Raw genomic sequence first — 72,089 nt, 5'->3', positions numbered from 1 at the left:
CAAGAAAACTTTGCTAAATATTATCAAATAGGACCTTGGTTTGAGGGGTTTACTTCTATAAGCTCAAGCATGGCAAAACCCTAGTTCTTGATCAACTTGTCTTTCTAAGTTCATACCATTCAAACTTGTTATTCATCTTGCAATATAGGGAATCTTGATCCCTTGTTGATCACCAATCTTTGAGTTTATACTCTAACCCAAAGCTTTCACCAAAACCTTAATTCTTCATGAACTTCTCTTGTGGTGATGGAGTTGGAAATCAAGCTCATGTGAAGCTTCTACTTGTTTCTAAACCTTGGAGGTACCATAATATAAGCTTGATCTTTGAGAGGAAGAAGTTTTGGAAGATTGATGAAGTAGAAGGAAGGAGAATGGGTTGAGAGAAACAAGAAGGAAGAAAGAGTTACTTTCCCAAAACTAGAGAAAGAAAAGGATAAGAATAATGAAAATATCCTGACCAAAAACACTTAAATATCCTTTCTCGAGAAATTACCACTATGCCCTTGCCTCAGGCGTGTTTAATACGACTCTGATATTTAACTCGTATTAAGCTGACATTCCATAAAAATATTTTCCATTACACTTACTTTCCATGTACTTTAATCCTCTGGCACAATCGACTGGTAATATTCCGATACTGACAGGCGGGATATTACATTCTACCCCCTTAAAGAAATTTCGTCCTCGAAATTTAGAGATCAACTACCAATCACTGCGACTAAAACCTGCCTTCTTTAGCTTCAGTTACACAAAGTCTGATTAAAACCACTCCAAAGAGTTCGAAGTATATTTTCCTTATCAAAACGCGTAACTCATCCTCTTTCTTAATCCGCATAAACCGAATCTAGCCTCTCCAATCTTAATGCTCACTCAAAATCACAGACTATCTTGGAACATTGTGATCAAAACTTACCTTGCTACACGGGAATTGCTTGTCTTGGATCTATAACTTATCCACTTAGTATTAACCATTCATATACGTAACCTTGCATTAACTATAACACTCAGGATTTACCTTTAAACTGGGGTCCTACCGGAATCCAGGTTTACCCTGCAGTTCTTTCTTGCATCTAAAATATCTTATCATGCATACATAATCTTTCTATCGCACCTTGCGATTTATGCCTCTTACCTTGTTACTCATCTAGATGATTCTGAAAATCCCTTATCTCTTTTCAGAGTCTTAAGAAACTTTTCTACCTCCTCACAATCTCCTTGCACCCAGATTCTTGAGGTAACTCACATAACTTGACTTGGAGAGACGAAATCAATACACCAATTTATCTGACAATCTATTAACCAGTCTTGCGGTTCACATACTCTTAAAACTTTCTACTAAGTTCATTTGCATACTTCCTAGCACCTCTATTTGTTAGTTAATAACGATACTCATACTAGCATTTTGCTTCAAGAAATTTCTAAACTTTGGTACATAGTTTCTTGGAATGTATAGATACATGGCTAAACAAAAATCATTTTAAAACCGAGTTTGTAATGATACTACAGAACCACATGACGAGTCTTTATATTTGAAAAAGGTTTTACAACTCGCCCCAAGCTTGCTTATAACAAGTTGGTCCTGAAGTCTATACATCTTAAGTGAGCTTGCTCACTTACAACGCACCTTATTAGTTTCAACAATGTAAAATTTCATGTTTTTAAAACAACATTGTTCCCAAGTTACTTAATACCACTCTTAACTTTAAAAAAAATTATAAATTCATAGCTTAACATTATTCTCGCAAGTATCGTTATCACTTAGCAAGTTTGGTGTAAGAGGGTATGTACTTCTTCGTGCATATCTCATGAACAGTATTCCCTTATCACTGCACATACTCTTCCTGACTATCCAACAGCTCTTCTACGCATTTGACATCACCAAATAGACAACCTGATTACTTCACTTGTGGTAACTCTAGTCTTTCTCGTCTTACTTAAATAAAGACACATCCTTTGTACTTTCACCTTACACATCACTGACTGTAAATGCATCTATACTTACTTAACATATCGAGAACTCCTCGCTCGTCTCGTAATACTTTTCACTAAACTGTATTACTATCTCGACATTCTTCTCGAAGATCCTTACTACTGAATTCCATGTTCCACGGTTACCGTCAATAACTTTATTGATTAACTTCTGTTACGCTACTCTGATTCCCACCGGTTGACTTAACGCAATACTCTAATCCGTTGAGACGTGTGAACTTCGCTCTTCTTCTATCATTACCTTACTATCTTCCTGAACTCTTCTCAATGTTTTCTTATGTTGCAAACAACTCTATAACTCTGTGCTACCCTTTGCTTGTAAGGTTAAATCTTAAGGTAAACTTACCTCTTGACATATCATTGCCATAACTACACTTGTTCTCGAGCAATCTTGACTCATAGCGCACATCCTTGCTACTACATACCTATTATTCCATGAATCGTTCTTACAACTTCCCATGGTATCTCATCTTGTTCTCGGGCATACCTTCCTTGAACATCTGACATTGCATCTTAGCATTCTCGCATACTAGGTTTTGCTTAATAACTTCTATGCTTGCTCGTTAGTTTTTCTTTTAAAAGGAACTCCATGAATTAGCACACGGGTCATTGCCGTTGATGATTTTTCCCAATTTCGATATTTATAAATACCGGAACCTCTAAACTCTTAGTATAAGCTCCTTCTCGACTCTTGACACATTAACTTCCAAAATTACCTTAAACCGAATCGATTTCGTTGATAGTTGCTCATGCTTTTTCCCTTGGAAACCTTAGGATGTGATATGCATTCGTCACTTGATGTCATAAAAAGTTTTCATTGTATAAAAGATTGTGAAGACATCCCCCCAATAGTCAATGCAAACCTTATAGACGAACTGACAGTTTTCGGAAAAACAGAAAAATTTCACCCTAGGTTCGCTATTGGCGAGTTTCTTTAGCTCAATTTTCCTAAAAACATTCTTTACATAAAAATTCTTATTTCTCTAGTAATCCAATGCATATCATTCATTCCCATCATCGTAAAATATTTTATAATATATGTATGGCAACCATCATCCTATTTCGATACAATTCTCGGCACGTCAGAAAGTAATGCCTTAGTCCCGATAACATAAAGTTTTCACTTTAATCCTTAACTTCTTCCACTACGAGTGGCTTACCTCATACGTTGCCGCTTAATACAACCTCCCGAACACTAGAACCTTGCCCACTCTGAACATACAAGTCTTTAGCTTCAATCACATAACACTATTCCTTTCTATACATTAAACCCGTTCTAACTACGACTCTTACCGAAGCTTTAATTCATACATAGATATTTCCAAATTCTTTACTTACGGGTATTCAAAGTATTACTAACATCTTACCCAACGCTGACGGAACGTCCCTTCTTAACATTACCTTACATTCCCGGAGGATTCATACTTCTACTTGCTTAGTTTACCGTCCACCTACTGGCACAATCATCTTCTTACTATTACTCATTCAGGGTTCTTACTTCTGATTTCACACTTTCCAGTGCATCTTCATCACATACTTCGTTCCTCCAGGGTCCTATTCAGCTCTCAGGCATCCGTTCTAATCGTTGAATGTTAAATTGAGTCGATCAGGCTCAACTAAAAACAACAACTAGAACATTTACCCGGAACCCAACGGTCCCTTAACCTTTGTTGTAACTTAATGACCCAAGGCACGATCTGAATCGACCTGCTCTGATACCAAATGTAACACCTATACTAGACGTATCTAGAAAGTCTAGCATGTGCGTTAGTTTAGTACTGGATACATTAAAAATTTACAACATAAAATACATACGAATGAATATTTACTCAACCATTTGCGTTCGTACAATGAAAATACAAAACATCTCGTCCAAACATAGAAAATGCAACCTTGATACCCATAACATCATGCGGAGGTACGAACATAAACTTGCTGAATCATCCATCCGGCTCCAAGCTTGCATAACATCTTGTTTATCTGAAACAAATAAGGATTGGGATGAGACATAATGTCTCAGTGAGTTCCCCTAAATCCTAGGCTATAGGTAACCTCAGGGGAAACATACGGTCAACACGTGTCTACTTTACAACCTGACGGTTGATTATACGTGTGTGGGGAGTTGCTTTCTTAGACGGCTGTGCTTGCTAGGGCCGTCATAATATTCTAAACTTGTTATAGGCTTCACTTCATATACGTGCCATGGCGGTCAAGGGGAATCTAAAACCGCAATGCCAAGATACGCTCTATGCATCAAGGCTCTCATATACTTCTATCATGACACGATTCTAAACCGGACGATTAGGGGAAACCTAAGATCGTCACCGGCATATGTTTCTTTACTTGCTTCTACTTGCTTAATATGTTGTATCTACAACATATCATCTCTTATCACAAAAGTGATTCTTGCTATCTTACTACTTCTTGACGATCTACGCCAAGTCTCTACTTGTTCTTGAGGATCTACGTCAAGGCTCTATAAAATACATATACATGTATAATAAATATGCATAGTCAGCTTCATTGATTATGTTAGCGTGTAACAAACAACATTATCTGAGTTCATTTTACGGATTAGTCCCAGGTGGAGTAACCCCGGAAGATAATCCCTTACTACCGATGAAATGCTTAGCAAGAGCGCACCGGACTCCCTTACTAACGTGCGGGTCCCTTACGTCTTACCCCGTTCCCCTTGGAGAACCTTTTATATCCAACCTTGGAAGGAATACAAAAGACACATCACATTAACTTAGTGACATGCAGCTCCCTTTCGGCTGAACCATTCCCCTTGGGGAACCCCTTGAATCCAACCTTGGAAGGATTACAAGAGACATGACACTCTTATTAAAATCTTAGTCTTATGCATGTATGAAGGTTAAACCTATTCATACTATCTCTTTTACCTCGGATCCTTAAACGATCCCACTAGAGGTAAACTTATATGCTTGCTTAACATACTTTGTGAATAGTTATCAATCGATTCACGTCTCGCCATACTCGTATGGTACTATGCTTCTATGCAAAGATAATACTCTAATCACTTCGCATCTTATCAAGCATATCACTAATGCATAGCATTCTATTTCTTGACAAACTATGTCAAGGCTCTACTTTCATTCCCTTGCTTAATGATTATCTTGCTACCCGATTCTTGTCGTACTATTCTCTCATTTGCCATGCTATATTAACTTGTCAAATACTTGCTTCTTTCTCAAGAAAACTTTGCTAAATATTATCAAATAGGACCTTGGTTTGAGGGGTTTACTTCTATAAAAAGATTGCTCAAAGAAAACCGCTCAGAAAGACGACAAAGCTGCCGGAAGCGAGCGAACCGTGTGTGACCACACAGTCTGCTCGCCATGGCGAGAAACTTTACTGGGGAGGCGAGTACCTACTCGCCATGGCGAGTAGGAGGCGAGCAGATCATGTGTTTTGTTGCTTCTGCTCGCTGTGGCGAGAAATAGCTCGCCGTGGCGAGTTGTGACAGTCCAGAACCCTCAAAAATGGTATTTTTGACCCAAAAACCTCAAACCAAGTGTCTCTAAGTATATTGGAACATATTTGAACATAAAATACTTGCAAAACATTCATATGGCAAGTATTGACAAGTTTGGTAAGCAAGGCTAGAAAAGGGCAACTAACTTACTTATAAAAACCCTAAGTTTTCAAATTATTCTTACAAAGATAACCACATAAGCCCAAAGTGTAAGAGAACTAACTAAGGAACTCACCTAAACAAGTTTCTCATAGCAGCTCCAAGTCCTAAGCTCAAGCATGGTAAAACCCTAGTTCTTGATCAACTTGTCTTTCTAAGTTCATACCATTCAAACTTGTTATTCATCTTACAATCTAGGGCATCTTGATCCCTTGTTGAACACCAATCTTTGAGTTTATACTCTAACCCAAAGCTTTCACCAAAACCTTAATTCTTCATGAACTTCTCTTGTGGTGATGGAGTTGGAAATCAAGCTCATGTGAACCTTCTACTTGTTTCTAAACCTTGGAGGTACCATAATATAAGCTTGATCTTTGTGAGGAAGAAGTTTTGGAAGATTGATGAAGTAGAAGGAAGGAGAATGGCGTGAGAGAAACAAGAAGGAAGAGAGAGTTACTTTCCCAAAACTAGAGAGAGAAAAGGATAAGAATAATGAAAATATCTTGACCAAAAACACTTAAATATCCTTTCTTGAGAAATTACCACTATGCCCTTGCCTCAGGCGTGTTTAATAGGACTCTGATATTTAACTCGTATTAAGCTGACATTCCATAAAAATATTTTCCATTACACTTACTTTCCATGTACTTTAATCCTCTGGCATGATTAACTGGTAATATTCCGATACTAACAGGCGGGATATTACAAGGGAGCTTCGCATAAGATGGAATCTCTTGCTGTTTGTTTCCATCTTGCAATAGATGGCTTTTAGACTTCCTCAGAATGGAATCCACATCTATCAAAGGCTCACTTTTTTCTCTCTTGTTATTTTTTCCCTCTTTTCATTTTCAACTACACATTTATCACTTTCTTTTTCAACTACGCCATGTTCAATATCTTTTTCAACTTCACCACATTCAACTTCCTCCACTACTACTTCATGACCCTTCTTTGTAGCCTTTGGAACTAAAGGTATTAAAACCTTTTTGTTCCTCGTCTCAAAAGCATTACAAGTCTCATTTTTTGGGTTATATTTAGTGTTACTCGTAAATCCCACTTTAGCTTGATCAGCCAGCTGGTTTGCTATCTGCCCAATTTGGGTTTTAAACATTTTCCTTGAAACTTCATTGTTCTTTCTTTCAGCCTCGTGACTTTTCTTAATCTCTTCAAAGTTGGTTTGAGTCATCTTCATGAAATTAGTCATTGTTTCCTCCAAGGATGATGGCTTCCTTTGTTGTTGTTGAGGATTAGGTAAGAGTGGATTCAAGGTGTTTGTGTTAGAGTAGCTCAGATTAGGGTGTTTGGCATAGCCTGGATTTTAGGGATTAGAGTAAGTAGGTCCTCTCTGATAGTTTCCCATGTAGTTTGCTTCCTCACTCAACCCCTCAAGTACACATTCACCATTTGCATGTCCCTCACCACAAAAATTGCACCTAAGGGTTGTAGCTTGTTGAACTGGAGGTGGTGGTTGTTGTTGTATGACATGTTTGGTTAAGGCTTCTATCTGCTTGTGCATGGCTGTTTGATTAGCTAGTATGCCACTACTCTCACTTACCCCAACACTCTCTTCTAACCTTGGTTTTTATCTATACGGTACTCGTTTTGAGCCATGTTTTTTATAAGGGTTTGGACTTCACAGTCAGTTTTTACTCTAATACAACCCCCAGCTGATGCATCTAGAAGCATTCTATGGTTATGAGTCAATCCCTTAGTAAAAACCTGCATTTGGACATTCTCACTAAGGTCATGTGCTAGGCACCTCTTAAGTAAAAGTTTAAATCTCTCCCATGCATCATATAACGACTCAATCTCAGCTTGTTTGAAGCTAGTAATTTCAGTTTTCTTCTCCCAGAATTTGGACATAGGAAAAAATCTCTCGAGGAATTTCAGCTCAAGCTCTTCCCAAGTTTCAATGGTTCCACTAGGAAAGGATAACAACCAATCCTTCGCTCTCCCGATTAAAGTGAATGCAAACAACATTAGTTTCTTTTGATCTTCCGTCACCGTAGCAGGTGGTGTGCAAAACTGACAAGTCTCATAGAAATTGCTCAAGTGCTGGTGTGGACTCATCTTATCGGTCCCGTCATATTGATTATCCTTCAGCGACTTGTGGACAGAAGCCTTGATATCAAATGCTACTGGATTAGCTGGTTGGAAAACATGAGTGTGGTGGCCACGGTTGGCCGCCAAACCATAGTCTCCCATCAGAGGTCTCGGTGGATCTCCCATTATGTTAGATTTAGGAGAAGGTATTGATTCAGGTTCATAAGGTGTTGGACTTGTGTATCATGTTCTTGGACTAGGTGGTACGGACTTAGACAATCGAATAGCTTTCCGATTTGCTCTTGCAGTCCTTTCAATACAAAATAAATAATGAACACTGAAACAATATAAAATATATTTTTGACAGAAAATAAATTGCAAAAATCCTAAATTATAATGCAATTGCCTTGTTGTTGAGGATTAGGTAAGAGTGGATTCAAGGTGTTTGTGTTAGAGTAGCTTAGATTAGGGTGTTTGGCATAGCTTGGATTGTAGGGATTAGAGTAAGCAGGTCCTCTCTAATAGTTTCCCATGTAGTTTACTTCCTCACTCAACCCCTCAGGTACACACTCACCATTTGCATGTCCCTCACCACAAAAATTGCACCTAAGGTTTGTAGCTTGTTGAACTTGAGGTGATGGTTGTTGTTGTTGTATGTCATATTTGGTTAAGGCTTCTATCTGCTTGTGCATGGCTTCTTGATTAGCTAGTATGGCACTACTCTCACTTACCCCAAACACTCCCTTCTTACCTTAGTTTTTGATGACATGCTGTCATTACGTAATTTTTAGGACTTATTTTGACATTTTGATAGAGTTCTAAGCAACATTGAGTGTCCAGGAGCAGTTAAAAGCAACAAATTTGGAAGAACTGGAATCAGCCAATCGTACTGCGATTTTCCAATCGCAATGCTATTTCTTGAAGTCAGAAAGCATGTTTTTGAAGGAGCTGGATCGTAATACGATCCATATAATCATGATACGATTTCAAGAAGGGCTTTTAAGGAAATTAGGGTTCAAAGATGCAATTGTGGTACGATTTCTCTAATCGTGGTACGATTTTAGGCGATCAGAACTTGTCTATTTAAGCTGAAGTCAGTCTCAAACAAAGGGGATTACGATTTTGGAGAGCTACAGTGCAATTTTAACACCCAGAAGGCTGCAGCGGAGAGGATTTCATCATCTCTAACCCAATTTATGTAAGTTTTAATTCTTTCATTGATTATGCTATTTGTAAACTCAATTATGAGTAGCTAAATCACTTAGAGATTAGGTCAGAGATGAATCTATGTAACCCTAATTGATCATATGTTGCTGTGAAACTCTAATGTTTATTAATGAATTTCTAGTCTTTATTCAATTCAATTGTTCTTAATGCTTTTTATATCCTGATCAAATATAAACATGATTTTGTGAGAATGAATGACTACTGACCATAGCTTTCGACTTAGACCTAATTGAATTGTTCTAATAAACATGGTTAGTCTAGGAATGGATAATCGTTTATTAGTGATATTAGGTTAACGTTCATAAAACCTTCAAAGATTATTAGACCACCTAAGGAATTAGGGGCTGTAGTTTAAGAAGAGGGTCCTAACTCAAGGGATTGATTAGGGCTAATTTGTTAACTATCGTGAAACTAGAAAATTATTAGTAACAATAGGTGCAGTAACCAATTAGGGGAAACATAGAGGATTCGACAGACCTGATCCCATCTCTCTCATATTTTCTTAATCAAATCTTTATTTTCTGTTACTTGATTTAATTAAAATCAAATCAAATCTACTGCCTAGAGGCAAAACAAAATAAACTTTTATACATCCTATTTTTATAACGCGATTGAATTATTGAAGTTAAAAACAGTCCTCGTGGGATCGATATTTTTACTACTTCGATAGTATTTGGTGCACTTGCCAAACGTCTATCAAGTTTTTGGCGCCGTTGCCGGGGACTGTTGATTTATTTCAACAAGGCAATTACGTTATAATCTAGGGTTTTTGCAATTTAATTTTCTGTTTTTAATTTTTATTTTTCTGTTTCAGTATTCATTTGATTACTCTTTATCGTGCAGCGCTACTAAGGTATTTTGCTGTTTATGCGAGGTAAACAGAGCTCTGACGACTTAGAGTTCGATCCGAAAATTGAAAGAACTGCTAGGGCACTTCGGAAAGCTGTCCAGTCGCAAAGGTTAGCTCATTCCGTTCCACCGGGTGTTCGAGAACAAATACCGGAGCCACTCTCAACTGAATCCGAAACATCTGCTTCTCCTAAATCTGCAACTATGGAGGGTGAAGGAGTTGTACCACCGAGACTTAAGCTAGGAGACTACGGGTTAGCAACTCATCGCGGTCAACTGACCCATACTTTTCAACCAGCTAACCCCGTTGCTTTCGACATCAAGACAACTGTCCTCAACGGTTTGAGGGACAAGCAATTCGATCGAACTGAAGCTATAAGTCCTCATGAACACTTGAGCCGCTTTGCTGAAACTTGCGAGTTTTGTGTGCAACCTGCCACCGTGACTGAAGCATAAAAGAAACTAAGGCTATTTCCTTTCACCTTGACGGGAAGAGCAAAAGATTGGTTGCTAACAATACCAAACGGGACTGTCCAAACATGGGAAGAGTTAGATCTGAAGTTCTTAGAGAAATATTTCCCTATGTCTAAATATTGGGAAAAGAAGATGGAAATCTCTAACTTCAAGCAAGGAGAAGGTGAATCATTGTATGATGCTTGGGAGCGATTCAACTTGCTTCTTAAGAGATGCCCTAATCATGAGTTCACCGAGAAACAATACCTCCAAATCTTCACTGAGGGGGTAACACCAAACACTAGAATGTTCTTAGATGCTTCAGCGGGAGGTAGTCTCAAGAGCAAAACTGATCATGAAGTCCAGGCTTTGATAGAAAACATGGCTGGAAATGAGTATCGTGCTGAAGCTAAGAAGAAGGAAAGAGGAGTGTTCGGGGTGAGTGAACAAACTGCTATCCTTGCTAACCAAGCAGCTATGAACAAACAAATCGAAGCTCTAACTAAGGAGTTTCAAGGCTTCACTTTGGCTCACAAGCAACAACAAGTGGCTGCAATCAAATGTGATCTATGTGGTGAAGAACACCCCAATGGTGAATGTGTACCAGAAGGTTCTAGTGAAGAAGCTAACTACATGGGAGGATATTAAAGGCAAAATCAATACTACACTCCAGGAATCAACAAGCATCCCAATCAAAGCTACTCAAATAACAACGCTTTGAATTCTCAGATGCTTGCTCCTCCACAACAACAACAAAGAAAGCCATCAGCTCTTGAGGAAACTATGATGAACTTTATGAAGATGACTCAAGGAAACTTTGAAGAGATGAAGAAAAGTCAAGAGGCTAAAAGAAAGAACAATGAAGCTTCTAGGAAGATGCTTGAAACTCAACTGGGGCAATTAGCTAAGCAATTGGCTGAACAAAACAAAGGCGGATTCTCAGGTAACACTAAAGACAACCCTAAGAATGAGTCTTGTAATGCTATAGAATTGAGGAGCAAAAAGGTTTTGACACCTTTAGTTCCAAAAGCTCCAAAGAAGGTTGATGATGTAGTAGTTGAGGCGGAGGAAGATGGTGAAGTTGAAAAAAATGATGAGGGTGTAGTTGAAAAAGAAACTGATCATGGAGTAGTTAAAAATGAAAGGAAGAAAAAAATAGAGGGAGAAAAAAGTGAGAAATTAATTGATGAAGATTCAATCTTGAGGAAGTCGAAGAGTCAAATCTTGAAAGATGGAGATAAACCACAAGTTGTTCCATCATATGTGAAGCTTCCATACCCTCACCTTTCCAAGAAGAAAGAAAAGGATGAAGGTTAATTCAAGAAGTTCATGCAACTTTTCTCACAACTTCAGGTGAATATTCCTTTCGGTGAAGCTCTTGATCAAATGCCATTGTATGCTAAGTTCATGAAAGACTTGTTAACTAAACGAAGGAAGCCTAAGGATGATGAGAACATAACACTTTCAGAGAATTGTAGTGCTATTCTTCAAAAGAAGCTACCACCTAAGCTGAAGGATCCTGGTGCTTTTACTATCCCTTGTTCCATAGGACCGGTAGACATTGGTATAGCTTTATGTGATTTGGGAGCAAGTATCAACCTGATGCCTCTTTCAATGATGAAGAAGCTTAAGTGTGGGGAACCAAAACCAACAAGAATGACCATTACTTTAGCTGATCGGTCAATCTCTTATCCTTTCGGTGTTCTTGAAGATGTGCTAGTCAAGGTTAATGACTTGGTGTTTCCAGCAGATTTTGTGATCTTAGACATGGCTGAAGATGAAGAAATGCCACTCATTCTAGGAAGACCTTTTCTTTCAACTGGTCGTGCTTTGATTGACATTGAGAAAGGAGAGCTAATGTTGAGATTCCATAAGGAGCAAGTCGTGTTTAATATATTTGAGGCCATGAAGCACAAAGATGAAAATCCAAGTGTTACCGGATTGACATTGTTGAAGAAATAGTTGAAGATGACTCTTGTGAACATCAACCAACACAACCTCTTGAACGTGCAATGGTGAATTCAATAGCAAGTTGCGTTGATGATGAAGATCTTGAAGTAAGTGATTGTGTCAACCATCTAGAAGCAAGCAAGCAAGAGTTGGGACCGGTAAAAATAGAAGAATTAATAGGTAAGTACTCTATGGATGCTCCTATTTTGAGTGGAGAATGAGAGAAAAATCCAGAATTAAAAGAACTCCCTTCTCACTTGAAGTATGTTTTTCTCACTAAAGATGCCTCTAAACCAGTAATCATCAGCAATACCTTGACACCTTTGGAAGAAGAAAAATTAATGAGGGTGTTAAGAGACAATCAAGGAGCTTTGGGGTGGAACATTTCTGATTTGAAGGGTATTAGTCCAGCTTACTGCATGCACAAAATACACATGGAGGCTGAATACAAACCGGTGGTTCAACCTCAAAGGAGACTTAACCCAACAATGAAGGAAGTGGTGAAGAATGAGGTGCTGAAGTTACTAGATGCAGGTATGATCTACCCTATCTCATATAGCTCATGGGTAAGTCCAGTTCATGTGGTACCCAAGAAAGGAGGAATGACGGTGGTGGCAAATGAAAAAAATGAATTAATACCCACCCGCACCATCACTGGTTGGAGAATGTGTATAGACTACCGGAGGTTGAACACCGCAACAAGAAAGGACCACTTTCCATTACCATTCATGGATCAAATGATTGAGAGATTGGCTGGCCAAGCCTTTTATTGCTTCTTGGATGGGTATTCGGGGTATAATCAAATTGCAGTGGCTCCGGAAGATCAAGAAAAGACTGCTTTCACTTGTCCATTTGGAGTGTTTGCTTATCGAAGGATGCCCTTTGGGCTGTGTAATGCGCCGGCGACCTTTCAAAGGTGTATGCTCTCCATCTTCTCTGATATGATAGAGAAGAACATTGAGGTATTTATGGACGACTTTTCTATTTTTGGTAAGTCTTTTGATCAATGCTTGTTCCATTTAAATGCTGTACTTAAAAGATGCACCGAAACTAACCTTGTTTTGAATTGGGAAAAATGTCATTTTATGGTAACTGAAGGTATAGTTTTGGGGCATAAAATAAGTGCTAAAGGCATTGAGGTGGACCAAGCTAAGATAGAGGTTATAGAGAAACTTCCTCCACCCGTTAATGTTAAAGGAGTGAGGAGTTTCTTGGGGCATGCCGGTTTCTATCGGCGGTTCATAAAAGACTTTTCTAAAATTTCCAAACCCCTCTGTAACCTCTTGGTCAAAGAAAACGAGTTTAATTTTGATTCTGAATGTCTACATGCTTTTTCTTTGATTAAAAACAAGTTGGTGACTGCACGAATAATCATTGCACCCGATTGGGATTTACCTTTTGAACTTATGTGATTATGCAGTTGGTGCAGTCCTAGGCCAACGCAAGAACAAATTTTTCCATGCAATTTACTATGCAAGCAAGCTTTTAAATGAAAATCAAGTTAACTATTCCACCACTGAAAAGGAATTTCTTGCCGTAATCTTTGCATTGGAAAAATTTCGTTCTTATCTAATAGGCTCCAAAGTCATTGTTTTTACAGATCATGCAGCTCTTAAATATCTCTTAACAAAAGGGGATTCAAAGCCTCGACTGTTGAGGTGGATCCTATTATTGCAAGAATTTGATCTTGAGATTCGTGACAAAAAGGGAGTCGAGAACGTGGTAGCAGACCACCTCTCAAGGCTGGAGAATGATGAGGTGACAAAGAAGGAGAAGGCCATCAAGGCCGAGTTCCCCGATGAACAGCTGTTTGCTATTGGAGAAAGGCCTTGGTTTGCTGACATGGCGAACTTTAAAGCCGGCAACATTGTTCCTGATGATCTGACCTACCCTCAGAGGAAAAAGTTCTTCAAAGATGCAAACCACTACTTGTGGGATGACCCTTATTTGTTTAAGATAGGTACTGACAGTTTGATTAGACGATGTGTTGCAGGTGAGGAAGCACATAGTATCATGTGGCACTGCCATAGCTCAGCTTATGGAGGCCACCATAGTGGAGAAAGAACAGCTGCAAAAGTTTTGCAAAGTGGATTCTGGTGGCCCACCCTTTTCAAAGATTGCCACGACTTTGTCACAAGATGTGACAGATGCCAAAGGACAGGTAACATATCAAAGAGGAATGAAATGCCCCTAAAAGGAATCATTGAAGTTGAACCATTTGACTGTTGGGGTATTGATTTTATGGGACCATTCCCTTCCTCTTACTCTTATCTCCATATTCTAGTATGTGTTGATTATGTCACAAAGTGGGTTGAAGCGATACCATGTGTTGCTAATGACGCCAAAACTGTTGTCAACTTCCTTCAGAAGAATATTTTCACTAGGTTTGGAACCCCTAGAGTATTGATTAGTGATGGGGGGAAGCATTTTTGCAATAATTTTCTTGAAAATGTGCTAAAAAGGTATAACATTAAGCACAAAATTGCAACTCCCTATCACCCACAAACTAGTGGTCAAGTAGAGGTTTCAAACCGACAGTTGAAACAAATTCTAGAGAAAACAGTTACGTCAAATCGGAAAGATTGGTCTAGGAAATTAGATGACGCACTGTGGGCATATAGGACAGCCTTTAAGACTCATCTTGGGTTTTCACCCCATCAGTTAGTCTATGGGAAGGCATGTCATCTTCCAGTCGAGCTAGAACATAAAGCTTATTGGGCCATTCAGGCCTTGAATTTTGATCAAGTAGCCGCTGGTAAGAAAAGAATTTTGAAACTTAATGAACTTGAGGAGATGAGGCTTAGAGCGTATGAAAATGCGCTCATCTATAAAGCCAGGACAAAAAGGTATCATGACAAAAACTTAGTGCCTAAAGATATTAACTGTGGACAGCTAGTTTTGTTGTATAATTCCAGGTTGAAGCTGTTTCCTGGGAAGCTCAAGTCAAAATGGTCTGGACCATTCTTGGTCAAAAGTGTGTCACCATATGGAGCTGTTGAACTAATGACACCTGAAGGAGATCGAAGTTTCAAAGTGAATGGACAAAGAGTTAAACCATACCTAGGTGGCAACCTACCAAAAGAAAGGGTGAGACTCATTCTGAAGGACCTCTAAGGATCCTTAGCAGTCAAGCTAGTGACGATAAAGAAGCGCTAAGTGGGAGGCAACCCACTAGATTTACTTTGTTTTCGATTCATTCTATTTTTATTTTCTTTTTATGTCGAAGTCCATTGAACTTATTTCCCTATTGTAATTGCTCCTGCACTTGTTTAATTAATGAATTTGTTTTGTTTCATGTGACCTATTCCAGTTTAGTAACAGTTGGTTGATGAAACGGTATTCCAAAAGTTCTAAAGGAGAGGTGACTTGATTCAAAGGCGAAGTGTACGGCGTTGCTAGGTAGTCACATACTCCCAGAAATCTCAGCCATAAGGTTCATTGCCAAATTTTGTTTTTCAATTTACTTATATTTAGATTAGTTTTCCATGCAACTACATTTCTAGAACTTGCATTGTTTCTCTATTATTGATTGGTCTTTGTCAAGTACACACTGAGGCAAAAGTGCTTGGTCCTGTGAGCCTTTTTGAAGCCTACCCTAATTTTAATTGTTATATATTATCCATTTCTTAGCCAATTGTGAGCCGGTAGGATTAGAACTTTTTGTTCGGTGACAAACTACATTACAAGCCTAGAGACTTTTAGGACTTGTCCCTTAATGTATTTTCTGAGTTAAGGCATTGTAGAATGTTGCTAAAGATTAAGTTTGGGGTGGGGGTACTAGAGAATAAGAGAACAAAAATGAAAGAAATATGAAATTGCCATGCAAAATATACACAAAAATGGTGTATGAAAAAAAAAATGAAAATGAATGCTGTAAAAAGGGACAAAACATTGAAAATCCGAGTAACTTCAAACTCGATTGTCCCTAAATGTTAAAAATATTTTCTAGTACCTTTGCATTGATTGTATTTCCACAAGGCGAATGAATGAAGGATTGAATTTTGTGCTTTAACTTACGTAGGAATGCCTAACTCAAATTTTGTGTAGCCTACTTATCCAAATATATCCCACCTTTCACCTAAGCCCCGTTATAACCCTAAAGACCTCAAAAGTGTGTAATGATATTGACTTTGATTGATGTTTAGAAACTTTTCAAGCGTATGGTAATATGTAGACCTGCATGTCGACTGGTAGAACCCTATTTCAATTTGATGCGAGGAGTTGTGAATTGGTGGATGCGAACAAGTCAAACTAGCTCATCTTTAGCTAGAAGGAGAATGAACTTTTGGGTACTATCGTTTTGTCAGGTAACTGTTATTTTACTGTCGTTTGTCACTGTTGCAAGCAAATTCCTTGAGGACAAGGAATGGTTTAAGTTTGGGGTTGTGATGACATGTTGTCATTACGTAATTTTTAGGACTTATTTTGACATTTTGATAGAGTTCTAAGCAACATTGAGTGTCCAGGAGCAGTTAAAAGCAACAAATTTGGAAGAACTGGAATCAGCCAATCGTACTGCGATTTTCCAATCGCAATGCGATTTCTTGAAGTCAGAAAGCATGTTTTTGAAGGAGCTGGATCGTAATACGATCCATATAATCGTGATACGATTTCAAGAAGGGCTTTTAAGGAAATTAGGGTTCAAGGATGCAATCGTGGTACGATTTCTCTAATCGTGGTATGATTTTAGGCGATCAGAACTTGCCTATTTAAGCTGAAGTCAGTCTCAAACAAAGGGGATTACGATTTTGGAGAGCTAAAGTGCGATTTTAACACCCAGAAGGCTGCAGCGGAGAGGATTTCATCATCTCTAACCTAGTTTATGTATGTTTTAATTCTTTCATTGATTATGCTATTTGTAAACTCAATTATGAGTAGCTAAATCTCTTAGAGATTAGGTCAGAGATGAATCTATGTAACCCTAATTGATCATATGTTGCTGTGAAACTCTATTGTTTATTAATGAATTTCTAGTCTTTATTCAATTCAATTGTTCTTAATGCTTTTTATATCCTGATCAAATATAAACATGATTTTGTGAGAACGAATGACTACTGACCATAGCTTTCGACTTAGACCTAATTGAATTGTTCTAATAAACATGGTTAGTCTAGGAATGGATAATCGTTTATTAGTGATATTAGGTTAACGTTCATAAAACCTTCAAAGATTATTAGACCACCTAAGGAATTAGGGGCTGTAGTTTAAGAAGAGGGTCCTAACTCAAGGGATTGATTAGGGCTAATTTGTTAACTATCGTGAAACTAGAAAATTATTAGTAACAATAGGTGCAGTAACCAATTAGGGGAAACATAGAGGATTCGACAGACCTGATCCCATCTCTCTCATATTTTCTTAATCAAATCTTTATTTTCTGTTACTTGATTTAATTAAAATCAAATCAAATCTACTGCCTAGTGGCAAAACAAAATAAACTTTTATACATCCTATTTTTATAACGCGATTGAATTATTGAAGTTAAAAACAGTCCTCGTGGGATCGATATTTTTACTACTTCGATAGTATTTGGTGCACTTGCCAAACGTCTATCAAGTTTTTATTGAAGATAATATTGCTTATTGCCTTAGTTTATGTTTTGATGATTTCTAAGATAGCTAGGTTTATGTGATGATGTTCTTTTGTGTTGATTAGATTTAGCTTAGAAACTTGTTAAAGCACCCTAGCAAATCATGTCTCATAGTGTCATGTGACTCTTTGATGTCTTGTGTGTTGTCCTGTGATTCTTTGATGTCTTGTGTGTTGTCATATATGGAAAATCCATCCTTAAATTGCTTGATTCTATTCATGATTCGTTGATTCATATCAAGCATTCCTTTTGTCCATTTTCCATGTGTCTCTCCTTTTGAATCGAGTCAACTTTTCCTGAATAGTATCACAGTGAATCTATTCGCAGTTTTCCTGAATAGTATCGCAGTGAATCTATTCACAGTTTTCCTGAATAGATTCACAGTGAATTGATTTACAGTTTTATTGAAACGATTCACAACTAAATCGATTCACAAAAAGTGTGAATCGATTCAAATGTTGTCAGCATCTATTTTTCACTTCCTTCTTGCCTGAATTGACTCAAATTTCAGTGAATCATATCATAAAACTCTCTGACTTTGATTGAATCGATTCATAAGAGTTTGAATCGTATCAATCTTCATCTGGGGAGATTTGAATCTATTCAAACTCTGTCTGATGCGTATCAATCTTCATCTGGGGATTTTTGAATCTATTCAAATTCTTTCTGAATCTATTTAATCTATCTAACTGTCTGAATCGATTCACACATTAAATGAATCAATTCAATATGTTGTTTTTGGCCGAAATCTTGCTCTTGCCACCCTCTTCTATATATACTCACTACCTCATATCACCCAAATCATTGAATCATTTGCAACTATTCTCTCTAGGTCTGAAAAACTCATTGTTCATTCATTCTTCAAGATTAAACACTTTTTCTTAGAATCACTTTGTTCTTTGAGTGTATAGATTCTCTAGGGTGCTAGTAGGGATTGTAAGTTGGTTCTCTTAAGAAGATTGATTGGGCTTAATCAAGGCTTTAAGGTGAAGTGAATAATCTCATTCCACCTCCAAAGGTCTTGGAGGTCTTTCTAACCGTTCTTGAAGTCGAAGGGGGTTCGTTTACCCATTTCTATTCCAACCCCAAAATGTTACTACTCACTTTACGGTAAAAAGTAATACTAACAGTCACCTACCGGTAAATAAATAAATTACTACAACTCCCTAGCACTTAGTAAAATAACAACTCTCACTAAGCACCAATCTAATCCTCAACCAAATTACAAAATTACCACTACTCTCAAAATGACCAAAATGCCCCTAAGTCCAAAATGACTAAAATACCCTTCTAACACCGAATTCTATAATTCCCAACCAAAAATACACACAGAGGCAAATAACACACATAAATAAATAATAAAATAAATCTAGCGAAAATCGGGCTGTTACATAATCCATCCCACTCATTTCGACTTCTGAAACTATCATATACCTGCTTACGATACGCAACATCACATGTCTCTACGTCCCTCAAACCAAGCACTCGCTTACTATCCCTCTTCTGATAATCAACCCTCTTCCCTCGCACATAAGCCTAACCACCTTTTTCAGCAAAAGCATTAGCCAAGAAATCCAAGGCGATACTCGCATTACTCTCTTCGGTTACCATGTTCACAATCCCCTCCCACTTTCTTGCTTGAATTTGCCACACAAAAGAAGGTGCTTCTCCAACTTGTCCATATCAATGCCTCTTTCCTTGTTGAAACCCCTCTTTTTAATCAAATTGTACCTTTCCTCCGCCATCTCCAAAACAAATCTTTGGTATGATGGTGGTTGAATGGGTGGTTGAGGTTGTGGTGGACTAGGTGGTTGTTGAGAAGAGGTACCGGTGGATTCCTTCCCTTTTCTTCTTTTTGTGGTAGGTTCTTGAGTTTGGTTCCTAGTTTTGGCCATGGTTGTTGTTGAATTTGGGAATGGGTAAGTGACTTTGGGGATAGAGTTAGGGTTAGGTGAAATTGAATTTGGATGAATGGTTTTTGAAGGTTAAGGAAAATGGGTAGTGGTGTTTTGATGAAGATTTAAGGGTTGGTGAAGTTAGAGATGGTGGGTGTAAAGTTTTGATGGAGATTTGTGGTTTGGGTTGTTGAGAATGATGAAGATGAAGAGAAAGATGGAGATTTTCGGTTTCCTATTGGAATTTGAGCAGCATAACACTACTTGTGGAAGTTGAGAATGAAAGGAATAGGCTGGGCAAATTTATAGAGGGGAAAAAATCGGCCACTGAGTGATAAAATCGACCACCGAAGCAAGTTGTAACGGTCAGATTTTTGTGGGAAATAGTGCAAAATCGGCCACCGAATCAATGGGATCGGCCACCAATTTGACCTTTTTTTTTTTTGAATAAAAAGCATTGAAAATTAAATTTTTGTATGTGGACTTAAAAGAATATTTACAATCCACATTTTTGAGCAAAGGATAAAATAAAATTATACCTATTCGAACACAGTGGGTTGCCTCCCACTCAACGCTTCTTTACCGTCACTAGCTTGACTGTAGCCTACCTTTAAAGGTCTGTCAGCACAAGTCCCACCCTTTCAGTAGGTAGGTCACCACCGAAGTTTGGCTTAAGCCTTTGAGCATTCACCTTAAAGGTGTCTGTTTCATCAGCCTTTGCCAACTCCACAGCTCCATGTGGAGAAATACTTCTAATCACGAAAGGTACTGACCACTTCGATCTGAGCTTGCCAGGAAAAAGCTTCAACCTGGAATTAAAAAGCAAAACTTGCTGCCCAAAGTTAAACTCTCTCCTCACTAGACCTTTATCATGATATTTTTTTGTCCGCTCTTTATAAATAACAGCATTTTCATAAGCACTCAACCTCATTTCCTCAAGCTCATTAAGCTTCAATAGCCTCTTCCTACCAGCTAAGGCTTGATCACAATTTAGGGCCTTAATTGCCCAAATACGCTTTGTGCTCTAGCTCCACTGGGAGATGACAGGCTTTACCATATACTAATTGATAAGGTGACAACCCCAAATGCGTCTTAAACGCAGTCCTATAAGCCCACAGAGCATCATCCAACTTCCTAGACCAATCCTTCCTAGAGGCAACAACAGTTTTTTCAAATATTTGTTTCAACTGCCTATTAGACACCTCTACTTTCCCACTAGTTTGAGGGTGATAGGGAGTAGCAACATTATGCTTAACATTGTATTTAACAAGCACATTTTCTAAATATTTATTGCAGAAGTGATTCCCCCCATCATTGATCAAAACTCTAGGGGTTCCAAACCTAGGAAAGATATTCTTCTTTAAGAAATTCACCACAGTGAGTGAGTCATTAGCGACACAAGCAATCGCTTCGACCCACTTGGTGACATAATCGACACAAACAAGTATATACAAGTTAGAGTAAGAGGAGGGAAATGGTCCCATGAAATCGATGCCCCAACAATCAAAAGGTTCAATTTCTAAAATACCATTTAGGGGGATCTCATTCCTCTCTGAGATATTACCTGTTCTCTGACACTTGTCATAGTGTCGGACAAATTCATGGCAGTCCTTGAAGAGTGTGGGCCATCAAAACCCACTCTGTAGAATTTTTGCGGTTGTTCTTTCACCACAATGGTGACCTCTATAAGCTGAGTTATGGCAGTGCCACATTATGCTCTTTGCTTCCTCACCTACAACACAACGTCTTATCAACCCGTCAGTGCTTACCTTATACAAATAAGGATCGTCCCACAAATAGCGGTTTGCATCCTTGAAGAATTTCTTCTTCTCCTGCCAGCTTAAGTCATCAGGAATCAAGTTCCCGACCTTAAAGTTAGCCATGTCATCAAACCATGACCTTTCTTGCACACTGAACAGTTGTTCATACGGGAACTCAGCCACTATGGCCTTTCCTTTTTCAGAACCTCTCTGTTCTCCAGCCTAGAGAGGTGGTCAGCTATCATATTTTCAACTCCTTTCTTGTCTCTGATCTCTATATCAAACTCTTGCAAAAGCAAGATCCACCTCGACAAGCGGGGCTTTGAATCCCTTTTTGTCAATAGGTACTTTAAACCTGCATGATCTGTAAAAACAATAACCTTGGAGCCAATTAGGTAGGACCGAAAATTTTCTAAAGCAAATATTACCGCAAGCAATTCTTTTTCAGTTGTAGAGTAATTAACTTGATTTTCATTAAGAACTTTACTTGCGTAATAAATTGCATGGAAAAAATCCTCACGACGTTGACCAAGCACTGCTCCAACCGCATAATCACTAGCATCACATATGAGTTAGAAGTTATGAAATTCTAGCGCACTTGTTTTAAAAGTTATGTCAGATGTTTTAACGTTTGCAATGTTTCGGTTTATGTTTCAACATCGAGCGATAAAACAGAAATAAAAACAAGAAAAATAAAGGACAGGAAAATAAAGAACACAGTGAGTTTGTTGACCCAGTTCAGCACCACACGCTTACATCTGGGGGCTACCAAGCCAGGAAGGAAATCCACTAGTGTAGTCCTTATTCAATAGCTCTCGGCAAACTCCTCGTTTACACTATATGACCTAGGACCTACCCGTCTAGACTTCAACCTAGGAACTCCTAGATCTGAGATCCCATCTCACTATCCTAATGGTCGGCCACTGCCCCAGTGACCTATCAGACCTCAAACACAAAAAGATAGAAGTTACCTTCCAACACAAACAACCAAACCTTGTTTCACAACTTCGGTTTGATGCACAAGAGTATCAATACTCACAATACCAGTCCTAAACAAGTATCTAACACGACACTAGAAAGAACACACAAAAGATTCTAGACTTGCATCACAAACGACACAAGAACAGAATACATGAAGACTCAAACCCTAAAGATCTAAACTTTTTAGTATGACGGCTTGAATGAGCAATTAGGTCTTGAAGTCTTCCTTTTATACTGAAGCAGCTTGGGCTAAATAATCATTGGGCTTCAGTAAACTTGCAGATCAGTTCAACAAACCTGCAAAACAGAATCAGAAACAATTCTGGAAAGTCCTAATATGTCGGAACCTATTTAGAAACATTCCAGATCATAACAAATATTTCCTAAAACAAAATATCTATTTTAGTAATATTCCACAGCTGATTCTTATAAGATATGCACGTTACTTGGTCAGTAAGTAAAGGAAATATGGTTTCCTTAAACAATAAAATACGCGCGTACAGATAAGGCAGAAACCCAGGCACACTGAACCGTGCCAGGATGTTGGAACATTGTATCCAACATCTAACAGAGCTGCCTAACCACATGCTGGAACATTGGTTCCAACTTACAGAACAAGGATATTTGTTTTAGCAACAATGCAGCCAATACAAATACACAACAATCTCCCCCTTTGGCAAATTTTTGGCTAAAACAAATCAAGGCCAATACTTATGAAGCAGAGGGATACAAAAATACCGTTCCTCCAAGAGCATGAGCACACACCAATGAAGAAACAACTAGCACACAGAATCCAAAGAGACACCATAGATACACTTCCTCAAGTCATCACGAACACATATTCAAGAAGAAGAAGTAGCAGATAGTATGACTCTAGAGATAGCAAAAGTGTGCATACGTAGAATACCTCACGTATCTTCAATCTCAGCTTAAGCTGGCAGAGGTATTACACTGGATCAGAGACATGCAGCAGCGGACCAGATTAGTAGCATAGTCTCCAGAGCTAAGGAAAAATAAATTCCTAAGCTACAACTAGGGAACCTAAGTTCTTGTACAAAGAGAGAGAAACAAGTTCTCTCAAGAGCAGGGGAAAAATAAATTCATGTGCTACAGTCAAGGAAGATAACTTCCAACACAGAAGTGGAGAGAAGCAAGATCTCTCAAGAGTAGAGGAAAAATAAATTCCAATGCTACAAACATAGGATGTTCCAACATCCTTTAGCACATCAGACAGGAGTACCTACCACACATAGAGGCAAGGTAAAATAAATTTCCCATACCTACAGGGTACTGTCACCAACCAACCATAGAAGCACAGAAACCTAAATTCCTATACTTACATGTGACAGACTTGGATGCCTTCAGAGAACTATCACTGTCATACCCCAATTTTTGACCTAACATCCTACATTCATACATTGCCTGACCCTGAATAGTCTTTGACTTTTCAAAGGAAATTTCAGCAGAAAGGTATCTTAAAATACCTCATGTTTGGTTCCGAGTCGGGCCCTCTTCGCTCTTTATATTTTTATAATTTTAGTTTTCTTTATTTTTTTATTATTTGTTATTTACTCTTTAATTTCCATCTTTTATTTAATTTTATAATTTTATTTTTTATTTCCAATTTTTATTTTAGCTTTTAATTAGTCATTTTTCATATTTTATTTTAGTCAGTTTTATTTTATTGTCCAAGTAAAAAAAACCAAAGTGTCAATGAGTCCAAAATTAAGTGTCCAGGAGTCCAAAATATTTTTCCTCCAAGCCATGCCATAATCAGTGCAGAGTCAAAACTTTCTTCCCATTTTTCATCAGGAATGCGTTTCATCATCAATACCTCTTCTCACTTTTTTAATTTATTTGTCTTTTTTTTTTTAAACTTTTAGTTTTTATTTTTATCTTTCATTTTTATTCAGTCTTGATTTTTATTTTATTTTTTATTTTCCATTTTACCATTTCGTTTTTATTTTTTTCGTTTAATTACTTCTTTAGGTTTTTATTAACTTTTTTTAATGAGTCCAAAAATTGTCAAAAAATATAGTGTCAAGGTCCATTTGAAAAATCATTCAAATCACATTCCAAAATCATCAATCTCATTCAAATCCCCATCAAAGTGCATTAAACCAATTTTCCATTTTTCATCAACCTTAGAACCTATAAATAGAGCTCTCATCCTTCACAATTTCACACACCAAAAAGTTCTCTTGAGTTGTCAAAGAACTTTTCTCTCTTCTCCCTCATTTAGCTTGTGTTGACGAGCTATTCTTTTCTTCTCCCTCTTTTTTCTGTCCCTTCGGAATAAGTCCCTTCGGAATTTTGTCCCTTTCGGTAATTTTTGTCCCTTCGGTTGTCCCTTTCTTTTATTTTTTTGCATTTTATTTCTTTTTAGCATTTTATTTTATTTTTATTTAGCATTTTAATTATTGTCATTTATTTTCCAGCAATTAGAATGTATTTTGGTCCAATGTAAATATAAACGAGAAAAGTAAGTGTGTGTGTGTGTGTCTTTTATTTCTTTACCGCTTTATATATATATCAAAAAAATACAAAAAAATTAGATTAGGGATTTTGTGGTGACCCAACGTCACTACAAAAATCCACGCGCTTTTATTTTTATTGCTCCGTTAGTTTAATTTTCATTTATTATTCCAAAACAACAAAAACATTCAAATAACAAAAATCACAAAAATATTTTCATAATAAACCTTGATTTTCAATCAAGTGATCGTTCTTTTTATTTTCTTTCTTAATCAAATTTCAAATCAATTTTAATTCTACTTTGAGTTTATTTTCTTTCAATATAAAAAATACAAACCAATTCTCATTTGCCACTTGGCTTTTTCATTTTAAAACCTTTTTCAAAATTAATAAAAAAACATACAACAAATCAAACGTCAATTTCAACCCCGAACTACGTGGTTTTGATCCCTCACGGGTACGTAGGCAGAGGACAATCGTCCTTCCAAATCAATAAAATGTAGATAATTAGGTCTTCCCTTTTTTAATCATTTCAAAATTCCATTTTTTTTAGAAAAATCAAGCAAGTTTAGAGCACAAAAAGTTAAATAAAATCAAGAGGTTCTCGTAGAGTACTACGAATATTTAGGGTGCTAATACCTTCCCTAAATATAACCAACCCCCGGACCCCCCCAATTTAAATAATTTTTTTCAAAGTCGTGAAATAAAAAGTGAGTCAAAAGCTAATCAAATAGCCTTGATCTCCGAAAAATGACGCGACAGAAATGGCGACTTCACTGGGGAAACCTTAAGAGGGTTAAGCCTAACTTGGTTTTGTTTAAAATTTTGTGCTTTAAACTTGCTTAAAAATCAAAAAAATCAAAAATAAAAGATGGAAATACGTGTATATATGTTTTCTTCCTTCTTCTTTCTTCTTTCTAACGTGAGTGGTGAGATAGGTCCTAAACCGGACTTGAGAGAAATATAAGATAGGAGTGGTAGAATCATAGTGGCATACCGAGAGTATTCTCGTGTCTTGACACATGTGATATGGCCACACTTAGCGGAGGAGCTTGAAGTGATATTTGTCGGCGTGTGTCGTCACGTTTAGACTTTATTACTCTTGAGTTTCCGTTGAACGCTAAGGACCTTTAGTAACCCTTAACCCATCTTGGCCTTTTTAGGATGTAGTGCAGTGGCTAATCGAGTGTTGTCTCGGAATTAGTCGACACGCGATGCTACACTCAAACGAGACCTTCCTACGAACGTTGTTGGACCGGGTGTTGTCTCGGTATCCAATAAAATTCGGAGGGGGTTGGACTTTGGGAACTTGGTAGAACCCTTGTTACAAGTACAAATGAAACCATAGTCCTTACCAAAAGACGTTATTACCCTTGACTCCATCATCATGGACCTTGAACCTCATCATGGTTTCACCGTTCTTGTAGCATAAATCATGCATGCATGCATTCATTCATAAACAAACTTTTTTTCTCATTAAATATTGAAGGACTTAGATAAGTTTTTATAAACATCAGAGGTGTGAACCTTGTAAAGAGGAACACCAAGAAATACATTTCCAAAATTCTTGAACTAAACCTTAGTTGTGTTAGAGACTTTCTCCTTGGCTTTGCTTTTACTCTTAAAAAGGGAACTATTGGTAATATTTCAAATTATCAAATAAAGCAATATTCTCTCTGATGTTTACAATTACTTTGACAAATTCTCCAATAAAATAAAAATTGTCCATTTTTGCATAAGCATATCATGCATCATTTTGCATTTCACAGTTTCAAATCCGAGTCTCACACAAATTTTCTTTTCCATAAAAGGTCAACCCGTTTCAAAAGTGGTCTGACTGTCCTCATCCAAAGCCAACTCACACCTACAACACTCATGCGAACAAAGAGAGAGAACGCATCAGTTTGAACAAGAAATCTACGAGCATTCGTGAAGAGGTAACAATACTTCAGGCCGAGTTAGAGAGACTGAGTACCCTGGTGGTTTCATTGGTATCTTCACAGGATCAGTCGCGGTTCCAGCAAGGGCCTGAACGCCAACATCAACAGCAGCCTCAACAACAGGCTCCAAGGATGCAGTTTGACCCAATCCCAATGACATATGAGGAGCTGCTTCCCATTTTGCTCATAAAGAACCTTGTCCAAACTAGAGCGCCTCCTCGGGCGCCTAACGAGTTGCCGGTTTGGTATCAACCTGACCTCTCCTGTGCCTTCCATCAAGGAGCACCCGGGCATGACATCGAGCATTGTTTCTCTTTGAAGATTGAAGTCCAGAAGCTGATTGAAGCCAATATCTTGCTTCTTGAAGATTAAATTCAGTCGTACAAGTTAATCCACTGCCGAATTATATTACCTAGTATTGTGACACATGGAGTGGATAACCGCAATTGGGTCGCTTTTGATGTTCCTTATACTACTCATCTGTTCAAATAATGTGTCTGTTTGTTGTTTGCTGCTTTTCAAAAAAAAAATCCTTTCGTCCCGCCTGAGATGAAAGTGAACTTGTGTAGGGATTTTTGCTTCATGTATTTTCCATCATTAATAAAAAGGTCGTTTTGATCCCGACTTTGTTTTATTTTGTGCTTTTTCTGGAAAAATGGTAATACAAAAAACCCAAAAAAATAATCATCTTCAAATATCTGCATAATCATAACTTATACTTACTTGTCAAAATCAATAATCAAATCATGCATTAATAAACGCGTTGAACACATTAACCTTATACTATCTTCCAACTTTGAGTTCCTTGTATCCGAAGCTCCTGATGAAATCTCTCGCATACTGGGCATCTTAGCCGTCAAAGCTGCAAACAAAAATATCAAGAAGATCTTCTAGAAGATGGCTTTCATTTACAAAGACTGGCACGAGATGCTACCATCTGCACTTCACGAGTATTGTACTTCAGTACACACTTCAACAGAGGCAAACCCCTTCATCCCTCAGTATACAACATGGAGGTCGTGCTTCCCGTGGAGTTTGAAAGTCCCGTCAATAGGAGTTCTGCTGGAATCCCGATTTGGTTGAACTTAAAATGCATGACAACCTTGTCCAAATATATCAAAAGAGGTTTGAAACAAGCTTCTAACAAAAAGGTTCGTCACCATGAATTTCAAGAAGGGAACTTTGTACTACTTTCCAACCAGACTCCAGGGGCAAGTAGATGCCTAATATGAAGGCTCATGTGCAATGACTTTTACAACCATGGATGGTGACAAACTCACATGTCCTATGAATGCCGGTGCAGTCAAGAAATACTTTGTCAAAATAAAAGCTCGATAAGTCGCAAACCTGAAAAGGAGGCTTAGGCAAAAATGAGCGTCTCGGTGGACTGAAAACCCGAAAGGGCAGTCCATGCAAAAATTAGAGACATGAACAAAGATGATTATCCTGATAGATTGAAAACCCGAAAAGGGCCATCTATGCAAAAGTTAAGGATTAAGAGACAAAGTAACTGCATCCAGTCAGGCACAATCCACTTGGGGCATAACTGTTATCAAAGAACCTCCAATTTAAGCATCTACAAATCCAAGACTCAGAACAGGGGCAATTCAAGGTCGTATCCGGTCAGGCACGATCCACTTGGGGCATCCAGCTATCAAAAGACCTCTGATTCGAAGCATCTGCAAATCAAAGACTCAGAACAGGGGCAATTCAAGGTCGCATCCGGTCAGGCACAATCCACTTGGGGCATCCAGCTATCAAAAGACCTCCGATTCGAAGCATCTGCAGATCAAAGACTCGGAACAGGGGCATTCAAAGTTGTTAGGGAGAATAACGGTTATTGTGTTCAATGTACATCCCCATTACAATTACCATTTTCCAAAATTTTCAAAGATCCGTGGAGCCATGCCATTGGCAGGTCACCACTCAATTCATCAAATTTGAGCTTGTGGCCATTTATTTTGAACTCCCGTTTATTCTATTTGCAAAATTTCTTCTATTTTTGATGGCAATACTTGAAGCAAGATTTTCAAAATACAAAAAACTTTTTTTTACATCTTTTGAAAAGTGTGAACAACAAACACACTCTCTTTAAACTCGTGAGTAGTTAAAGCATACATCAACATCCGCCTCGAAAACGGTTACATTCCGAAAGAGAAACATGGCTAAGCACTATGGAGAGGACCTCTGCTTCGAACAAGATGCTTTCACAGTCTAAAAATAAAAAAAATATATACAAAAAAAATACAAAAAATAAAAGCTCGCTAAGTTGAAAACCCGAAAGGGTGGCTTAGGCAATAGAGAGCGTCCCGGTGGACTGAAAACCCTAAAGGGCGGTCCAGGCAAAAATTAGGGGCATAAAAAAAGAATATACTCCCAGTGGACTGAAAACCCGAAAGGGCGGTCCAGGCAAAAGTTAGGGATTTTCAAAAAAGAAAAAACACGACTGCGGAAGCATGCCGATAGAAGTACACTATGCGTCGGTTCACAAATGGCGACTTCTTCTAGGCTTTTGGTTAAACAATGCGCTCTCTCCCCAAGAGGCATCAGTTGCTACCTTGTGTCGGGTTTTACACCGCCAACGGCTTGATTTGTTCAATCACATCATCTCCAAGGAAGTTTGCCGAGTGTTTGTACTGCGATGTCTGTCCGCCTCCCATCCTACTTATCTTGTCTCGTTTCATCGAGTCGCTTGTCATATCCAATTTATACAGTCGTACAAGCTACATCCATACATTCATGCATTCATACAATCATACATTCATACATTAATACTGTCACATGTTCATACACTCATGCATACACAACATATACAAGACATCATTCACACATGATCGAATTAGTCACCAAAATCTTGTTTCGGTCGTGTCTCTTCAGTTCGGTCTTTACTTATCATTGTGTCAAGCCGCAAGTTTCTACACATGAACATCTGACATTTACCTTCTTATCATCAAAAGTGTCATCCCCAGTGTGTCTGGTCCAGAGATGTCACTCATTATAAGCCCGGTGGATTCCGGCCAACTCTTACAAAGCCCGGTGGATTCCGGCAATCTTTTACAAAGCCTGGTGGATTCCGGCACAACCTTGCAAAAGCCGAGTGGATTCTCGCATATGTTTACCAAGCCGAGTGGATTCTCGCAAAAGCCGAGTGGATTCTCGCATATGTTTACCAAGCCGAGTGGATTCTCGCAAAAGCCGAGTGGATTCTCGCATATGTTTACCAAGCCGAGCGGATTCTCGCAAAAGCCGAGTGGATTCTCGCAAAAGCCGAGTGGATTCTCGCATATGTTTACCAAGCCGAGCGGATTCTCGCAAAAGCCGAGTGGATTCTCGCAAAAGCCGAGTGGATTATCGCAAACCTTATCAAAAGCCGAGTGGATTCTCGCAAGTGTTTATCAAAAGCCGAGTGGATTCTCGCATATGTTTACCAAGCCGAGTGGATTCTCGCAAAAGCCGAGTGGATTCTCGCAAAAGCCGAGTGGATTCTCGCATATGTTTACCAAGCCGAGTGGATTCTCGCAAAAGCCGAGAGGATTCTCGCAAACCTTATCAAAAGCCGAGTGGATTCTCGCAAATGTTTATCAAAAGCCGAGTGGATTCTCGCAAATGTTTATCAAAAGCCGGGTGGATTCTCGCAAACGTTTACCTTGTTTCAAGCTGCTAGTCCTAAACAACGGACCGCTTGAGTTTACCTTTTAATCTTGTTTCAAGCCGCCAGTCCAAAACAACGGACCGCTTGAGTTTACCTTTTTGTCTTGTTTCAAGATGCCGGTCCTAAACAACGGACCGCTTGAGTTTACCTTTTTTTTGTCTTGTTTCAAGCTGCTAGTCCAAAACAACGGACTGCTTGTGTCTACATTTTGTCTTGTTTCATGCTGTTAGTCCTAAACAACGGACCGCTTGAGTTTACCTTTCTTTGTCTTGTTTCAAGCTGCTAGTCCAAAACAACGGACCGCTTGTGTCTACATTTTGTCTTGTTTCAGGGTGTCAGTCCTAAACAACGGACCGCTTGAGTTTACCTTTTGTCTTGTTTCAAGCTGCCAGTCCTAAACAACGGACCACTTGAGTTTATCTTTTGTCTTGTTTCAAGCTGCCAGTCCTAAACAACGGACCGCTTGAGTTTACCTTTCGTCATGGTCAGTTCCAACCAATGAACAGTTTGAAATCACATTTTATTCTCTCCAGTGTCATCCCCAGCTTAGCCGTTCAAGTGATGTCGCTAACAATGTTTTGTTTTCATTAAGCTATCGTTCCAAACCGATACGGTAGTAGACAATCTCTTCCCCAGTGAAACTGCAATTCCCCAGCGGAGTCGGATCCCTTTCTTTAACAAATTGGGTATCCCGTTGTTTGTTTCTCGTCCCAGTCAAATCATCTTTGCCGTCCTGCATTCATAATTGCATCATGAGCATTTCACAACATCTTAGGTCAAAAATTGGTGTACTTTTGTATTTAAGTCTCTTCGTCCCGTCAACTCAAAGATTTCATCTTCAAATCTCCGGACGAAGAAAACTTAAATAGGGGCATCTGTCATACCCCAATTTTTGACCTAACATTCTACATTCATACATTGTCTGACCCTGAATAGTCTTTGACTTTTCAAAGGAAATTTCAGCATAAAGGTATCTTAAAATACCTCATGTTTGGTTCCGTGTCGGGCCCTCTTCGCTCTTTATATTTTTATAATTTTAGTTTTCATTATTTTTTTATTATTTGTTATTTACTCTTTAATTTCCATCTTTTATTTAATTTTATAATTTTAGTTTTTATTTCCAATTTTTATTTTAGCTTTTAATTAGTCATTTTTCATATTTTATTTTAGTCAGTTTTATTTTATTGTCCAAGTAAAAAAAACCAAAGTGTCAATAAGTCCAAAATTAAGTGTCCAGGGGTCCAAAATATTTTTCCTCCAAGCCATGCCATAATCAGTGCAGAGTCAAAACTTTCTTCCCATTTTTCATCAGGAATGCGTTTCATCGTCAATACCTCTTCTCACTTTTTTAATTTATTAGTCTTTTTTTTTTAAACTTTTAGTTTTTATTTTTATCTTTCATTTTTATTCAGTCTTGATTTTTATTTTATTTTTTATTTTCCATTTAACATTTCGTTTTTATTTTTTTCGTTTAATTACTTCTTTAGGTTTTTATTAACTTTTTTTAATGAGTCCAAAAATTGTCAAAAAATATAGTGTCAAGGTCCAATTTTTTTTCTTTCTCAAGTGTGCCACCAATCATGCCATTTTTACATGTCAACTCTCCCATTTGAAAAATCATTCAAATCACATTCCAAAACCATCAATCTCATTCAAATCCCCATCAAAGTGCATTAAACCAATTTTCCATTTTTCATCAACCTTAGAACCTATAAATAGAGCTCTCATCCTTCACAATTTCACACACCAAAAAGTTCTCTTGAGTTGTCAAAGAACTTTTCTCTCTTCTCCCTCATTTAGCTTGTGTTGACGAGCTATTCTTTTCTTCTCCCTCTTTTTTCTGTCCCTTCGGAATTTTGTCTCTTTCGGTAATTTTTGTCCCTTCGGTTGTCCCTTTCTTTTATTTTCTTGAATTTTATTTCTTTTTACCATTTTATTTTATTTTTATTTAGCATTTTAATTATTGTCATTTATTTTCCAGCAATTAGAATGTATTTAGGTCCAATGTAAATATAAACGAGAAAAGTAAGTGTGTGTGTGTGTGTCTTTTATTTCTTTACCGCTTTATATATATATCAAAAAAATACAAAAAAATTAGATTAGGGATTTTGTGGTGACCCAACGTCACTACAAAAATCCACGCGCTTTTATTTTTATTGCTCCATTAGTTTAATTTTCATTTATTATTCCAAAACAACAAAAACATTCAAATAACAAAAATCACAAAAATATTTTCATAATAAACCTTGATTTTCAATCAAGTGATCGTTCTTTTTATTTTCTTTCTTAATCAAATTTCAAATCAATTTTAATTCTACTTTGAGTTTATTTTCTTTCAATATAAAAAATACAAACCAATTCTCATTTGCCACTTGGCTTTTTCATTTTAAAACCTTTTTCAAAATTAATAAAAAAAACATACAACAAATCAAACGTCAATTTCAACCCCGAACTACGAGGTTTTGATCCCTCACGGGTACGTAGGCAGAGGACAATCGTCCTTCCAAATTAATAAAATGTAGATAATTAGGTCTTCCCTTTTTTAATCATTTCAAAATTCCATTTTTTTTAGAAAAAGAAAGCAAGTTTAGAGCACAAAAAGTTAAATAAAATCAAGAGGTTCTCGTAGAGTACTACGAATATTTAGGGTGCTAATACCTTCCCTAAATATAACCAACCCCCGGACCCCCCAATTTAAATAATTTTTTTCAAAGTCGTGAAATAAAAAGTGAGTCAAAAGCTAATCAAATAGCCTTGATCTCCGAAAAATGACGCGACAATCACCAATAGCATAAAGAAGTCAGGAAACACAAATTCCCAAACTTACAAGTGATAGATACAGATGTTTAAACTTCTGACTCAACATCCTTCACCCATCTTGGTTCAATCACAAGCACGCATAGAAGTATCAGTCCCCCTGAATATAATATCTCATGAGTGACTACTTACAGGAATATTCCATTACTCCCCCTGAATACATGCATACAGAAAATCTGAACAGATAAACTCCTAATGCATAAACATAAAAGATTCAGGATCTGGTCATAGACATTCAAGGAATATTCACAAGCTAGCAAACTATCAGCAGATACATGCTAGCAGACCTATCAAAGGTCACACACAACAACTTTGACTTTTAGGAGTCATTCAGACAGATTCCATAATATAAGACAGTAGTAGGGAACCTGTACACTAGGAATCCTAAGAAAAATAAATTCTCAGAATTACACCAAGATGTTGCAGCGAAAGTGCCAACATCTGCACAGAGTCTCACAGACATGTTCCAACCTTGGATAGAGCATTTGCAGGGAACATGTACAGCATCTGAGAGAACCAGAATCTCAGAAGCATAGAGATGTTCTAGCACAAGTGCTAACATCTACACCAGTTTTCATAGACATGTCCCAACATATCAGAGAATGTCAGCAAGGAACATGTACAAACAAAAATACTGAGACAGATTCTCAGATTATCATGAAGACCTACCAGGACATCAAGATGTTGCAACATGAGAGCCATCATCTACACACAACCTGAAATAGTTGCAAAATAAATGCAACAACATCGAACAGCAGATGCAGTAATAACATTCAGGCATAAAAACAGGCATATAGGCACAGATATATGCAGAGAGCACAGGCATATAGGCACAGATATATGCAGAGAGCACGTATACATAGGAGAGTATAAGCAAGGAAACATCAATTTTTCTCCCCCTTTTTAGCCACAAAATATGCCAAACCAAACAGGATAAAGCCTGAGACCAGAAGAAAATTAGGATATTACACATCAAAATAGGCACACACACAGGTGCACAAAAAGTATTCAGGGCATAGCCCACAAAATAAAACAACAAAAAATCATTCAGCAGCTCCATAACTGCTATCAGAATCTCCCTTGTTGTCCTCATTTTCATTGTCTGCTTTATCTGCATAGTCATCTTCCTCCTATCCATTTGCAGCAGTAATTTCACCTTCCAGAGAGTGAATCATCAGTTCAAGCTTGGCTTTCCTTTCTTCCAGTAGGACACAGGTGTCCTTGAGAGCTTTCATAATTTCTTGTTTAGTCATTGACCCTGCAGCAGGTGCAGTTCCAGATGTTCCAACAATGTCTGGAACATGATCAGCACCAAACAGTTTCTGGTGCAAGGTTAGAGGAGATTCCCTCTTGGCAGGGATATCTTTTGCATTTTTAATGTTGGGATGTTGGTTGAGAATGATGCTACAGAGTAATGTTGGAAAAGCAATGGGAAATTTAATAGCATCCGTTTTGGCATGCCAAATAGTTTGTTCAAAGATGTAAGCACCAAAATCCATTTTAGCCTTGGTACCTATAGCATAGATAAATCTACCAAGACCATTGGCAACATCTGAGGAATGACTGGTAGGTACCCAATTTACAGCAGCAATCCTATTTAGGATGGCATACTTTACAGACAACTTACCAGATGAAATCTTTTTCTTCTTGGGCCAAGTTTTGACTTGGTTGGCAGTGATTTCTCTGCAGATTTGACTGTCAGTTGCCTCCAACTCAGAGAAATTGTCTTCCTTAATACCAAGGAATTTGTTGATGATGTTGGCAGAAAAGTTAACACACTCGCCTCTCACATACACCTTTTGAAATTCTTTGCTAAGAGGATTGTCGCAATCATTTGGAATGTTTACCAGAAACTCCCTGACGAGTTGTTCATAGCAATTATCAAGATTACACACTGTCTTGATCAGACCTGCTTCTCTAATGAGTTTCATTATAGCTTCAATGTCTAATGCTTCCTCCCCAAGCTCTCTCTCCAATGCCATCCTCCTGTGATAAATGAACTTCCACCTCTGAGCGTTCTCAGGTAGATGAAATGAAATTTTGTCAATAGGAACATTTTCAACAGTCTGCACATTCATCTTCCTAGCTGAATTCCTTTTGGTAGATGAGATGATGTTTGCAACATCTTCCTCAACATCATGTTCAGATTCAATCTCAGAAGCAATCTTTCTCTTCTTTGTTCTACCAGCTGTAGTCTTAGTCTCCACTTTGCTCCACCCCTTCTTAGGACCTGTACCAACATTCTTTGTCTTATTTTTTTTCCGGTTTTCAACCTCTGATACAACTGCTTCCTCTTTACTACTTCTTAGTCTTTTTGCCACACTTTCTCCAAATTTCCTACCCAGCGGAATCTCATCTAAATCTATATCATCAACAACCACCACATCTTCTTCATCCTTTTTACCAGCACAATCCTCAGGATCAGTCTCCACTTTATTTCCTTCTGTTTCAATATGTTCATTCCTTTCAGACGAATGAGCAGATTCTATTTCAGGAGATCCAATATCATCAGGTTCTTTTTCTTGTTGGTCCAGAGATGTTCCAACATTAGGTTCACCATTCTTAGGACCATCACTGATGTTAGTAGAAGGTCGAACAATGTCTTTTGTCGAATTCATCATAATAAGATTAGGATCATCTACATCCATATTTTCAGAACGATCTATGGCTTCGTTCAAGTCTTCTAAGCCTAATTTTCTACTAGATTCATGTACAGCATAAATTAGGGTTTTAGAAGAGTTACCTTTTTCAACCTGGGTGGAGGAACTATTGATAATAGCTTAAACATCAGCAACTAGAAGATCCTTCTGGAAAGCTTCAACATTTGGTTCGACAACAGTGGAGATAAATGGATTCTCCTTGATGTACAAATCAGTCATGCTCAATGACATCTTTGATTCACCCCTTTTTGTTTTAGGGCCCCTTTTCTCCTTCGAAGTAGAATTAGTCACAGTTTTCTTCTCGGATTTTGGAGAAGCCACCGTTGTGGAGGGATCAGACATTTTTGAAGATTCAGTCTCACGAAGTTCTGGAACCTTGCTTTCTTTGGCAGTTAGGGGGTCGTTTTTGAAGATCATAGCAACAAGATTGATTTGGTGTGGAGTACCGAAGGATTGAGTAGGAGATTGTAGAAGAGAGATGTTTCTTCTGAATTTGTGTGAAGAGAGGGACAAGGTAATGATGGGATGAAGGTTGTTGCTTTTGGTTGGTGGTTTCAATAAAGTTAGAGAAGTTTGCCCTAGATATACGTGCAGTAGTGGAACAAACTTAAGCACAAATAACTGCCACAATCTCTCTTGACATAAAATATCTGAATTGCCCTTTAAATCTTCACGAAGATATGCGTGCAGCATAATGTTGGAACATCTTGTTCAACATAATATTTTAATAATTCCTTTTCTAGCCTCATATGTCTTGAGAGTCTGTTTCCAGCTAGAGGGAACTTGTCCTTACACGTAGATTGGGACATACATTTATTATTCCCTAAAGACAAAACTTGATCAAACTGAGTCTGATCCTTGCAGGGAGGTATCCACAAGTAACAATCACCTTCAGATTTGATGCCATTCATTATTACCTTTCCTTTTCTATCAACTACACAACAAGTAAATTTACTGAAGTTCACACTCATTCCTTGATCACACAGTTGACTTATGCTAATCAGGTTGGTGGTTAAACCTTTTACTAATAGGACACTATCAAGTTTTGGTGACTCAAGACTGATCAATCTACCTGAACCAAGGATCTTACCTCTTGTCTGATTTCCAAAAGTAACATAACTGTCGTCACAAGATTTTTTAATATTAAGTAGATTCTTAGATCCAGTCATGTGTAGAGAACATCCACTGTCAAAATCCATCTTTCCTTAGACAGATTTTTCTGAGAAATGTGAGCCATCAACCCTACATTATATCTTTTAGGTTTCCACACTTTTCTGACAGTTATCCTTCTTGATCTATGTTCCTTCTGTTGTACCGGTTGTGGCAACCCAAAAAGCTTGTAGCAAAAAGGTCTTATGTGCCCCTTTTTCTCGCAAAAATGACATGTCCTGGATCGAGATACCTTTTCAACTTTAGAAACATGATGTTTCTTGGTATGTTGCAACATACCTTTACTGGTTATTGGATCATTTGTACCAGTGGAAGCTACAAACTTTATATTTTTTATAGGTTTCTCCTTCTTTGCCATTCCATATTCTGCTAGGGCATGGGCAAAAGTTTGACTCTGTCCTGAGTGTTTAGAGGTAAAACCTATTCCATTTGGTTTACCTTGGATTTGTCCTTCCAGAATCTCATCTAGAACATCAGTCCCAGTAGTCATCATTTTTACTTGTTTCATAACATAATCAAGTTGTGAGTTCAACTGAATTACCTCATTGTTGAGTTCTGAGATTTTTGCTAGATGACCAGTATTTTCATTCTCCAGTTTGATGTGATGTTTTTCTGTTCTTCAAGTTGTTTACAGATATCTGTGTTTCTGTCATTCAGTTTTTTATAGGAAACCGTCAACTCATCATAGACAAGATCTTCATCACAAGACTCGTCCTCAGAAAGAACTCTTCCAGTGAGAGCAGCAACATGCTTGTTAGATTCATTTTCAAAATCTCTATCAGATTCATCATCATCAGTCCAAGTAACCGCAAAGCTTTTCTTTTGTTTCTTGAGGAAGGTTGCACATTCTGGTATGATATGACCATAGCCTTCACATTCATGACATTGTACTTCTTTGTGGTGAGAATCTACTTCATCAGGTCTTGTCATTCTCTCTTTACTGGATTGACTGTCAATGTTGGGTCGGATGTTCTGCCCATTTGGTCTGGAACTTCTATCAAAACTTTTGAAGATCTTCTTGAATTGTTTCCCAAGCAGTGCCAGAGACTCTGCCATGTCTTCATCATCTTCAAAACTTCCTTGTGCATCATCAGAATTCTTGTTGGAAGTAAAGGCAATGCCCTTCCCCTTTTTATCGGTCTTACTGTTGACAGTAATCTCAAAGTTTTGTAGAGAACCTATTAATTCATCAACATTCAAGCTAGAAATGTCTTGAGCCTCCTCAATAGCAGTGACCTTCATGTCAAATCTCTTGGGTAGAGATCTTAGGATTTTTCTTACTAATTTTTCTTCGGATATTTTCTCACCAAGAGACTCAAAAGAGTTTGCAATGTCTAGAATATTCAAGTGATAATCTTGAATGCTCTCATCTTCTAACATTTTCAAATTCTCAAATTTAGTAGTGAGAAGTTGGATTTTAGCACTTTTTACCTTTGTTGTGCCTTCATGTGCAGTTTTGAGAATCTCCCAAGCATCTTTGGCCACAGTGCATTTCTTGATCAGTCTGAACATATTCTTGTCTACACCATTAAACAGAGCATTCAATGCCTTTGAGTTTCCAAGAGCCACTTCATCTTCATCAGCACTCCATTCTTCTTCAGGTTTCAACTCATCAGTCCTGTTGCCATCAGCATCAAGTTGCACAAGATGTTCCCAACCTCTTAGAACTGCCTTCCATGTTTTGCTGTCAATAGATTTGAGGAAGGCACTCATGCGTGATTTCCAGTAATCATAGTTGGACCCATCCAGCAGAGGGGGCCTGTTTACAAAGCCACCTTCCCTGTCCATAGTGCTAGAATAGTACTCCCTAGAGCTCACCCTAAAACAGGCAGGGTGCCTGCTCTGATGCCAATTGAAATTCTAGCGCACTTGTTTTAAAAGTTCTGTCAGATGTTTTAACGTTTGCAATGTTCCGGTTAATGTCTCAACATCGAGCGATAAAACAGAAATAAAAACAAGAAAAATAAAGGACAGAAAAATAAAGAACACAGTGAGTTTATTGACCCAGTTCAGCACAACACGCTTACATCTGGGGGCTACCAAGCCAGGAAGGAAATCCACTAGTGTAGTCCTTATTCAATAGCTCTCAGCAAACTCCTCGTTTACACTATATGACCTAGGACCTACCTGTCTAGACTTCAACCTAGGAACTCATAGATCTGAGATCCCATCTCACTATCCTAATGGTTAGTCACTGCCCCAGTGACCTATCAGACCTCAAACACAAAAAGATAGAAGTTACCTTTCAACACAAACAACCAAACCTTGTTTCACAACTTCGGTTTGATGTACAAGAGTATCAATACTCACAAAACCAGTCCTAAACAAGTATCTAACACGACACTAGAAAGAACACACAAAAGATTCTAGACTTGCATCACAAACGAAACAAGATCAAAATCGATCTTGAAGTCTTCCTTTTATACTGAAGCAGCTTGGGCTAAATAATCATTGGGCTTCAGTAAACTTGCAGATCGGTTCAGCAAACCTGCAAAACAGAATCAGAAACAATTCTGGAAAGTCCTAATATGTCGGAACCTATTTAGAAACATTCCAGATCGTAACAAATATTTCCTAAAACAAAATTAAGGTAAAAGCATTAAGACAATCATAATCAAAATTAAACTCAGTTTCCTTGACTAAGAGGTTACAGAGGGGCTTTGCAATTTTTGAAAAATCTTTTATAAATCGACGGTAAAAACCAGCATGCCCCAAGAAACTTCTCACCCCATTAACATTAACAGAAGGTGGTAATTTTTCTATAACCTCTATTTTTGCTTGGTCCACTTAGATGCCATTCCCACTTATTTTGTGTCCCAAAACTATTCCTTCAGTTACCATAAAATGGCATTTTTCCCAATTTGAAATTAGATTAGTTTCGGTACACCTTTTTAGGGCAGCATCAAGGTGTGACAAGCATTGATCATAAGACTTACCAAAGACAGAAAAATCATCCATAAATACCTCAATGCTCTTCTCTAACATTTTAGAGAAGATGGATAGCATACACCTTTGGAAGGTCGTCGGCGCATTACACAGCCCAAATGACATCCTCCTATATGCAAACACCCCAAATAGACAAGTAAAAGCAGTCTTCTCTTGGTCTTCTGGAGCCACAACAATCTGATTGTACCTAGAGTACCCATCTAAGAAACAGTATAAGGCTTGTCCCACCAACCTCTCCAACATTTGGTCCATGAAAGGTAGCGGGAAATGATCCATCCTTGTGGCTTGATTCAACCTTCGGTAGTCTATGCACATTCTTGTCATTAACATTACCGGACTCACCCATGAGCTATCTGAAATGGGGTAAATCATGCCAGCATCTAAGAGTTTCATAACCTCTTTCTTGACCACTTCTTTCATAGTTGGGTTGAGTTTGCGTTGTGGTTGGACCACCGGTTTAAATTCAGCATCCAGTTGTATTTTGTGCATGCAATAGACTGGGCTTATAAATTTAAGATCAGAAATGTGCCATCCCAAAGCGCCTTGATTTTCCCTCAACACCCTCATTAATTTTTCGTCTTCAAGAGGTGTCAAAGTACTACTTGAAATTCTGGCAGGCTAGCTTTCGTATGCTTTATACGATGTTTCAACATCAGATATGAACAGAATGTTAAGTAGGATGTTTTAACATCGAGCTAGTAGAAAACAGACAGATCAAGGCAAATATAACAGATGTTGAATGTTTAGTGCGTTAGTTAGAAGCTGTTCTATGTGATGTTTCAATTTCAGATGCACAGAAAGCAGATGTTCCTTTTAATGTTCCAACATCGTGCTAGCAGTAAACATAAACGAATAGCAAAATAAAAAACAAGAAGGTAAAAGGTACAGAGAGTTTGTTAACCAAGTTCGGCACAACTCACCTACATCTGGGGCTACCAAGCCAGGAACGAAATCCACTAGTGTAGTCCATATTCAATAGCTCTCAGCAAACCACGTTTGCACTATATGACCTAGGACCTACCCGTATAAACTTCAACCTAGGAACTCCTAGATCTGAGATCCCATCCCACTCCCTTACAACTGATCACAACCCCTATGATACTTAAATAACAAATACAGTCAAAATGAAGTTACCTTCAAAACAAAACTACACCGTGCTTAAAAGCTTTGGTGTATCACAATGAGTTTAAAACTCAATAAACAGTCCTTAGCATGTATCAAGATGATACAAGAAAGGCTCACAATAAATCAGAACTAAACTTGCATCAACATGATACAAGAGTAGAACACACAAAGACTTAAAACCCTAAAAACTAAACCTTTTTAGTTTGATGGCTTCGGTGAATAATTAGGTCTTGAAGTCTTGAATATATACTGAAGCAATACGGGTCAAATAAACGGTTTGGGCTTCAGAACAAAGCAGGTCGTCCAGCTGATCTGCAACACACGAACCAATACCAAAAAGGTAAGTCCTAAAAACTAGGAACATCTTTAGGAACTTCCAAACATATCTAAATAATTCCTAAAATATTATCAATGTTTTAGGAATAATAAAACAACTGATTCTGTACAGATATGTGTGTTGCTTAGCCACAAAGATATGAAAACGAGGTTTCCTTAATAAGAAAAGGCGCGCGTACAAATAGGCATAAAACCAGGCACACTGAACCGTGTCAGGATGTTGGAACATCGTATCCAACATCTTACAGAAATGCCTAAAGCATGTTGGACTTTGTATCCAACAACACAAACATGGATATTTGTTTTAGCAACAATGAAGCCAATACTCAAATACCTAACACTACTGATGATGACTGGTATCGAGGTATCCTTGCTTAGAAACCATACTTCAAGTGAGAAGGAAGCTCTTTTAATTCAGGAACTTTAGCAAGTTCCCCTCCCTCTTTATCATCTCTGGCCGCGTCTTCTTCTTGTTGTGGGAGCAAACTCTCAAACTTTGTGTACAACAATTCTTGTTTCGATAGAATTCACAATCACCCTTTCTAAGGTTGGAGTTGGAGACTCTTCGATAGAATTCTTGTTGATTTTTCTTCAACAATATGGTCCACCATATCAACTTGATAACATTGTAGATTTTCACTTCTATGCTTCATGGCTTCGAAAATGTTAAACACCATTTGTTCATCTTGAAAACGAAGCATCAATTCTCCCATCTCCACATCAATAAGTGCTCTACCGGTTGCTAGAAAAGGTCTTCCCAACAACAAGTGAAGTTCTTCATCTTCCTCCATATCAAGAATCACAAAATCAGCGGGAAAAAGTAAATCATTCACCTTTACTAAGATATCCTCCAACACTCCACAAGGATAAGAAATAGAACGATCAGCTAGAGTAAGTGTCATCTTTGTAGGTTTAGGCTCCCCACATCATAACTTCTTCATCATAGATAAGGGCATGAGATTAATGCTGGCCCCCAAGTCACATAAAGCATTTCCCACACTTACTTTCCCAATGGTGCAAGGTATAGTGAATGCTCCTGGATCTTTAAGCTTTGGAGGCAATTCCTCTAAAGTATGGCACTACAATTTTTAGACAAAGCGATGTCTTCATCATCCTTAGGCTTCCTCCTCCCAGTCAAAAGATCTTTCATGAATTTTGCATACACCGACATCTGATCAATTGCCTCACCGAAAAGAATATTCAACTGTAATTGAGTAAACAACTTCATAAATTTCTTGAATTGACTCGCCTCCTTCTCTTTCTTCTTTGTCAAATGAGGGTAAGGCAATTTCACATAAGAAGGGACAACTTGTTTCTTCCCACTCTCTTCAAGAAGTTGGCTTTTGGTCTTCCCTAGAATAGAATCTGCATCAATCACTTTCTCACTCTCTCTATTTTGTTCTCCCTCGTTATTTTTTTCCTTCTGTTCATTTTCAACTACTCCATTATCTTTTTCAACTACTTCTTGTTCATTTCTCTCCTCCTCAACTTCTTCATTCTTTTTAGTTGCCTTAGGAACTAAAGGTGTCAAAACCTTTTTACTTCTCAATTCAATAGCATTGCAACTCTCATTCTTCAGATTGTCTTGAGTGTTGCCTGAGAATGCACCTTTTGTATGTTCAGCCATTTGATTCGCCATCTGCCCTATTTGAGTCTCCATTAGTTTCCTTGCTGCCTCATTATTTTTTCTTTCAGCTTCTTGACTTTTCATGATATTTTCAAAGTTAGATTGAGTCATCTTAATGAAATTGACCATTGTCTCTTCTGGAGCGGATGGCTTTCTTTGCTGCTGCTGTTGAGGATTAAGCATCAGAGGGTTCAAAGTGTTGTTATTTGAGTAGCTTAGATTAGGGTGCTTCTTAAGACCTGAATTGTAGTATTGATTTGGTCTTTGATAGTTCCCCATGTAGTTGGCTTCCTCGTTATATCCTTCAGGTACACACTCACCATTTGCATGTCCCTCACCACATAAATCACATCTGATTGCTACTACTTGTTGTTGTCTGTTGGCCATCGTGAAACCATGAAACTCTTTGGTTAGAGTCTCCAATTTTTTGTTCATGGATGCTTGGTTGGCTAAAAGTGCAGTGTGGTCACTCATTGTTCTCTCTCTTTTTCGATTAAAAACATATGTTAAAAACACACCTCTCTCTCTTTTTCGCATCAGCACGGTATTCATTGTTGGCCACGTTTCTATTAGGGATTGGACTTCATGGTCAGTTTTGCTCTTTAGACTACCACCAGCTGAGGCATCTAAGAACATCCTAGTGTTGTGTGTCAAACCCTCGGTAAAGATTTGAAGATATTGTTTGTCAAAGAACTCATGGTTAGGACACCTCTTAAAAAGCAAATTAAATCGCTCCCAAGCATCATATAGTGACTCCACTCTCCCCTTGCCTAAAGTTTGAAATCTCCTGTTTCTTTTCCCTATATTTTGACATATGAAAATACTTTTCTTAGAACTTAAGCTCTAGCTCGCCCCATGTTTGAATGGTTCCACTAGGTAAGGATAGTAACCAATCCTTGGCTCTACCGGTTAAAGTGAAAGGAAACAGCCTGAGTTTTTTTTGGCTTTCTGTAACTGTGGATAGGGGTACACAAAACTCACAAGTTTCGGCAAAATGGCTCAAGTGTTCATGAGAACTCACAAGTTTCGGTCCCGTCAAACTGTCTCTCCTTCAAACCATTCTGAACAGATGTCTTGATATCAAAGGCCACAGGGTTAGCAGGTTGAAAGGTATGAGTGAGGCGACCTTGGTGATTGGCTAACCCATAGTCTCCCAACTTTGGTCTAGGTACAGGTTCTCCCATGATACTGGATTCATGAGAACAGTTTGTTTCAGCTTCAGGAATTGTCGGACTTGGTATCTGCTCTCGTGCACTCGGTGGGACTGACTTTGACAACCGGACAACTTTCTGATTGGCTCTAGCAGTCCTTTCTATTTCAGGATCGTACTCTAAATCGTCCGAGCTTCGTCTACCTCGCATAATTAGCAAATAACCGTAGTATCACTCCACGATACAAAGTAATTAATGAATACTGAATCAATAAAAGATTTTTTTTTGAAACAGAAAAATAAATTGCAAATAACCTTAGTAGCACTGCACGATACAAAATAACTGATTAAAAGCAAATAAAGATTGGTTTTAAAATTTTTTGAGAATGATGGTTAAGTCCTTCGAATCCTCCGAAGCTCTCTTATGGTAATTCGCACTCCTAATTCATTCAATGATTATTTAGTTTCACGACAGATTAACATGATAATTCTACCCAATCTCTAGACCTAGAACTCTCCCCGCAAGTGACAACCCCTTAATCTCTTAAGTGAATTCGAAACCGTTGGAGGTATTAAAAGAACATTAATCCCTAAGTCATAACCTAGTAATGATCTATCTCTAGCTTGATTACTTAGGTTAAACCTATTAACTAGTTCAGAGTTAAAAGCCAGGGTTAGTGGTCATTCAATCTGTATGATCAATTTGCATATTCATGAAAGCTAGGGTTAGTAGTCAATGATTGTCATACCCCAATTTTTGACCCAAGATCCCACCGACATGTGTCACCTGACCCTGATCAGTCTCTGATTTTCAGTGAAAATTTAGCAGAGAGGTATTTTAAAATACCTCATTTTTTGTTCCGAGCCGGGTCCTCTTCTCTCTTTAATTTTTATTTTTAATTTTAATTCTTAATTTCCATCTTTTATTTAAATTTTTAATTAATTTTAATTTTGTTTTCTTTAATATTTGGTTTTTTCTATTCTTTTAATTTTAGTCCTTATTTTCTTTTTTATTATTATTGTCATAAATCCGATAAGTTCAAGTGCATAATCTTTTATTATTTTATTTTTTCATTTTTCATTATTATTATTTGTTAACGTCCAAATCCAGTCCAGGTTCGAATCCAAACACAGCCTGTCACGAGTTCATTCCTTCCCAAGCCAACAACAGAAACGCGTTTCCCTTTCATTCCTCTCCAAGCCACACATTTGTTGCTTCTTCTTAACAAACCCTAAGTCCAAATCCAGTACTATAAATTAGAGTCTGCACACACAGTCCTTCTCACGGAAAAACAGCCAGAGAAACGCACAAACAGGCCGAAAGTCACCCAAACCTCAAACCGACGTCAACCCATTCCAGCATCATCACAGTCTCGCGTCACAATCACAAACTCGATACAAAACCGAACCGTACAGCCGCAAACCAGTCGAAGGCTTCAAACCATCAACTGACGTCGAGCCCAGCACCAGGTAACGAACGAGTCGCAGCTCGTCGCCAGAACCACTGAATCGGATTCGTGTGCCAACGGAAGCACAACAGTCAAGCCAAAGTCAAAACTGACGCAAAGGGAAAGGTAGTAATTCATCTTTTTTGTTGTTTTGCTGTTTGTTTAGATCTAGGGGACGTTGTTTACTTTCTTTGATTTTTTTTTTTGGATTAAGAAAATTGTAGAGAAGAAAGGGTAGAGAAGAGAAAGCCGAAAGAAAAAAAAGGTTGTCTTAGGTGTTTACAGCGGCGGCGCCGCCGTCGTCTACGATGGCTAACCGTCGCACCGGAGTTATTCCGGCCACCCGTTTCTCCTCGTCGGAGAAGACGAATTGGGAAGGAGAGAGAACAGAGCAATTTGCTCTAAAGTTGATAGAAGAGAGAGAAGGAAAATTGGGAATGAATGAATTTTGTGAACCACAACCTATACATACCCTCCTTTGATCCCATGCGCGTGGGTGTACGGCCTTACCATGCACCCACGCGCCCTTTATCCTTTGATTGTTGATCAACAGCTCTCCCCCTGTTCCTTGATTAAATCCCAGCCGTCTGATCAATCAGACGGCCTACTTCTTGTCCCTTAAACCCATTACCCGCTTCATACCCACACCCAGCAGGCCTGACCCACGACCCATAAACCTGCAAGCCCACTACTCATGTTGTCTTTCTCTACTGATTTATTGTTTGAACCCCCTGAATACTGCTGCACCCCCCTGCATTCATTCTTTTATTTTTACTATATCGTGTTTAAATTTTCTCATGCATCTTTACTTATTATTTTATATACTCATTTACGCATTGTATTTTGCTTATATGTATCATCATCACCATTTTATTGTTCGTCTTTTAATTATTTACATAGAACTAGAATGTATATAGGCTTTATGTAAATTATTTATTTATTTTCGTTTCTTGTATAGAATTTAGAATGTAAACATAGGCTTAATGTAATTTATTTATTTTATTGCAGACCATAACATGTATTGTAGGTTTAATGTAAAAGTCTTAGGTGCATGTGTGTGTGCGTGTGTGTATGCCTTTCCTTCTATGTTTTTAGATTAGGTTAATGGTTTTGTGGTGATCCAACGTCACCACAAAATCCCTACGCTTTTATTTTTTCTACTCCGATAGTTTAATTTTATTCCAATTATTTGAAAACAACAAAAAAATGCATATAACAAAATCACAAAAATATTTTCTTAAATAAACCTTGATCCTAAATCAAGTGACGTTTTTTTTATTTTCTTTTCTTAATCAAATATCAATCAATTTAACTTATTTTGAGTCCATTTTTCTTTCAAATTAAAAAATACAAACCAATTCACATTTGCCACATGGCTTTTCACTTTAAAACCTTTTTCAAAACAAATAAAAAACACCAAACCAATCAAACGTCAATTTCTACCATGAACTACGTGATTTTGATCCCTCATGGGTACGTAGGCAAAGGACATTTGTCTTTCCAAATCAATAAAATGTAGATAAACTAGGTCTCTTTCCTTTTATCATTTCCAATTCCATTTTTTCAAAACAAGTAACTTATAGCACACAAATTAAATAAGACCAAGAGGTTCCCGTAGAGTACTACAGACATAAAGGGTGCTAACACCTTCCCTTTATGTAACTAACCTCCGAACCCTAAATCTTTTCAAAATGGGGTGTTTGAACTTTTTTCCCCTTTTTTCTTAATAAAATTAAATGTTCAGTCGTGAAATGAAAAAGTGAGTCAAAAGCTAATCAAATAGCCTTGATCTCCGAAAAATGACGCGACAGAAATGGCGACTTCACTGGGGACTCCGCAAGAGGGTTGAGCCTAACTTGGCTTTATTTAAATTTTGTGCTATAACTTGCTTAAAAAAAATCAATAAAAATAAAAGATGGAAATACATGTATATATATTCTATTCGTCTTCTTTCTTCTTTCTTTTAATGTGAGTGGTGAGATAAGTCCTACACCCGGACTTGAGGGAAATTAAGATAGGACCGGGTATAATCATAGTTTCCATGCCAAGAGTACTCTTCGGTGTTGGCACATGTGATAACCCACTCAATGGAGGGATCTTGGAAGTATACTTTTGTCGACGTGAGTACTCATGTTTGGCATGTTATTTTCAAGTGACCGTCGAAGTTGAGAACCTTTAGTCATCTTTAACCCATCTTGGCCTTTTAGGACGTAGTGTGGTAGCTAATCGAGAGTACTCTCGTATTGGTTGATACGCGATACTACACCCAAACGAGACTAACCTACGAATATTGTTGGAACAAGAGTACTTTCGTCACCTAACAAATGTTCGGAAGTGGTTGAGAACTTTGGGAACTTGGTAGAACCCTTGTTACATGTGCAATTGAAAACCATAGTCCCTACCATATGGCATTGTTATCCCTTAGCTCCAACATTCTATACCTTAAACCTCATCATGTTTTCCATGCATAATCATGCATACATAAAAACTTTTTCTCATTAAACATCGAAAAACTTAAATAAGTTATCTGCAAACATCAGAGGTATGGACCTTATAAAGAGGAACACCAAGAAATACATTTTCAAAAGTCTTAACTAGACTTTAGCTTTTTTAGGGACTTTTCCCTTGACTTTGCTTTTGCTTTTAAAAAAGGAAACTGTCTGTAATATTTTCAATTATCAAATGAAACAATGTTCGTAATGATGTTTATATCACTTTGACGAGTCCTTCGATAAAATAAAAAACGTGTCTATTTTTGCATAACATCATGCATCATTTTGCATTTCATAGTCTCAAATCCAAAGTCTCACACAAATTTTCTTTTCCATAAAAGGTCAAACCATCTCAAAAGAGTCATGGCGTCCTCGTCCGAAACCAACTCGCATTTACAACACCCGAGCAATCATAAAGAGAAGATGGATTTTCTCGAGCGAGAAAATCAATTGCTCCGTGAAGAAATGGCAGCCATGCAGACTAAGACGGACGAAATGACTGAATTGATGAAGACACTGACGGTTGCTCAAGCACCTCCTCCTCCTCCTCCTCCTTCCAGACCTCATGCTGAAGCATCTACCTCTTCTGTCCCTGAGTGGACGTTCTATGCCGATACTCCGACACACTCTGCTCGACAACGTTCTATGCCCTGGCTCCCGCCTCTTACTGCTGGTGAAATACTCCGTCCCATTGCTTGTGAAGCTTAGATGCCTACTCATCAATATGTAGCTCATGTTCCTCCACCTTTTGTAAGAGCTCCTCCAGCTGTCGTGGCCTACTCAGCACCTGTTGTTCATACTATCCCACAAGAAGAGGAACCCATCTTCCATTCTGGAAGTGTGGGGGCCTATGACAGGGTTGATGACCTACAAGAGAAGTATGATGAGATGCACAGAGAAATGAGAGCTCTCCGTGGGAAGAAAGTGTTTGGGAAAACTGCTTATGATCTTTGTCTGGTGCCGAATGTCCAGATACCCCACAAGTTTAAGGTCCCAGATTTTGAGAAGTATAAAGGGAACTCCTGTCCTGAGGAACATCTAACAATGTATGTGAGAAAGATGTCTGCCTATGCCAAGGATGATCTGGTCCTTATCTATTACTTTCAAGAAAGTTTGGCTAGTCCTGCCTCAAAGTGGTACATGAATCTAGACAAAACAAAGATCCGAACTTTCCGTGATCTGTGTGAAGCTTTTGTGGAACAATACAGTTATAATGTGGATATGGCCCCAGACCGAAGCGATCTTCAGGCTATGACTCATGGACACAAAGAAACATTCAAGGAATATGCTCAACGGTGGAGAAATATCGCTGCCCAGGTCAGCCCGCGTGTAGAAGAGAAGGAGATGACCAAACTTTTCTTAAAGACTCTCCATCAGTTCTACTAAAAGAAGATGGTCGAAAGTGAGCCTAAGAGCTTTGCGGAGATGGTCGATATGGGTGTACAACTGGAAGAAGGAGTCCGAGAAGGACGATTGGTCAAAGAAAGTGTTCCTGCTAATAGTTCAAAAAAGAAAGAGCAGGAGGTAAGTATGGTGAAAGGGCGGCCTCAACAAAAATATCCGACCTATCAACACGTAGTTGCTATTATACCCGCTACCAATGCCATTCAACAACCACTTTATCAGTCTCAACAACCGTAACAGCAGCAACAACCTCGACAACAAGCTCCAAGGACACGGTTTGACCTGATTCCCATGACGTATGCTGAGTTGCTCCCATCTTTGCTCAAAAGGAATTATGTCCAAACCAGGCCGCCTCCTCCGATGCCCGAAAAATTGCCAGCAGGTTTTAGAGCTGACCTCTCATGTGTCTTCCATCAAGGGGCGCCAGGTCACGATGTTGAGCGTTGTTATTCTTTGAGAAATGTAGTTCAAGATTTAGTCGAAGTCAAGGTCCTGTCCTTCACAGACTTGAATCCAAATATGCAAAGCTAATATGATACCGAACCACGGGACCTCATCCTGAAGAGTTGGTGGGTAGCTTTAATGACACATGGAGTAGGTTGCCGCATTTAGGGCCGTTGTTTTTTGTTCCTTCAACTATTTCCTTTGTTCAAATAATGTTTGTTTGTTGCTTTTCGCTTTTCAAAAACATCCATTCGTTCCGCCCAAGACGAAAGTGAACTTGTGTAAGGCTTTTTGCTTCATATATTTTCTATCATTAATAAAAAGGTTGCTTTGATCCAAACTTTGATTTTATTTTGTGCTTATTCCAGAAAAATGGTAACACAAAAAACCAAAAAATTTCTTTCTTTAATCATCCTCAAATATCTGCATAATCATAACTTATACTTACTTGTCAAAATCAATAATCAAATCATGCATTAATAAACCCGTTGAGCACATTAACCATGTATTCTCTCTCTACTTTGATTTCCCTGTGTCCGAAAGTGAAGAAGGAGAATGAAGAGACTTTCAACAAGGTCTCTCGCATACTAGGGCATCCTAGCCATTGAAGCTGCAAACAAAAATCAAGAACATTGTTCAGAAGATGGCAGTCATTTACAAAGACTGGCATGAGATGTTACCATTACCTTACGCGGGTATCATGCTTCAATACACATTTCAACAGGGGCAACCCCCCCTCCTTCCCTCAGTATACAATATGGAGGTCGTGCTTCTCGTGGAGGCTGAAGTCCCGTCAATAGGAGTTCTGCTAAAGTCCAAGCTTGATCGAATTTAAATGCATGACGACCTTGCACAACTACATCAAAAGAGGTTGAAACAAACTTCAAACAAGAAGGTTCGTCCCCGTGAATTTTAAGAATGAGACTTTGTGCCAAAAAGGTACCGTCTTTCCAACCAGACTCCAGGGGCAAGTGACGGCTAGCTATGGAGGCCCACGTGCAATGACTCTTGAAATTACGGACGGTGACAAACACACACGTCCTATGAATGTCGGTGCAGTGAAGAAATACTTTGTCAAAAAAAGCTTGATAAGTCGCAAACCTGAAAAGACGGCTTAGGCAAAAATGAGCGTCTCGGTGGACTGAAAACCCAAAAGGGCGGTCCAGGCAAAAATTAGAGACATGAACAAAAATGATTATCCTGATAGGTTGGAAACCCGAAAGGGCGATCTATGCAAAAGTTAAGGATCAAAAGACAAAGTAACTGCATCAAGTCAAGCACAATCCACTTGGGGCATACCTACTATCAAAGAACCTCCGATTCAAAACATCTGCAGATCAAAGACTCGGAAATGGGGCATTCAAAGTTGTCAGGGAGTATAACGGTTATTGTGTTCAATGTACCTTTCCCATATAATTACCATTTTCCAACTTTTGCAAAGATCTGTGGGGCCATGCCATTGGCAAGTCGCCACTCCATTCATCAAATTTGAGTCTGTGCCCATTTACTTGGAATTCTCATTATTCTATTTGCAAAATTTCTTCTATTTTTTGATGGCAATACTTGAAGCAAAAAAGTTCAAAATACAAAACTTTTTTTACATCTTTTGAAAAGTGTGAACAACAAACACACTCTCTTTGAACTCGTGAGTAGGTGAAGCGTACATCAACATCTGCCTCGAAAACGGTTACACTTCGAAGAGAAACATGGCTAAGCACTATGGAGAGGACCTCTGCTTTGAGCAAGACGCAGTCATAATCCAGAAATTCAAAAAAAAATATAAAAAAATCAAAGCTCGCTAAGTTAAAAACCTGAAAAGGCGGCTTAGGCAATAGAGAGCATCCCGGTGGACTGAAAACGCAAAAGGGAGGTCCAGGCAAAAATTAGGGGCACAAAAAAGGAATATATTCCCGTTGGACTGAAAGCCCGAAAGGGCGGTCCAGGCAAAAGTTAGGGATTTTCAAAAAAAAAAAGAAAAAAAAACAAAAGAGCATGACTGCTGGGGTATACCAATGGAAAAACACTTTGTGCCGATTTACAAATGGCGACTTCCTCCAGACTTTTGATCAACATGGGGCTTTATTCCCAGGAGCCATCAGTTGCCACCTTATGCCGGGCTCCACCCCATCAACGGTTCAATTTGTTCACAATGATATCATCTTCAAGGAAGTTTGCCGAGTGTTTGTACTGCGATGTCAGTCCGCTTCCTAGCTTACTCATCTTGTCTCGTTCCATCGAGTCACCTATCATATACAGTTCATACAAATCATACAAATTACATTCATACATTTATACATTCATACATTCATGCATTAATATTTTCACATATTCAAACACAACATATACACAATATCAATTCATACATGGTTGCATCAGTCACCCAAAGTCTTGTTTGGTCGTATCCTTTCGTTTTAGTCCTCAATCGTTTCAAGCTGCCAGTCCTAAACAACGGACCGCTTGAGTTTACCTTTTTATCTTGTTTCAAGCTGCCAGTCCTAAACAACGGACCGCTTGAGTTTACCTTTCATCATGTTTCAAACGATCAGTTCCAACCAATGAACATTTTGAGGACACATTTTATTTTCACAAAAGTGCCATCCCTTGATTTGTTAGAAAACGAGATGTCACTCAATCTTTATCTTCTCAAGTATCTCATTCCCCGCCTGGTCGGATTACGGAATGTCAAATGTGTCATCTCCCGGTACGTCGGATGACGAGACGTCACTCAATTTCTATTCTCTCAAGCGTTTTTCCCCATTAAGTCGGATTACGGAAGGTCAAATGTGTCTTTCCCTGGTTTGTCGGATTGCGGAAGATCAAAATCATCACTCCCCGTTTTGTCGGATTACGGAATATCAAAATCATCATTCCCTGTTTTGTCGGATTACAGAATATCAAGTGTTTCATTCCCCAGTTTAACGGATTACGGAATATCAAATGTGTCTTTCCCCGGTTTGTCGGATTACGGAAGATCAAAATCATCATTCCTCGTTTTGTCGGATTACGGCATATTAAAATCATCATTCCCTGTTTTGTCGGATTACGGAATATCAAGTGTTTCATTCCCCGGTTTAACGGATTACGGAATATCAAATGTTTCAATTCCCCGCGTTGACGGATTATGGAATATCAAATCATCATTCCCTGGTTTATCGGATTACGGAATATCAAAAGCGTCTTTCCCCGGTTTATCGGATTACGGAAGATCAAAACGTCTTTCCCCGTTTTGTCGGATTACGGAATATCAAATGTGTTTCAATTCCCCGCGTTGTCAGATTATGGTATATCAAATCATCATTCCCCGGTTTATCGGATTACAGAATATCAAAAGCGTCTTTCCCCGTTATGTCGGATTACGGAAGATCAAAATATCATTCTCTATTTTGTCGGATTACGGAATGTTAAGTGTTTCAATTTCCCAGTTTATCGGATTACGGAATGTCAAATGTGTCATTCCCCGGTTTAACGGATTACGAAATATCAAATGTGTCTTTCCCCGGTTTACCGGATTACGGAATCTCAAAAGTGTCGTCCCTAGTTTATTTGTTCAAGAGATGTCACTAATCAAGTCAATTTCAAATGGTGTCATCCCCAGTCTATCTGTTCAGAGATGTCACCAATCAAATTTAACTTCAAATGTCAGTTTCTACAAACCATCAGTTTACAAATACATTTCAAAATTCCCAGTGTCTGTTCAAGATTTTGTGTCCTTTCATTTATCTTCATATCAGTTATCAGCACGATAGTGGACAATCATTTTCCCTAGTGAAACTACAGTGTCCCCTAGCGGAGTTGGATCCCTTTCTTCAACGAATTTGGGTATCTCGTTGTTGTTTCTCATTCCAGTCAAGCCATCTACATCGTCCCGCATTCATAATTGCATCACATGCATTCGTAGCATCTTAGGTCAAAAATGGTGTACTCTGTATTTAAGTCTCTTCGACCCGTCAAATCAAAGATTTCATCTTCAAGTCTCCGGACGAAGAAACTTAAATAGGGGCATCTGTCATACCCCAATTTTTGACCCAAGATCCCACCGACACGTGTCACCTGACCTTGATCAGTCTCTGATTTTCAATGAAAAATTTAGCAGAGAGGTATTTTAAAATATCTCATTTTTTGTTCCGAGTCGGGTCCTCTTCTCTCTTTAATTTTTATTTTTAATTTTAATTCTTAATTTCCATCTTTTATTTAAATTTTTAATTAATTTTAATTTTTTTTCTTTAATATTTAGTTTTTTCTATTCTTTTAATTTTAGGCCTTATTTTCTTTTTTATTATTATTGTCGTAAATCCGATAAGTTCAAGTGCATAATCTTTTATTATTTTATTTTTTCATTTTTCATTATTATTATTTGTTAACGTCCAAATCCAGTCCATGTTCGAATCCAAACACAGCCTGTCACGAGTTCATTCCTTCCCAAGCCAACAACAAAAACGTGTTTCCCTTTCATTCCTCTCCAAGTCACACATTTGTTGCTTCTTCTTAACAAACCCTAAGTCCAAATCCAGTACTATAAATTAGAGTCTGCACACACAGTCCTTCTCACGCAAAAACAGCCAGACAAATGCACAAACAGGCCGAAACTCACCCAAACACCAAACCGACGTCAACCCATTCCAGCATCATCACAGTCTCGCGTCATAATCACAGACTCAATACAAAACCGAACCGTACAGCCGCAAACCAGTCGAAGGCTTCAAACCATCAACTGACGTCGAGCCCAGCACCAGGTAATGAACGAGTCGCAGCTCGTCGCCAGAACCACTGAATCGGATTCGTGCGCCAACGCAAGCACAACAGTCAAGCCAAAGTCGGAACTGACGCAAAGGGAAAGGTAGTAATTCATCTTTTTTGTTGTTTTGCTGTTTGTTTAGATCTAGGGGATGTTGTTTACTTTCTTTGATTTTTTTTTTGGATTAAGAAAATTGTAGAGAAGAAAGGGTAGAGAAGAGAAAGCCGAAAAAAAAATAAAAAAGGTTGTCTTAGGTGTTTACAGCAGCGGCGCCGCCGTCTACGACGGCTAACCGCCGCGCCGGAGTAATTCTGGCCACCCCTTTCTCCTTGCCGGAGAAGACGAATTGGGAAGGAGAGAGAACAAAGCACTTTGCTCTGAAGTTGATAGAAGAGAGAGAAGGAAAATTGGGAATGAATGAATTTTGTGAACCACGGCCTATATATACCCTCCTTTGATCCCATGCGCATGGGTGTACGGCCTTACCATGCACCCACGCGCCCTTTATCCTTTGATTGTTGATCAGCAGCTCTCCCCTGTTCCTTGATTAAATCCCAACCGTCTGATCAATCAGACGGCATACTTCCTGTCCCTTAAACCCATGACCCGCTTCATACCCACACCCAACAGGCCTGATCCACGACCCATAAACCTGCAAGCCCACTACTCATGTTGTCTTTCTCTACTGATTTATTATTTGAACCCCCTGAATACTGCTGCACCCCCCCTGCATTCATTCTTTTATTTTTACTATATCGTGTTTAAATTTTCTCATGCATCTTTATTTATTATTTTATATACTCATTTACGCATTGTATTTTACTTATATGTAGCATCATCATCATTTTATTGTTCGTCTTTTAAATATTTACATAGAACTAGAATGTATATAGGCTTTATGTAAATTATTTATTTATTTTCGTTTCTTGTATGGAATTTAGAATGTAAACATAGGCTTAATGTAATTTATTTATTTTATTGCAGACCATAACATGTATTGTAGGTTTAATGTAATAGTCTTACGTGCATGTGTGTGTGCGTGTGTGTATGCCTTTCCTTCTATGTTTTTAGATTAGGTTAATGGTTTTTGTGGTGATCCAACGTCACCACAAAATCCCTACGCATTTATTTTTTCTACTCCGATAGTTTAATTTTATTCCAATTATTTGAAAACAACAAAAAAATGCATATAACAAAATCACAAAAATATTTTCTTAAATAAACCTTGATCCTAAATCAAGTGACGCTTTTTTTTTTTTATTTTCTTTTATTAATCAAATATCAATCAATTTAACTTATTTTGAGTCCATTTTTCTTTAAAATTAAAAAATACAAACCAATTCACATTTGCCACTTGGCTTTTCACTTTAAAACCTTTTTCAAAACAAATAAAAAACACCAAACCAATCAAACATCAATTTCTACCATGAACTACGTGATTTTGATCCCTCACGGGTACGTAGGTAAAGGACATTTGTCTTTCCAAATCAATAAAATGTAGATAAACTAGGTCTCTTTCCTTTTATCATTTCCAATTCCATTTTTTTTAAAACAAGTAAGTTATAACACACAAATTAAATAAGACCAAGAGGTTCCCGTAGAGTACTACGGACATAAAGGGTGCTAACACCTTCCCTTTATGTAACTAACCCCCGAACCCTAAATCTTTTCAAAATGGGGTGTTTGAACTTTTTTCCCCTTTTTTCTTAATAAAATTAAATGTTCAGTCGTGAAATGAAAAAGTGAGTCAAAAACTAAGCAAATAGTCTTGATCTCCGAAAAATGACGCGACAATGATAAACATATAAAAAGCATTAAACACAAGATAATATGAATAAAGACTAAACTTTCATTGGAATTCAAAGGAGTTCAACAAATTAGGGTTCCCATAGGATTACATCAGATTCATCTCAGGATTAACCACTAAAGAATTAGTTACTCATAGCTAAAGTATAAGCTAACTAACATAAGAAGAAAAATTCATACATGTAATGGATGATTGACTATTAGTTTTGATGGTTGCCCACCAGATCTCCAAATTCTCTGCTCAAAAATATGCCTTTAGGTCTCAAAAATCGTGAACCCTTATTCTGAAAACGCACCTTTATATTTATAAGCTCCTAAAAATTGGCCAACGTGCTCCAAAATCGGTGGCCGAACTCAAAAATTCGTGTTGCCAAAGAAAGTAAAATCGGCGGCCGATTTATACAATTCGGTGGCCGATTTTTCCAGTAACAAAATGGCTCAAACTAGCAGAAAAATCGGTGGCCGAATTCAAGCATTTGGTGGCTGATTTCCAGTCTTTAAAACTTCAATTTCCTGTTCTTTTGTAGCTTGCAGCTCCATGAATCACAATGAATATCCTCAAAATTACATGAAAAATGTCTAATAAACTAGTAATGACAGAGTGTCATCAGACGTAGCCCTAAGCGAGGACGAAATAGGGTGAACTACTATAAACACCAGTGTTCTCTCTGTTTCCCTATCCTTTTTACTTTTCAATATTGCCTGTGATTAATTGAATAATTGATAGGTTAATTACTAGTATTGATCTAAGCAGTTTTTCATTGAAAATTAACCTAATTCATTGAGTTAAGTTTCACACAATTTGCTTAGATCAATTGATTGCAAAATCTATTCAATTCTTCAATTACACTTGTATTGTATTTTTGATTTGATAGCATATTATTCTTGTTCAGAGGTTTGGTTTGAAACTGTGTATTGTTTTGTACCTTGTTCAAGGATTGTTAATAATTGATTGTGTAAAAAGATTTGTATCATGAATCTCTCAATTCTAAGATAAAATCTTATTCCACATATATTTGCTATTTGTTGATTCATAGATTGTGATTGTTCAAGCATATTTCAAATAGTTAATTTGTTAAAATCATTTCTTACTAAATCTCCGAAAAGTTTTTCAAACGCATTATTCACCCCCCTCTAGCTTGGTAACCATCTAGCCATATAGACCAACATTTATCTGTATGCATGGAACTCGTTTTGAGCCATGTTTTTTGCAAGGGTTTGGACTTCACGGTCAGTTTTTACTCTAATACTACCCCCAGTTGATGCATCTAGAAGCATTCTATGGTTATAAGTCAATCCCCTGGTAAAAACTTGCATTTGGACTTTCTCACTAAGGTCATGTGCTGGACACCACTTAAGTAAAAGTTTAAATCTCTCCCATGCATCATATAATGACTCAGTCTCGCCTTGTTTGAAGCTAGTAATTTCAGTTTTCTTCTCCCAGAATTTGGACATAGGAAAAAATCTCTCCAGGAACTTTAGCTCAAGCTCTTCCCAAGTTTGATTCGTTCCACTAGGAAGGGATACAAACCAATCCTTCGCTCTCCTGGTTAAAGTGAATGCAAACAGCCTTAGTTTCTTTTGATCTTCCATCACTGTAGCAAGTGGTGTGCAAAACTGACATGTCTCATAGAAATTGCTCAAGTGTTCGTGTGGACTCATCATGTCGGTCCTGTCATATTGATTCTCCTTCAGCGAGTTGTGGACAGAAGTCTTGATATCAAATGCTACTGGATTAGCTGGTTGGAAAACATGAGTGAGGTGGCCAAGGTTGGCCGCCAAACCATAGTCTCCCATCAGAGGTCCCGGTGGATCTCCCATTATGTTAGATTTAGGATAAGGAATTGATTCAGGTTCAGAAGGTGTTGGACTTGTGTATCATGTTCTTGGACTAGGTGGTACGGACTTAGACAATCAGACATCTTTCCGATTTTCTCTTACAGTCCTTTCAATCTCAGCGTCGAAAAGTAGATCAACTGAATGTCCTCTACCTCACATAAACAGCAAAATATCTTAGTAGCACTGCACGATACAAAAGAAATAATGAACACTAAAACAATATAAAATATATTTTTTACAGAAAATAAATTGCAAAAATCCTAAATTATAATGCAATTGTCTTGTTGAAATAATTCAACAGTCCCCAGCAGCGGCGCCAAAAACTTGATAAATATTTGGAAAGTGTACCAAAAACCATCGAAGTAGTAATAAAGATCGTTTCCACGAGGACTTATTAATCTCAATTTTAGAAATGATGTTGTTCTTTAGGATGTGTAAAGGTTATTTTGTTTGCCCTAGGCAGTAGATTTGGGTGCAATAAAAAGTAAATAATAGAAGTATAACGTTTGTTTGAAAAATTAATTGGAGATGAATGATTAAGTCATTGAATCCGCTATTTCCTTATATGAATTGTTTACCTCCCTTTACTCTCAATGATTATTCGTTCTCTAAGACAAATTAACTAATTAGTTTTGATCAATCTCTTACTCAAAACCCTTTCCTAAGTTATAACCTTTTAATCTCTTAAACCGATTGAATAACCGTGGAAGCTAGGTCTGAACGTTAATTCCTAAGTCATAACTCGCAACTTCCTATCTCTAGTTTCATATGTAAAGTTAAACATAATTACTATTTCAAGATTAACAGCTAGGGTTAGTAGTTAATTAATAGCTAAGATCAATTAATATGATTGAAAAAAGCTAGGGTTAATAGTCATGCAACCAAGAAAAGCAATGAATACAAATAATTCTGAATAAAGACTAAATAATATTGATCATAAAGAGAGTTTCAACTACTGATTCACATATTACAATAGGTTCATCATGGCTCAATCAAACTAAGAGTTTAACTACTCATAACTAAACAATCATAAGCATAAACAAGAGAAAACATACATAAATCCGAACCAACTATGAGTTGGTGTGAGATTCAGGGCTTGTGTTTCGGTCTCCTGGTGCTTTTTATGCTCAAAATCGCATTCAAAAATTGGTCCCCAAAACCTTGGCCGCATCTGGCTTTTATAGACACAAAAGTAGGTTTTCATAAAAGCCTACCATCGTGCCACATTATGAAGACATCGTGGCACGATTCATCTCATTAATCCTACGTGGCAGTAGACAAAACCTAGCATTGTGGCACGTTTCACAAACCATCGTGCCATAATTTTTCTAGTGATGAATCCTTTGTCCCACATTCACATATCGTGCCACGAACATATTCCTACGTGGCACGATTTCTTTAGTATTCTTTTTCAACTTCCCTTTTGTGCTCTTGTCCATTCCTGATCGGATTTAACCATGTATTACAAGCAATTGACTCTCTATATGCCATAAACATGACTAAAATACTAGTGTTGATGTGCAGTCATCATTAACATTGGCCCTAAATACATTCTAAATCGATACAAAATAAATAAATGACAATAATTTAAAATGCATATGATGATAATAAGCAATAAAATTAAAATGCAAAATAAAGTAAAAATGCATGAAAAGAAATAATGAAATGCAGGGGGTGCAAGCAGTAAACAGGGGGTGCAGGAAAGTAAAAAAAATTGGGCTAAAAGACTGTTGGGGCGCATGGGCTTTCCAGATTGGATCTGGACCGTTGATTAATCAACGCTCCAGATTCAATCTTGAGAGAGGCTATATATAGCCTTCAGGCCCAAAAGAATTCATTTCTCTTGTATTTTTCTCTCTCTAAAGGGGAGAGTAGAGAGAGAAGCTCTCTTCTCTCTCCCCCACCGGTACCGTTTCCGGCCATCTTCTCCGACCATTCAACCAATTTCCGGCGCGGTGGCTGTGGGCCAAGGAACGCGGCGCCAGACCAGACTTAAAAACCCTCCCTTTTTAATTTCTTTTTCTTTTTCTTAAATCATTTTTTCTTCTCTTCCCAATTCGAGCCTTAATTTTTCAAGACGCCCACACACAGACCTAGATCTAAAGAAAAAGAATTCTACCTTTTGATTTCTTCAGATCCGGTTTCGTGACTTTGGTTATAGGACTGTGGCTGTAATATTTGGACTGGTTTGAAACCGCTTTATGGTTATCGTTTTGTGACGGTTTGATGGTTTTTTGGGTTGGGACAGTTTAATGGTGTGATGATTTGGATTGATATGGTTTATGACTGGTTGGTGGCTTTTAATTACGTGATGTTATGATCTGGTGTTGTTGGTTTCTTATGGATTTAGTTTTGGTGACCTTTCGATTCATGGTTGTTTTCTGATTTGTGTTGTGGTGTGTTTTGGTTACTTAGTTTATTGCATTTTGTGTTGTGATTGGAATTTGGTTTGGGTGGTTGGACTTTTGATTGTGCTACTGGTTTGTGAATTTCGAATCTCTTTGTGTATTTTTATGTTTTTCTCCTAGGTTATAGGTAATCTCGGGGAGAACCTAGGGTTACCATGTGTCTACAATACAACCATTCGGTTGATTATATGTGTGTGGGACATGCATACCTAGACGGTCGTGCATACTAGGGTCGTCATAAGGTTCTTCGTATCATAGGCTATAAGTCTTGTCTTATATTCTACATGTCATGGCGGTCAAGGGAACCTAAGACCGCAACGTCAAGATACGATAAACGCATCAAGACCCAAACGTAACATATTCATGACATGATCCTGAACTGGACGATCGGGGAGATACTAAGATCGTCGACAAAATATCTTCATAATCTTGTTCTTGGCATAACCTGTGTCTACTTCATATTCTAACATAAACATATCGTGTCATGATTCATAATTATTCATTATGTTAGAAAGTTAGCGTGGAACAAACAATTATCTGAGTTAATTTTACGGAGTGTATCGGGTGGAGTAACCCCGAGTACAATCCCTTACATAACTGATGAATTCCTAGCTAAGGTACATCAGACTCCTCTCAGTGCCGTGCGGGCCTACCTTGCGGAGCGTATCCCATCCCCTTAACGTGAACCTCTTGAAATCCCCCTTGGCGTGGATTGCAAGAGACACGACACCTACATGTTACTTATAGTCTTGTTCATATACGTAAGGACTTATACTTAAACTTACTTGAATGATCACCACGAATCCGTAACCTACTCGTTTAGTGGTGAATCATTTCGTGCATAATCTTGATCATACATAACTTGTACCTAATGTGCTTAGGTTAGATGATAATATACTTTTTCTCGTCTACCTAAGTCAAGGCTCTAGGATTTCCCCCATTCTTAGGCTTAATTTCTACCCGCATAATTCATGTATCGCTCGTATGCCATTCATCATTGAACTTGTTAATAATTACCTTGCATTTCTATTGATAAAACTTTAAGTAGTAATGCACATTAGACTCTCAATATTTATGGGTTTAAACGTTAGAAAAGAACTGCAAGAAACGGACCACGGACGGCCACTACTGGACCTCAGAAAAGGATCAACACATGTTGTGCTGACCCAGCACGCTTAAGCGTGCACCAAGCGAGCTCCAAGCATGCAGCTCTGGGTAGGTTATGCCTATAGCTCGCTTAAGCGAGCATTCATTTGTCCAGACCTAAAGAAATCGTGTTTTTGGTCTAAAATCCTCAAAATCAAGTCTCTAATGTTCATATTACACCCAGAACACACGGAAAACAGTATAACTTGATTGCATGGCAACAATTAACACAATTACAACAAATCAAAGGCATAAGGGAACTAAATTCATAAAACCTAACATTCCAATTATCTCACACAATCATACACTAACCCAAGGAAGGATCTAACAAAAGAACTCACCAAGCAGGTTTCTTGTATTTACTCCAAGTTCCAAGCTTCAAATCCATCTTTGCTTAAATCCAAACCCTAGTCCTTGATTCTTCTCATGAGGAAGGAAATGGTTAATAACTTATGCCCATGCTTCCAAAACATCTCTATGATCTTGAAGGGACATTGCTGAACTTGAATCATCTTTGGAACAAGCTTTAGAGAGGATTGGAGAAGAGAGGGAGGCCAACATCTTAGAGAGAAGGAGCAGGAGGAATTCCAACTCTCAAACCTAGAGCGAGAAAGTTCAAGCAAGAATGAATTTCTTGTGACCATTCCCGCTTATATATTACTTGCGTGCAATTACTAAAATGTCCATTGACCTTAAACGCGTCCAATTCGATACTGATGACTGGACTTGCTTACAACTACAAACACTGCATCATAAATTGTCCTCTGACACGTTCGTCTGATAGTATTCCAATAACTGATGAGTGGGATGTTACATATTCAATGTCAAAATCAATTTTATTTTAATCGATAACAAACATACCCTTAATAATTTCTCGTCTAAAGCTTTTTTTATATTTTTTTTTCGATTCTGGTTTTTTTAAAAAGTTGTAAGAAACAAATTTAGTGTAATCTTATGACCCATATTTTCTCTCTTTTAAAAAAACTATTTTTTGAGAAGCTACTCCTGACAGCTTCTCATTTGTTGTTGTTTTTAGATTTTTTTTAGATTCTGATTTTTTTTAAAAACAATATAGCAAACGAATGCAATACTCTTAAAAGTGATAAGTTTTGTAAAAAAAGTGATTTTTTTTTTGTTAAAAAGGCTATAACAAACGGGGTATTAATCCTTCACAAACAAACCCTTAATAATAATAATAATAATAATAATAATAATAATAATAATAATAATAATAATAATAATAATAATAATAACAATAATAATAACAATAATAATAACAATAATAATAACAATAATAATAATAATAATAATAATAATAATAATAATAATAATAATAATAATTGTTACATATTGCACAAACAAGACCCAAAGTCCATTATCCTAGCAAAAGGACAAAAAAGGCGTTCATCCAACGCTACATATACATGCATCAATGAAGAGTCGTGTTGCACCTAATAATACAATCATAGTGTAACGCCCTCTTTAATTATTTAATTATTTTATTGAGTTAGAGTCTAATTATATGATTATTTAAATTATGTGATATGTTGGTATTTTATTGAGTGGCTTTATTTTATTATTTATTAGAATATATTTAGTGGAGAAATATAATTATTAGAATAAGTAGATTTGGGGGCTGAAATAGAAAGAAGGGAGTTATTGGGCCTAATCAGATTTAAGAAGAGTAATTAGTAATATAAATAGAGAAAAGATTAGGTTGAAAGATTAATATATGCAAAAACAAGGATTTGGAGAAAACAAGGTTTAGAGAGAAGAGAAGAGAAGAGAAGAGAAGAGAAGAGAAGAGAAGAGAAGAGAAGAGAAGAGAAGAGAAGAGGAAGAGAAGGAGAAGTCTGTAGACCTTGCTGCTAATCAATCTAAGGTAAGGGTGGGACTAACCTTCTTTAATCATAAGTATATGGTTCTGAAATAGGGTTTAACATGTTTGTTCTTGTTTTATTTTGATGATTAGAGAAGTTAGGGTTTGAAAAGAAGATAGGGTTTTGAATTGCAATTTAATTGATGAATTATGCTCAGTTGATGATTTATGTTATGTTGTTGATTTGTGGTTGGATTCATGATTATGAGTTGTGGTTGTTGATGATTGTTGTTGTTAATGTCATATTATGAATTGGGTATGAATTATGTTGAGTTGTTGTTGTTGATTGTGATGATTTTGAATGAATGTGAAGTTTGAATAATATAAGTTGATTTTTCTGATTATTTTCAACTTTTCCCGAATTTTGATATGAAAACTGGTATTGATCTGTGTGGAATTGGTCTTAGGTGTAAACACGAAAGTTGTAGGTATGGATGTTAGCTTTCTAATGTCATTGGTCTGACTTCAAAACGATTTATAGGACTTTAGTTATGGTCAAATTACTGCACATAGGTCACAGTGAATTTTTATGAATTTCAGCACAACTTTTCCCGAATTTTGATATGAAAACTGGTATTGATCGGTACGGAATTGGTCTTAGGTGTAAACACGAAAGTTGTAGGTATGGATGTTAGCTTTCTATTGTCGTTGGTCTGATTTCAAAAAGATTTATAGAACTTGAGTTATGGTCAAATTACTGCACGTAGGTCACATCAAAATTGCACAGTGACAACATTCTCTATTTCATGTTTTTTTGCGTTTTGTTCATATGCTTCTATTTTAAATTGGTCTTTGGTATAAACATGAAAGTTGTTGATAATTGCGATATCTTTCCAGTAGCCTTGGTTTGACATGATAATATGTTATGTATAATTTATTATGTTTTTACAAAGATGCATGACGAATTGTTGATGTTTGAATACGATGTTATATGATGTCTTAGTTGTTGAGTTGTTAAGATGTTAAGATGTTAAGATGCCAAGTTGTTGAGTTGTTAAGATGTTAAGATGCCAAGTTTTTGAGTTGTTAAGATGTTAAGATGCCAAGTTGTGGAGTTGTTAAGATGTTAAGATGCCAAGTTGTTAAGATGTTAGGATGTTAAGATGTCAAGTTGTTGAGTCTATTCATACAAACGATGAGGGCTTAAGCCCTGGAGCATTTTACTCAATAGCGACGAGGGCTCAAGCCCTGGAGCCTTGTGCTCAATAGCAACGAGGGCTCAAGCCCTGGAGCCTTGTGCTCAAAAGTGACGAGGGCTCAAGCCTTGGAGCCTTTTATGCTCAATAGAGACGAGGGCTTATGCCCTGAATGGTACCACATGCATGATGTCTTAGTTGTTGTTGCATTGTCGAAGTTAAAGAGTTGTTGTTACATCGTCCTTGATGTCTAGTCGAAGTTGTGGATGTCGTAGTTGATCTATTGTCGTTGTTGCCAAGCTATCAATAAATTAAGGAGTTGAATTAAGAAGTATTATGATGAAGTAACATAGTTAAATAAGTGTTATTTATGTTGTTAAATTCTACTGATTAATTATATGCTTATTATTATTGAATGTGAAATCTCACCCCTTCTGCTTGGAAATTGTTGTCTTACATGGTTAACTTGCAGGTGACCAAGAATAGTTGCAATCTTGAGTAGTCTCCGCCGTGTCGTCTTAGGTTGCTCTGATACGTAACGGGATGGGGATATTGCTTGTTTCCATGTGTTACGTATTTGCCATGAACGATGTTATTTTATCATGAACTATGTTATTTGTCAAGAACTATGTTTGATCATGAATTATGTTGAAGATGTTTTATTTTCCGCTGCAAAGTAATTGAAATATTGACAGGTGCTGTTTGAATAAATAGTAATTTTATTCTATTTGAATTTTGAAAGAAGTGTGACATCCTGTTTTAAGTTGAATACTCTGATTTATTATTGAAAGTTTTATATGTTGGGAAAACGGAGTGTTACACATAGCACATCTAAGCCCTATACATAATTTGATGGTCGTCCGACCATTGCTCCATAATGGCAAAATTGAGATATACACACCCGAATGTCTGTAGATAAGGTGCGTCACACAAAAATGGTACATATTGTCATTTTGAGAAATCTCCTGAAAGAAATTTTAAATCTTGCTGACTTGAGCATTGAATTGTCTTTGCAGGTACACCCCATGCATCAGCGAACGATCAATTCCAACCTTTGTGAACGAGTGCAGCGTCTACTTCTCACCACCTTTGACTGACTCTTATGTTCTACGACATGAACAATGACATCGTACATGGGAATGGAGTTCTAAGAATCTCGTTCTGAAAATCTCTCTACCTTCTAACTTCTACAAACAATAACTAGACAAGGTGTGAAATTACTCACACGAAGTAAACGATGAAGATGTGGCAGAGCATTCTGCATCCGACAAATCCAAAACATTTGCTAAAGACTCTCACAAGTTAGCAATGAAATCGATGTTGGTATGAGTCTCTATAGACCTTTGGAAATTGTTTATGATGGGCTCAATCATCGAAGGATGATGACATTCAGGCCTATCAAACACCATATTACTCAAAAGGGAATTCAGAGAGATGATCAAGGCAGAAGAGGATCCCCACCCGAATTATCTACATGTATTTGTCACCTAGCCAAATTTTCTAGTGAAAAGCATCCACCATCACTTTGGAGTCTAAAACAAAATCAACATTATCAAATTGTATATCACTTGGGCATTAGGCAAAGCATAAAATAATACCAAAGCTTCTCCCATAAGAACATTCCAATACCTGTCCTATTCAGCTAATCGGAAAAAGAAGCATCAATATTATATTTGAGGCGACCACGTTGTGATCGCTGCCATCTAAATGGAGAAATAGTTGTTTGTCGACATACGACGGTGTTCACTATGAGCATCGATAACCGAATTCCCCTCCGACGCAACTCTTGTTTCCTACGGGTTTTGTGGTCACCTGCAGATTACGCACCTAATTCACGTGAAATCATTATTGTATTCATCCATTTCCTTAAATAATAAATTAAATATCTACCGTTTTATTAAATTCTCATATTGAGTCTAATAATTAATCTCAAACGGGCTTATAAAATTAGGGGTGCTTATCTTTATAATCTATGATCACACCTTATCTTTTTTCAATACGGGACTTGAAACAAAGAAGAGTGAGACTTCCTTGCTGGAGAAATACAAGTACATTTGCATCTTCATCAGAGAATTATTTCTTTTTCAGTTGCTGTTTATGTCGTTATTTTTCCTTATTTGTTCATTCTGTAAATAAGCACGTTTTATTTCTTTCCATATTTGTAGTGAACTGAATTAAAATTCCAACTACCAACCGTACGTAATTTAATAGCATTTCCATTCCTCCACCGTCTTGGTGGGTACGGTCCCTAAACACCATAAAGGCACACACAAGTGGGGGATACGTAATCATGAGTGTGCCCCTCAAAAACGATTTATCACGAAGGGAAATGTTAACTTGTGCCCTCAAGGCACAAGTTAAGAAATCAAAGATATAAATTTTTTGTTGAAAATTGTGCATTTAATGTTCTAGAAATTTAAAATCTCCTCTTTTCAAGACATAATTTATTATTTAATTCCCTTTTTAGAATCTTAACTTGTGCCTTAAGGGCACAAGTTAACACTACCCTATCATGAATGTCTTTAATTACTTAAAGTGTAACTTGACCCATTTAATTTAACATTAGAGTATCTTATAAATGGTCTTAGACAAAAGTATTAAAGAGGATTGGTGTATTAGGTCCAATAAAATACTAGTTTTTAAAATAGGAAATTGAGCAAACAAGAATGTTAAGAAAATGATACACGCCTCAGACCGAAAAACCACCATCCGGATCTAACTGCCACCTCCATTGATCCTCAGAATCAACCTGCAAATGCACAGATGAAAGTAAATCTGAACACTCCCCCTACCATCTCCTCCTCCTATGCGAACAACCGGCGTCGCCACTTCCAAGCCTCTCCTCCCCCACCCCACCCCACCCCAAAGCAAACATGTCAGCCACTGATGCCCACCTCCTTTCTGACAAGTTAAACAACCTCCTAAACCTCTCACACAATGGTATCTCCCTAATCCACCTATCCGTCCAAAAGAAAGTGTCTACACCATTACCTATTTTACGATGCACATTACCATCAAACCAACTCCCCCTTAAAAACCATCACCATCTTGGATCCTTAATATATCCTTCCACCCACCCAACCTCCCCTACCACCCTCCAAAACACGCCTTGCCTCCATACCATAGCATGCAAAACACCCGAAACCATAATCCACTTCGATCCACCAACATCCTCCAACACCATTTACCTAACAGAGCCACATTAAACTCCCTCAACCGCCTAACTTTTAAACCTCCCTCCTCCTTCCTCCAACATATATTATCCCAGTCAACCCAAGATATTTACCTATTGTACTCACCCCCACCCCCATAAAAAACGACATAAAATAGAATCAATAAAGGAAATGATACTTGGAAGAACATGGATTCCAACTCTATACCTAGTAAAAACATTATTTTCCACCATCGATTTCATCATAACATGAAAACCTTCTGCAACCAACAAAAAGAGAAAAGATGAAAGAGGATCACCCTGCCTCAGTCCCCTTTCCAACATTAATTGATGCCGTAGCCGTCTAATGCAATCCTTTATCCATTTTCTCTATAGAGTCATGACCATAATTTTCCTCATAACATAATCCAAATACCCCCACTCCACCGAGTCATAAGCTTTTTCAAAATTGACTTTAAACATCAGTAATTCCATCTTCGACTTACAAGCCTCATCTACCACCTCGTTCGCTATCAGGATCCCATCTAAAATTTGAATGTTTTTTTCACAAAAGTTGTCTGATTATCTGAAATAACACCACCAATAACCACCCACAGTCTATTTGCTAACAACTTGGCCAACATATTATGCAAACTACTCACCATAGAAATGGGTGGGAAATCATTCAAGAGTTGGCGGCCATTAATCTTAGGAATTAAAACAATAAATGTACAATTAATACCTTTCGACAACCTTCCATTACGATGAAACTCTGATAACAAACGCATGATATCATCTTCTCAGGCCAAAACTCCTTGATAAAACTATAATTCACACCATCTGGCCCAAACTTTTGAAATTGTCACAATCCCAAACCGCATCTTTTACTTCTTCCATGCTTAAAGGTTTAATCAAGTTCACCCCGTCTAAATGCGACAAAGTATGAAACTGAAACTCATCCACGACTGGTCTATCAACATTGATAGTCTTAAAATGAGCCGCAAAATGAGAGAAAACAACACTACGCACCTCTGACACTCCCTCGACCCAGTCTCCGTCAACATAAATATGATTAAGATTATTACCCCGTCGACGACTTGATATAATTTCGTGACAAAACTTAGAGTTTGCATCTCCCTCTTTAAGCTAAAGTAACCGAGATTATAGGCAACAAATACTAGTACTGATGCGGGATAAAGAATGTAAATCACCCGATAACTCACGTGGCTCCTCTGTTTCACTATCTGATAAAAGGATCAATTTACTCTTTACTGTCTATAACTGCTATTCGATCCTTAATAGCAGCAGTCCTTCCGTGTTATTTATGAATATGATTATGATACCACGAAAAGGATTGAAACTTAATTTTCTTAAGAAAATGCCGGAAAGAATCCCCCTTTTGTCAAAAAACTCTTGCATTCCTTTCACGCCATATTTTAACAAGACCCATATTTTTAAGATGAAATTTCTTTTTAGAGATTCCTTAAACAATTTTCTTAGAGCACTTTTAGTATGATATATATATATATATATATATATATATATATATATATATATATATATATATATATATATATATATATATAAGGCTTAAATATGTCTTTAGTCCTTGCACTTTCATCAGATTTTGGCATTGGTCCCTGCACTTTGTAAAAATATTGGTATTGGTCTCTCTGTTAACTTTCTGTTAAAAAAAAGCACAAAACTATTGGTATTGGTCCCTGCACTTTGTAAAAATATTGGTATTGGTCCTTGCACTTTGCAAAAATATTGGTATTGGTGCCACGTGGCATGAAATGATTGGGCCACGTGGCACTCCGTTAGTTGTGTTTTTTTTTTTTAACAGAAAGTTAACAGAGGGACCAATACCAATATTTTTACAAAGTGCATGGACCAATGCCAAACAAAAAAAAAGTGCATGGACCAATGCCAAAATCTGATGAAAGTGCAGGGACCAATGACACATTTAAACCTATATATAACATCCCTTAAAAAACATAAAAATAATAATATATAGCATGTTGCCATTTGTGGTTGTAGGTAAATGATATAGTACACCCCAAAAAAAGAAAAAAAGATAAAGCATGTTGCCAATAAATGATACATACCACACGTGCTTAAAATCTAGTCCTATTAAAGATCCAACAATGGGAACTCTAATTCAGCACAAATAGTAGCCTTGCTCTTCCCTGTTTTAAATTCAGTATACAAGTGTTACCCTTGAGACGATGGAAGAAATCAACAACACAGCATTGAACGTATCATCATCAACCAACAGCTGGTTATCTGATTTGGTAAGCAAATCAAAAGGCAAATTCACCCTTCCTATTTTCTAAATTCACAAATGGTTTATTAAAAATTATTAGTATGAGTACCCGTTGCACGGGACGTTAAAATTTTGCTTTGATTAAATTATTGCAGACTAATATGATAAATACTTGCTTGAAAATAATTTCAATTAGGGTTAAAAGTGTTTTACCCCACTTTGTATTCGGAAATATGTTAACATTTGTTATTTAGCAAGTTAAAAAGTCTGGTATTCCCAGCATAAAGAGTGCAGAAGGCTGATAACAAAACTAAAGAGAACAATAATTTATGACCTCACATACAAATGCTTTCTTATATCTCGTATCAACTCAAGACATGTCCTTCTATCTGAAAAACTTAAGACATGTCCTTTGAAAGTAGCTTTGATTTCAGTAACTCCCTCCTAAACATTTCATAACATTAACAAGAACATTTTAAATAAATTGTTCCTAAAATATAATGTTTCAGCAACAAATTATAGTATTTGTCATCGACAAAGTCTTAAATATCTTATCTGAAGCCCAATGATGTATCAAATGATTATATATATTAACCCGCTTGGCGGCTTAGTCTGATAGTGTTGGTTTGAGACTATAGAGTGAGTGTATTAGGTTCGATTCTCCTCAGTGCCAATTTCGATGTGTTAGTATGACTTTTAAAAAGGAAATTGATTTTATATTGGCAGATAAATGCATTTTTGTTTGTAATATGAATATTTGGCATAATTAATTAGGCCTTTCCTTATGCATAACTAATGCATCTCCCTTAATATGATTTTTTTGGAGAAACCTTGCCTCATATTTAGGCTCCTATGTATAATACTTCTACAATTATCAAGAAAATCGATATGTAATGATTTAAATACCATGTTAAAGATATAAATTAATATAATTTAATATTGTGAATCTTCTTTAATATATAATTTTTAAGAGATATGAATTAATAATCTAATGCCATGTTACCTTATATTCTAAAAACCATAAGTCATGTCCTTTGTTGCATTTCTCCTTCTAGGGCAAATCCAACCAAACTTGAACATAATGGCCAATATATTAAAAAAATTGTAAACAGTACATGCAGAATTAATTCTTTATAAAAATAAGTTGACATCATATCTTGCACTTACTCATTTCCAAAATATATGATCCACCCTTCCTATTTTTGAAATTCACAAATGGTTGATTATAAATTAATTCTTTATTATTTTATTCAAAAAAATTAATTCTTTAATACTTGAAATTTCCTTTTTTGCAGGAAATGAACGAATACAATTTAATTGCTGAGGAATGCAACCCGAATTTCCTTATAGATGTGGAAGAGCTTCTTTCACATGACATAGCTAATGTCTCCCAAGAACAAAACAATAAACAATGTTTGACTTCGAGTTCCACTCACACAACTCTCAGCAACACAATTGATCATATCAACAAAATCAATGAAACCTTTTCACCAAAACTTTCTTCCAACTCATCTTTTCAGTTTCAAATTCCATGTTTTGACAACACCCCAAATTCATCCACTATAAATTCCTCACAATTTAGTGGATTTGAAAAATATGAACCAGCTGTGTCTCCAACTGAAATGGAAAATATGAATCACTCAATGCA

General features: G+C 37.5%; 7 protein-coding genes across 7 annotated transcripts in view; 2 read left to right on the top strand and 5 right to left on the bottom strand.

Annotated features, from left to right (window-relative positions):
- LOC146905494 (uncharacterized) overlaps positions 1 to 2,449 on the bottom strand; it is a 4,650-nt gene extending 2,201 nt beyond the window's left edge. The window contains exon 1 of the mRNA XM_085728553.1: positions 2,336 to 2,449. Within this exon, the coding sequence (XP_085584679.1) occupies positions 2,336 to 2,449 (114 nt within the window). The remainder of the gene's footprint in view (positions 1 to 2,335) is intronic.
- Positions 2,450 to 20,258: 17,809 nt separating this feature from the next.
- On the bottom strand, positions 20,259 to 21,531 carry LOC146905493 (uncharacterized). Its single transcript, XM_085728552.1, has 4 exons — positions 21,418 to 21,531; positions 21,213 to 21,329; positions 20,703 to 21,066; positions 20,259 to 20,620 (listed from the first exon to the last, which is right to left on the bottom strand). The coding sequence occupies exons 1-4, from the start codon at positions 21,529 to 21,531 to the stop codon at positions 20,259 to 20,261; spliced, it is 957 nt and encodes a 318-aa protein (XP_085584678.1).
- A 12,872-nt stretch (positions 21,532 to 34,403) lies between these two features.
- Positions 34,404 to 35,921, bottom strand: LOC146905492 (uncharacterized). The gene has a single exon (XM_085728550.1). It carries the CDS (start codon positions 35,919 to 35,921, stop codon positions 34,404 to 34,406), a length of 1,518 nt encoding a protein of 505 aa, XP_085584676.1.
- Positions 35,922 to 37,670: 1,749 nt separating this feature from the next.
- LOC146905491 (uncharacterized) lies at positions 37,671 to 38,891 on the bottom strand. Its single transcript, XM_085728549.1, has one exon. The coding sequence runs from the start codon at positions 38,889 to 38,891 to the stop codon at positions 37,671 to 37,673; it is 1,221 nt and encodes a 406-aa protein (XP_085584675.1).
- A 2,993-nt stretch (positions 38,892 to 41,884) lies between these two features.
- LOC146905490 (uncharacterized) lies at positions 41,885 to 42,412 on the bottom strand. Its single transcript, XM_085728548.1, has 2 exons — positions 42,119 to 42,412; positions 41,885 to 42,004 (listed from the first exon to the last, which is right to left on the bottom strand). Exons 1-2 carry the CDS (start codon positions 42,410 to 42,412, stop codon positions 41,885 to 41,887), a joined length of 414 nt encoding a protein of 137 aa, XP_085584674.1.
- Positions 42,413 to 48,935: 6,523 nt separating this feature from the next.
- Positions 48,936 to 49,613, top strand: LOC146905489 (uncharacterized). The gene has a single exon (XM_085728547.1). It carries the CDS (start codon positions 48,936 to 48,938, stop codon positions 49,611 to 49,613), a length of 678 nt encoding a protein of 225 aa, XP_085584673.1.
- A 20,721-nt stretch (positions 49,614 to 70,334) lies between these two features.
- Positions 70,335 to 72,089, top strand: part of LOC146905488 (transcription factor bHLH19-like) — a 3,842-nt gene continuing 2,087 nt past the window's right edge. The window contains exons 1-2 of the mRNA XM_085727154.1: positions 70,335 to 70,469; positions 71,737 to 72,089. The exon at positions 71,737 to 72,089 is cut by the window's right edge and continues 136 nt beyond it. Coding sequence (XP_085583280.1) covers positions 70,404 to 70,469; positions 71,737 to 72,089 — 419 coding nt within the window. The 5' untranslated portion in view covers positions 70,335 to 70,403. The remainder of the gene's footprint in view (positions 70,470 to 71,736) is intronic.

This window comes from Medicago sativa, chromosome 7, assembly GCF_051527215.1.
Source record: "Medicago sativa cultivar Bolivia chromosome 7, Bolivia_mono, whole genome shotgun sequence".
Lineage (NCBI taxonomy): Eukaryota > Viridiplantae > Streptophyta > Magnoliopsida > Fabales > Fabaceae > Medicago > Medicago sativa.
The sequence above is the reverse complement of the archived record's forward strand: the minus strand, read 5'-3'. Positions and strand labels throughout refer to the sequence as shown.

What these genes read in the sequence shown, in the direction of transcription:
- LOC146905493 (XM_085728552.1), bottom strand. Translation starts at nt 21,531, where the DNA reads ATGGCTAACTTTAAGGTCGGGAACTTGATTCCTGATGACTTAAGCTGG. An exon ending in ACGATCCTTATTTGTATAAG is followed by an intron (nt 21,330 to 21,417) that starts GTAAGCACTGAC and finishes CAGCTTATAGAG; the next exon opens with GTCACCATTGTGGTGAAAGA. An exon ending in TGACAAGTGTCAGAGAACAG is followed by an intron (nt 21,067 to 21,212) that starts GTAATATCTCAG and finishes TATGTCACCAAG; the next exon opens with TGGGTCGAAGCGATTGCTTG.
- LOC146905492 (XM_085728550.1), bottom strand. Translation starts at nt 35,921, where the DNA reads ATGGATGTAGATGATCCTAATCTTATTATGATGAATTCGACAAAAGAC.
- LOC146905491 (XM_085728549.1), bottom strand. Translation starts at nt 38,891, where the DNA reads ATGGACAGGGAAGGTGGCTTTGTAAACAGGCCCCCTCTGCTGGATGGG.
- LOC146905490 (XM_085728548.1), bottom strand. Translation starts at nt 42,412, where the DNA reads ATGACACTTACTCTAGCTGATCGTTCTATTTCTTATCCTTGTGGAGTG. An exon ending in AATGTTATCAAGTTGATATG is followed by an intron (nt 42,005 to 42,118) that starts GTGGACCATATT and finishes TTGTACACAAAG; the next exon opens with TTTGAGAGTTTGCTCCCACA.
- LOC146905489 (XM_085728547.1), top strand. Translation starts at nt 48,936, where the DNA reads ATGCCTACTCATCAATATGTAGCTCATGTTCCTCCACCTTTTGTAAGA.